Raw genomic sequence first — 52707 nt, forward strand, 5'->3', positions numbered from 1 at the left:
TGTTGTAAATGAAAAAGAAAAAACAAGTTACGTTTTGGGATTAGTGAAACATATAGGGAACAGTTCTTGTGTAAAAGTGGTGTAATCGCCATAGAAACAAATGGAATTTTTGTGCCGGTTGTTCTGTTAGCGCTTCACACTGGAATTAGTCTTTATTAATAACCTCCAATGTGCACTTTTCATTTAAATACAAATTAACCTTCCTAGCTCGTTCAAATAAATATTTCACGTGCAGATGACATGATATTTGTTTTTAAAGTTTTCTGTTTACACGCAGCGCGTTGCGGGGTGGTACTTCCGGTAAACTCGGTTACAGTTGGCACACCAATTTTTTGTTCTCAGTTATGTTTACGTCTTACCGTGTAACGACAGAATATGTCTCGCCTGGCTATGTATAAATTCAGGATGACAACCTGTATGGATCTGATGGTGGAAGATTATTGCAGCGCTACAATGTGTTATTTAATGACCTCCCCGTGTTGTACACGAGTAACAGAGTATGATTAAAGGTCATGCAGTTAGTCCAAAGCTTTTTTTCCCAGTCTAGCCCGGGGCTTCTAGGTAAAATAAGGACAAGGTGACACACCGTGTGTTCTGTGTCCGCTGGGTCTGGGGTGTCATGGCATTTTAAGCCATAATGCATTTTTTAAACGTCGTAAAGATTAATTATGTATATATTTATCTCAATGTTGCCAGCAAGGACTTTTGGGGTTAACCCTTTGGTTCCTAGAGGCCAAGTACTTAAGGGGTTAATTAAAAAAAAAATTATAAATAAGGAGGATGCACAGGTTTCACTTTATTTTCACTAATTGCTTTGAGTCACCCTTTCTATTGCAATTCTAGATGTACTGTGCAGCACAAGTGTAGGTTTTAGCTGCGTTGCCATGGCAGCAGCCAGGCAGAGCTTACAGCGTATGACACAGCTCCCAAAGGCCATTAGGTGCTGTGTTTTGCGGGCTGTACCAAGTCGGTCAGGCAGAGGGAGACAGGAAACGGTTGAAATGAAATACGTGCAGTTTTAGCTACTTCAAAACTGCTGCTGTTACCAAGTCGCTGTACAACATTTCCCAACGGACCTGTTTAACATAAAAAACCAAAACAATTAACTCCGTTACTCCCGGAATTTATGCTCGGTCCGCCTCCCCAGCCAGAAGCACAGATTTATCCCCGTTTAGTTGACATCTCACTCCCCGCTGTGGAATAGCTGCATCCCAGTTGCACGTCTCGGCAATGAAGTTGTGTACGCGGGGCGTGCTTAAATGTGGTTATGCCTAGTGATTCCAAGAGCCAGGCTTTAAAATGGCGGCATTCATTATACACCCATGCTAAAACCTCACCCAGCACCCTGTCTGTGGCGCTTAGTGCTTCTTCTGCTTCATCCATATGCCATTCTGCAGCTGAATACTGCGACCGCTGGGTTCCTGGATCAGCATACAGCACACGGTAAAGACTTCTCCCTAACTTCATATTATCTGCCTCAGAACCTGCCCCTCTAAGAGCGCGGCGTGTACTTATTTTATCACTCGCCCCCCGTCTTATTTGGGAACTGCTCTCACTTAATAGATGGGTGTGAGCGGCATGCTGCATGCACACAGAGGATCTCATTTACAGAACAACTTGCCGGGGTCCTGTGCTGTTAAGGTACAAATACTGCATTTATTAAACTCATTTTTACGTCGCACACAATATGGCAATACCCTGCTGGAATCCCGAAGCCTCCGGGTAATTTTAATTTTTATTTTCGGGTGTGTATTCGGCATTTTTTTTTCTCTCAACGAGACATAGAAAATGTGTGTTGCGTAGTTTTTCTTTTATAAATTATTATATCGCATGCAGTTGTAAAAACGTCTACTGCAGTGATTTTAACATGTATACAGTTAGGCAAAGGAAACAACTATTTAAAAGCTTTTAGTTTTTTTTTATTGTCGTGGCTCTTTAAAATACTGTAGTTTTCACAAAAACATTTACTCAGTTTATTATCTGGATTTACTATCTATCATCTATCTATCTATCTATCTATCTATCGATAGATAGATATATAGATATATATAGATATGCAGCTGCATAAAGGTTTATACCCTCTTCTATAAATATTAAATATTTCATTTTATCCGTGAGTAATAATTAGGTGTTGTCTATGACTAGCTTACGCTTCAGATGCCAGCGGATAAAATTTAATAAATTAAAACATCAAAATGCGTACATGTCCTAACTTTATGGGAAAGCCACTGAAACTACATAATCGCTTAATAGACAGTCTTTTTTTTTTGTGCATAGTTGGGAGTGCACATGCGCAGAACGACAAGTCTCACATCTGCACTGTATTCTGCCTGGAAACAAAGCATTGGATCCTGACTAAGGTGATGCTTGCATTGATTAACCCCTTACGCCTGTCAAGTGAGTGCCTTTGCAGTGGTGGGGCAGATGGTGCAGGCTTCTGCAGGGCTGCATATTCTTTTTTAATACTATAGAGAATCCCCAATGCAGCCGAGTGTCCTTTAAATGTGTATTCCGTATGAATCTATGGTGACGTGAGGCTAATTTAGATCAGTTCTTCTGACTTTGTGAACATGTGAAAAGCTCATTGTATAAACCTTTATGTTAAATAAACTGTACACCCTTCAGGCTTAACGCAATATTTTTTACTTTATTATAAGTTTTAGCATTATTAACGTTTATTAAGTGCCAACTGAATCTCAGATTTATGGATTTGACATTGGAGGGAAAAAAAAGTAATTCAGATCTCTGCTTGTGAGCTTACAATCCAATTATTAGTATGTGTTTACAGAAAGGCTTCCGAGAGCCCTGCTCAAGAGCTTACAGTCTAATAGCGATAAAGAAGGTTGAGCCAAAAGGTGCAAAGAGACAGTGTGGATCGTGATGACCTTTTAGGCTGATACAGGACATTGCAATGTGCCATTGCAATGTAACATTAAAAGTAAAGTAGATGGCAATTCACTTTCAAGCAGACCGGCTGTGTGTGTGTGTGTCAGCGTAAATAATAATAATAACAGTGTTAATAATAGTAATAATGCTGATGTCTGATATGTAAATAAGGCTGCAGGTCGTGTTATTTTGGACATCATTTAAATGACTTAAAACAAGGCACAATGGTGTTTATTATATGTGAGCGTTTGCAATAGACGTCTGTTGATAAATGCAGTACTGTAGCTTTAAGGAGAGACAGCCACCCCTTACAAAGCTGTCTTGGGTAGTGAACTGGTTAAGGTCTCCCGTCCTTTGCTGATTCATTCTAAAACTGCGGTTTGGTGTCACTTTTTTGTGCTTTGAGGTGCTACCGTAGTGTCATATCACGCGCCTTATTAAAAATAAGGGGCCGATAAGCCTGGGGAAAAAATATTCTGAATGTTGGTGAATAAATGTTAGTTAATTCAGCTTTGATAGCTAGAGGTCACCTCTGGCTTTTAACATGTTAACTAAGCTTCGTGGTTTTCTCAAGCATTCGATAAATATTTAGAAAGGGATCGGCTAATTCTTTTTATCCAATTATCTTATTCATTTTCTATTACATTTTTTGCAGGCACTGCCCCTTAGAGCTTGCTATTTAAAACTCCATTTATATCGGCACTGATAAACTAAACAGGACAGACTTCAAAGTAAATAAAAGAAGAAACGTTACCCTGGAAATTAAAAAAATATATATATTATTTTTTTTACGCATGTCGGCCATGCTGCTTTTCAATGGGTACCTTTATTACGGAAGTGCTATATAGATGGGGTCTAAGTATACAATAAGTCCTTTGTGTGCCGGAGAGGTCGCTGTAAATTGCACACCTTCTGGTCAGGAAAACGGAGTCTAAAGGCCAACCCGTCGAAACCATTAAGCTTATTAATATTTTTTTTGAAGGATGAGTTTTGGCACATGTGGTACGGTTTGTTCTGCTTTCCAATATAGGGTCTAGTACTAACTAGTACTAACAAGCCGAAAGTAGCCAGTCTAAAATAAATAAATAAATACAAAATTTCTATTAAGTCATTATATTGTTTGTCTTTAAATTACCCCAAGCAGTTTGCAGTTGTTTGTGTCCCCGTTAATTTTATTTATTTTGGATTAAAAAGTAGTTCTTATTTATCTTAAGTCACGTATGTTCAGGGAAGTACTGGGCGCATATTGATATCATTAATGGGCATGGCTTGACAAATCCCAGGAGCCAGGTAGCCGGGGCTCCTAGATTTTTAGGACAGGCTACTAAGATTTTGTGCAGTTGTGCATTGATCTCTGATTGTTACTCTTTATATCTTCTGAAAATATCAAGCAGGCTCCTAGATTTGTCAGGCTGGCTTCTACACAAATTTGTCAAGCCATGGATTATGATGCGGCCAACCGGAGCAAATTTGGTAAAACTAAAACATTTAACGGCTAAATTAAGTATAGAAGATTGCAAGCTTTAAGGACAATGTAGGTCTCTTCTTCAGGCATATTATACCATCAAAGGCAGCATCTGCTTGGTGTCCATGGAGATTGTCCCACTTTCAGAACGGTGCTCCACATTTCCTCGTTATAAATATGACCCATTACGTATGTGAATTGTTACGGGTCCCAGGGTAGCACCTGCCGGTTAGTAGTGGGACGGGCATATTATAATCTCTACCTAAAGATCCTATAGTGACACCTTTAGTGACACCTCTTTATTGCACGGTTATTTCCGAAGGCTGGCTGTTCTGTGATAAACACAGTCGTAAAAAAAATTCTCTGTCCTTAACTTTAACCTCTTATTTTTAACACCTCCTGTGCTGGGGTGTCCTACAGACATCGATAAGCGAAAAGGAAAATGGTACCTATAGTACAGGTGGAGATAAATCAAATAATATTTAATCACTATGCATAATAAAGTTTATTTTCGGGATCTCTGTGTAATAAGTTGAGGTTTTTGTAACATCGGGTCTCTGACCGCAGTGGAGTTGCTTTCTTCTGTTTTGAGAACGTAACCTACAAAAATATAGTTTCTCGGAAAAGCTACTTTTTTGTTATTGCTGTATTTTTTGTTATAAGAATGGTAATAAAGTACCAAAGTGAAAGGTTTACAAGGAGCTGCCTCCTATGATATTTGCAACAAAACCAAGATGTCTGCTCTCTGCTGGCGTCTGGAGCCATTTTTCTAAGTAGAATATTATAATTAATGGGAACGCTATTCATTTTTAATTTTTATAAGGAGATTACCACACGGTCTATCGTATAATATGGACATGTGTAATACGTATTAAATGTCAGATTTTACGTTGACTGTACATCCAAGCCGTGAATTCTTGTTTAATCGTACAATGCCGGTTCCTGCATGAACCTTTTTGCCTGTACTGCACTATGGGCCATTCTATATTACAGTCCCTACAATCTCAGATTTGGGAAACTGAAGACCATACCTTGGAACTTCTTCACTCCGGAGCCTTCCTTTATGGGATGCGGCCAGGACTGTGCAATGTCGGCGGGGGTCAAGACCCCGCTCCCGCGAACCCGGAGGATTCGGGTCTAGAAGCGGTGCTTCACCCGGAGTTCCCAAGTATGCCTAAGACTTGCTTGAGTTGAGCAGCTGTTGAAATCCATAGAGACTTTTATATAGGGTATCACATGACTTAAGAGACATTCTAAGCAAAAAGTATCAGTTGGGGCTTTCTTCGTTCTATACCTTTTTGGGTGACATCGCCACAGTGGAGTCCGTATCCTCGTGTAGCAATATGGCAACCAGCGATGTATTCTGGACTGGTAGTCCCTTTTTCTCAAAACCAGGGGGCAGAGCGCACTTATGGGTGATCAGGCCCTCTGATGGTTTGCTGCTCAATAAGCCGTTAAAAGGGAGATCTCCCTATCTGGCCCATTTACACCAAGTAGGCACAGCATCTGTACTATTTAGTAAAAGTCGCTGCGCGGTGTCATATGCCAACCTTAAGCAGTGAGGATGGCGGCTGAGGATGGGGTAGCCCTGCGTCAGGTGGAGGGCAATGTCCCAAGTAGGTCTATCACTGATGGCAGCATGTTAAGGTTTCAGGTGAACCATGGCGTACATGTAGGGGTTCTGTCCAGAACATATGTGACAGTAAAACAAGTTTCTTTTAGCTGTAAATAGAATTTGATTTAATAAGATTAGTATGCACTAGTACTTAACTGCTGCTTACTATGTTTGGTTCATGGTTATATGGTTGATGTCGTTTTTGTAGCTTAAGTAGAAAAAGTAGAAATTGAAGGTATTTCAACCGAAAATGTGGTTCGGCGTATCTCTCCAATCACTATTACATTGGGAAGCTGGACTCCTAATGGTTAAAGGTCAGTTTACATATCAAATAAGAGTCAATTACTGTACATGTTCAACATGGGATTTGATCCTGTAATTAGAGTCAACCAGCCATGCATTCCATGATGGCGCGATCAAATGTCTTGCACCTCTGCCAGCGATAGCTACCTGATGTACGGAAACATTTTCCAAGTCTGCTGATCTGAAAAGTTTACAGGATGCGTCTTTAATATTTATGACAATCATGCCAGTTGTTTTGTAGGAAAAAAAACCCTAGCAGTATTTTAGGCTATGCAAATCCTGTGAAATTAACATTGCAGGAATTTCACATGACCTTAATATATGTGAGTAAACGGAGTACTCCATGTCATGCTAACCGGCACCCGGGTACTATAACACAAAAAATATAAAACCAAAATCATTGTACAGACATATTTTGGGTTTCCATTATAAGAATGTTGCCGGTCTTAGAAAAGTGATAGAAAGACCACGGTTTGACTTTACAACCAACAACTCGCTATTCTGCGCAGATAACAATTCTAAGCAATCTAAAAGGATGATATACGAGTAGGAGGTGAGTATAATGCTAGCCAGATATCAAATTCTATCAATTTATCAAAAATTGGTGCATCTGTGAGATAAAACGGTTCCTTTGGACGCATCTACAAATTCCTTGGGGTGTTTTTTTTTATTTTTGCAGATGATTTGAATTTATATGGACTTTTATTTGCTTTATTTTTGTTGAGCTCTCCTTGAAATTTGATAAGTAGTTGCAAAAAAAAAAAAAAAAACCTGCTGGTAGAGTGTTTTTACTTTTCAAAGCACAAAATAAAGCTTGTTATTTTTTATATTAACTCTGGAGGTTTTTTTATGTTTTTCCTTTATTTTCTGGGTTCTGTTACACAGAGCCTTTAGCCCTTTTCACATACTTTTAAGTACCTTCAACTACAAGCGGCGTGTGATTGATCTCGTCACATGTCATCATTTGGTTATCCGGGTTGCAGAAATTCTGTTGAATTGATTAAAACCTGTGCAAGCTCATCAAAATCATTTGGAAAATTACTTTTAGATGCATAGGAACTGTTCAGAAATGACTGTCATGTGTTAATGTCCAGTTAATTCGTCCACAGCCCAGAAGAGCCTTTCAGTCCTCACCCAAATGATTAGTTCAGAATGTAAGCTGTTGGAATCAAATCAACAAAGGGTTAAATCACAAGCCATTGATCTTTTTTTTAATGTGTTCTTTATAAGCCTGCCTTATTTGTAATTATGTTTGGTGAAGGGAAGAAGCACGATTTCCTGGTCAATGTGAACATTTTCTAAAGGATTATTACCGTATTGGTTCGATCATAGGCTGCACCCTTAAAGTTTGGTGCTGTTTTAAAGAAAAATTTATTTTTAATGAAAAAATACACTAATACATAGATATTCCCCTCTGCTCCTCTAATATGCCACTCTGCCCCCCATGATATGCTTTATGCCCCATGATAATGCCACTCTGTCCCTCCCCAGACTTACCAATGCCCCGCAACCGCTGCTGCTGGCACTTCCACCGTAGCTTCTATAACGGAGCACCGGCGGAAGTGCCGGCAGCGGAGGTTGTCTATGCGCATCGCTCAGACATCCACTGGCTGCCAGAGAGGAGGATCCAGGTCTCCTGCAGCGCTGCGGGGGATCTGCATCCTAATCCTGCTGATTGCATGCAGCAGGACTAGATGAAAAAGAAGAAAAAAAAACACGCGCCAGGAACTGCATGTCCCGGGCGATACGAATTGCGCATCCCTGCGCTAAACCCCAATTATAGGCCGCACCCCTACTTTAAAGACTTAAAGTGGAAGAAAAAGTGTGGCCTATATTCGGGTGAATATGGTATTTTTTTTATCCTTTCAGTGCTCTGAGAGTTGATAACTGTATTTTCTGCATTATCTGCCTGCGCTGGTAGTGAGAATAAATTCACTTATGACTGTAAGATAACGCAATAACAGGGAGCTTAACATTCTATTAAACTAATCCTTTTATACCAACTGATGGTCTCTGTTACCTGTTAATAAAGCTGTGGAATAGTAAAAAGACCTTGCACAATGTTCTTCTTCCTTAACTTATATGAAGGGGAGGGGAGGACAGGCTTATATTAGTAAACCACAACCATCATGACCGATGCGTGAGGCTGGAGGAAGATTATAGGCTAGTAAATTATCCAAAATGGAAAAGAGGATGGGCACTCGAAAAATGCTCGATAAATAACGTCCAACAGTAAAAACACTGCAAAATCTAAAATAGATACTTCATACTTATTTCTGTGTATGTAGCAAGATCCGTTCTCCTTCACAAAGGATCAGAACCTCACAAGGGAAAAAACGGAATAAAGAGCATAATGCAGTATAGTCTGTATCAAAGCATATGCCGGTAGAACAAGTTTCAAGACGTGGGGGGGAGTTGTTAGTGGACACCGGTTCTTTTTTGGAGTTCTCTGCTTTGTTCCAATGAGAAACATTGAGGTGGTTCTAAGTTCTCTAGATGTTCTTGACAGCATCGACAGGGGGCATGGTGCACTCCCAGTGCATTTCCTTCAAGCAGCTACGTTGAGCATTGAAGCTGTCAGAACAATATGAACGTCAAAGCTGTAAGTCTGGATATATGTAGCCTGCCTCCCTAATCAAAACCTGAGCTGGGATGAGACAGAGATAAGCTATACAAACTCTTATACTGTCTCTTTGATTCTTCTAACCAAGTGGTATGGCGGACTATACCTTCTGCTGTATCTGCTAACCCACCTAATATAGCTGGACAATGTCTCTCTCGCTATATACATGCTATTTGTCGCTGATGATGTTTCACAAACAGTCTCACGGGATGAACTTGTGTCCTCTGGGCAATCCTGCTTAAAAGGTCACCAGAGAGAAGATTGTTTTGACCTTGAAAAGTTTTGCACATAGTTATCTCTCCACCGTCACCTCTCGGCTACCACGTAAAATCATAATGTTTATTAAATTCCCCCAAAACTTAATTTTGTGCAATTCCATAATCTCATTCTGGTGATGTGAGGCCTACAACTAAAATAAAGATAATCATGGGGAGTACACATTAAAGATGTGTATGTCCCATAATTGGAATAAAGGAATATACACATATATGTAATAATTGTTGCGGAACGTCTCATAAATAGTAACTTAAAGTATCATTTATTTCTATGATCCTCAGCTATTTGTGACGATAGTTCTTCTGAACTGGAAGCCTGTTGGACACAGCGTGCAACATAATTGTGTAAATAGTGATGCGGCAAACGGTCTCACATATCCTTATACATGTCGCATGTTGTAGGAAAAATAGCAAAACGTGTCTTTTATTTGCGCCAATATGTGGCTTGGCGTATGACGTATCCGAGACCTGCTCAGGCTGGTACCCCTTAAGTGTCCGAGGTCCAGCTAGGAAAGGCGACGTTCGGTGTAGCGATCTCTGGATTTATTGCCTGGAACACAGACGCCCCCGAGGACAGCCATGGAGAATTGAATGTTTTGCAACTTACTGAACAAAATGGCCATCATTCAGGGTGCAGCAATATCTAGGTTAAAGAGCTCTAGTAGACAGACCAAATGAAATGATCAGGGCTAAAGGAAGACTGTTGGGTGACTAGTTCTATGTTTGTATCTTATGGATCCAAGGTGACATTGAAAAGCCAAGTACAAAGCCGTGTTTTTTTTATGTTCATTCCGTGTTTCTTTTTGTGCTCTTTCTCCTCATCAGAAAACGGCATAGCAGCTTTAAAATCAAACTGTTTAATAGCACATGATTTTATTTATTGTCTGAAGCAAAACTAGTCTGTCTTCATATAATGATGCTGCTGGCAGCAGTGCTTTGTATTAATTAACAAACTTCGCATCCTCCTTGTGTGCTTCTTACAGAGAGTGCTTGTCATGCACGGTAACTTTTCCGCAAATGGCTGTTAGATGTAGTTGTCTAATAACTGCTTGTCATTAAATAAGTGGAGCATTGACATTGTAATCATTTAGAGAAATCTTCTGCCTTGATCCGCCCTGCCAAGAATGCGTATTACTTAAAGGGGTATTTTAATATGCATTCTTAGAAAAAAAAAGAAGAAAAAAAAAGGGAAAGAAGCTGCAGCTGGGCTTCTCAGTGATCCAACAATCCTGGATCATGAGGCTGTGCGGGCAGCCTCGCGACCAACATTAGCTGCAGCTTACTTGTGGGAAGTGTATCGCAAGCACGGAGACGTGTTCGTCAAACGCATCTCATGCTCAGAAAATGGGTAAGGGTTGGGGAAAGGATCTACAGAATCCCTCCATGCATTCGGAAGGGGGCACGGCTATCATATACGTTAAAGTGCATATGATAGCTGGAGTGGGACATTAACCCATTCCCAATAGGTCTCCAATCGCCTTACTTGAAGCAAAGATGTACAAGAAAAGGTTAACCAGCTCTCCGTGGCAGTATTTTCTATACTTGACAAGGTTTCCATGGCAATGCTTTTCATTTATCAAAGCAGATACTTCTGCGGACCCTCCATAACAAAGCACTTCTCTGTTTGTTGTCAAGTGTGTCATTTGTCCTGTGATGTAATGCGTGCAACAAAAGCACATCGTTTATTAATTTGTTTTTGGAAGGAAAATGACACTTTGAATATGTCAATATTGTCATTGAAGATTGTTACATAAATATCTATAAATTGCTGCACATATATATAATTATACACACAATATAATCTGTACTAGCCAGCCTTTGCTTGACTGTAGCCACCCCCTAAATCTTTGATCTAGGCTGATATGGGATGTAATGTAAGGGATTTCCTCCCATGATATATAGAGGGGGGGGGGTATTTACAAAAAAATCTAATAAATAGTAGATTTTTATTTTATTATTTTCTTTCTATGTTTCTCGCGAATACTCTCCTACCCACGATCCTCTGCTATTTCTGAAGCTAGTTCTCACAAATGGAAGTCTCTCGGACATAGGGACATGGCACCGATTACGTCAGACGAGGCGTGCCGCATAACCACTTAAATATTTATGCAGCAAATAGCGTCAGCGTCTACCGCGGTGGCAGAACTATGATGTTGGCGACCCTCGCTATGACATAAGCAGTTCACGTCTGCACCGTATGACAGTGCGGATGGGATGTGTCTTAATTAAATGTATATTGGTAGCTATGCTCTTTTTGACCTTCTATCTGAAAACCCCTTCTAGTGTAGAGTCCTGCTTTTACTTTGCTGTGAATGTCCACAAAACCAATGTTAAGTATTTAACCCCGAATGTTCCTATGCACACGCGAGATGCCAGGAATTTATAGATTGCTATAGTCACAGGATGACCTTGATACATCACATGCCGACTGGAGCTGACTTCTCATTATCTGTGCATTAACGGAAGTGCTATGGCCTTCACAGCTCTCCCGCTCCAATCTGCACAATAATGTAATCATTAAATCCCTTCTGGTCTAAGAAATTTCTTTCAGATGCAGCAAATATTGACTCAGGCAAAAGAGGACTTTTTTTTTTTTTTGAGACCTTCTCTCCATCTGTCTCTAAGGAAAACGAGTCAAGCAAAAGGGAATTTTTGCGAAATAGCTCCATTATTTTACAATAAATAGATATTTTAACCTGTTCTGTGCCAGATAATTCTTTTACCCCCCCCCCGTTAAAGGTGACACCCCCTGCTTTTTGCAGTATTGTCAGCCGTGTAGCTCTCAAAAGGTTAATGTGGTATTTGTGAAGTTTTCTGCAAGTTCATTTAATGCATTTTCAGTTTATTAACCCTACGTGTGCTCCAGACACTTTAGACTGAATTCTCTGCTTGCGTGTGTGTGTGTGTATATATTGTATATGGGCACATATATGTTAAAAATGCATTGCTGGACAGATTGCAATTTAAGGCTGTCCTTGTGAAGCTCGGAGGGAAAGCGTGTGTAATTTGATATGTTCTTGAAAGCCTGGCTGAGGATCGCACGCTGCAGACATAAGCTGTGTCAATAAGAAGTCTATTGGGTCTGTGCGTACAGCCTCGTGACCCGCGCTTGATTGGCAGCCTCTACTAGGGAGGGCCTTTCTTTAGAAAACAGCTCTGCTTTTTGGCGGCACTTCTGACTGACCAATTTCCTGACTGCCGCTCGTTTTCTGCTGCCTCTCGGATTACGATAGCTTTTTATACCCGGGCGTACCTATTTTCTCTAAACCAAAGTGCGACGAGCCTATGGGGGGTCTGTGTTTCGAAACCTGAAAACCCATAGAAAATGCAGCTTCGGCTAGCGAGACGCTCTCAGGCACCGCAGAGAATGAGGTACAGTAGCACTACGTGTGTGTGTGTGTGTGAGCGCGGGAGCCATCACTGGCGCCACATACTGTGTGCATCAGAGAAGTGTCTTGAGAAATGCTTATTAGTCAGGCCTGGAGGATTTAACCCATTATACAGACACATTTTATGACTTGAGCAACCGGTTCAATCACCACGGTCTCGGCGTAAATTTTTTTGAAAAATGTAAAAACGACAGAGAAAAGTTACTAGTCTAGCCAGCGTCTAGTATCGAAGGAATCGCAGACACAGCCCTTCATGCATAGAAATCTCTTTCTAAGAGACGCGTATAGACCGTGCTTACATATAGAAAGCCTCCACGTTACCAGGCAGTGATTTTGTTTAATGCTAGAGACTGGAACATCTCCTTTTTTCTGGATCTTCTGTTTTTTTTTTTTTTTTGCTGATGTTAACTGACGGTATACACTTTTGTACAGTTTTAGCCGTAGAAAGAAAGAGTACATTTGTATAGCAGATTGCAAGCTTTTAAGACCAGGTCTCTGCTTCATTTGTAAAATATGTGCCCTTTTGCTGAAGGAAGGAACGTGGGGGATGATAAGAAAGCATATGGAACCTTTTTTTTTTTCCCTTTTCAAAAAGCATATATTGAAACAGGGCACACATGCTGAGAGTTAGCAGGCCAGGGATAGGCAAATACAGGCACATACGATGCAAATCACTTTTTGTGGGGTGTTTAATTACACGTGCCTGCAGCTTTAAGTACAGTGCAGTGTATGAAGACAGACAGCTGTGTTACATTGTGGGTCTGTGTAACTGTGATGCCTTGTGCTTGTGATACATATAAACCTTTTTATCGGCTGTCTGATGTGTGATCTGGCAGGAGGGATTACGCTACCTGTTCTCACCCTCCCTGTCTGTGTATTTATGGATACTGGATTTTTAATGTACATTATACCCTCCATGACGGGAATCTCCAGACATGCATTTTAATTTCCCCTGTGTAAATGCATTGAAGGATTCATCGTAATCCCCCCCTATCCATATGCCCCCGGCCCCTCGGCTTGCATGCTCCTCCATCTCACCAGTGCGTATTTACAGTATACTCAACACCAGCCAGCCTAACGTTAACATAAGACCCCCTGCTTGCTTAAGCAGAAGAAACTCCCATATATTTAGATGAGAGCGCTTACCTGCAAGTGATTGTCAGCTTCAAGCAACAGAGACTGGTGCCAGTATCTAGTACACTGTAGTATTGTGGAGGGAGGGGTCTCTAAGGGTTAAATTACGCAGTATTGATTTTACGGCGCCATACAGCTTATCGGACTTTTTATATCCATCTATTACAAGCAGTGTGGGTATGTGTTCTTAATAGGTTGCGTTGTGGCACCTCTTGTTTCTTGGGTCTAGATCTGCAGATTTTAAGGCTCTTGCGCAGGAGACTTTCGTGGCTAACACACTGAGAGGTGGTGTTGTGAATTGGATGCATTGTGATTCAGGTAGTTCTGGCTTGGAAAGGGTTAAGGCTTGTATTTCCATCGCTGCTAAAACAAACATGTTCATTTTTTTTTTCTCTGTGTACAAAATTACTGAGCAGAAGGAAGTGAAGCCATGTGTTTTAGGCAGAGGGGAAGTGCCGTGTGTGTGTGTGCATGAGCGCGCGTGTGTGTGTGCATGAGCGCGCGTGTGTGTGTGCATGAGCGCGTGTGTGTGTGTGTGCGCACACAAATCTTTTGGAGGTGCGCAGTGAGGCCACAGCTGGGTGACTGTGTTCCACTTCCCGTTTTCTGATTCAGTGCTTAAAGAAAAACTTCCCCCCAGAAAACATGACTTTCTGATGCTGCAGTCCCACTCTGCTAGCTATTCTAATGCTTTTGTCTGTTGGTTTTATCCTGCATTAACACTTTAATCAGTTCAATTATCATTTATCACGTTTTTTGAAGCAAGCATTTTATGATATTTTCAGTAGTGTTTGTGATCAATACATTTTTAGGCTGGGGAAACTGTTCTCTGGCTGTTGGTATTTGTATATTTTTCTTTATTTCCAGATGTCTAGAACAGTGTTTATTATTTTGTAGATAGAATGATAAAATATAGATTTAGAAAAAATAAGAGAATACATGTCTTGTATTGAGTTGAAATGTTCTGTTATTGACGTGGGAAGTCAGTGGGTATGCAAGGATGTCAGTTAGACAGCTATTAGCCCTTTTTGATCACTCCATGATCTATTGACCTCTGTCTGTTATCCGGTTAGCCTGAGCTTATTAAGTGATCTTTCTGCAACTTGGTGTCCGGAAACTGAATGGAAAGGATGGGATCTCAGTACGTCTGAATAAATAAATAATAATAAAAAAAAGGAAACTGCCACAAATGCTTTTTTCCCATTTACAATTCTCACAATTTTGACCATAAATGTGCTACTTAGTTTTTCTTATGGCACATGATTGGAAACCTTGTAGCCATTCTCTTCCTGCTTTACATGGAATGGCGAGGATCATGTTGCAAGCAGTCTTTTTTTGTAATGTATTACACAAAGAAGGCCTAGGGGCATTTAAGGACTTGTGGCTTACTGTTGCAGTGCCATCCACTATAGATTTTTACTTTAAGAGGTTAGAATAGAACTGAAAGGTGTATGAAAATTTTATTATCTTGTGTAGTGCTTTGCTGTACGGCAGCCTCAGGGATGTGGTATACGTGAGCATCTTATAAATAAATAATATTATTGCAATAGAATGGTCTGGCTTTGAATTAGGGATACAGGCCCATTGTGGATGAGGTTGTACCATGCTGAAGAATGTAGTGAATGTTGGCCACTGACCTAGACCTGACCCAGGGCAGCACCTCCAGCAGTCCCTTGGAAGACTCTGTCTCTACTGCTGATATCATATCCCGGTGCTCTGTTTCTTAGGGTGCTTGGTCAGCTGCCATAGTCCTCATTAGTGTCAACGGGGTGGTTTTAGGTCTTCCATATAGCTGAGCCATTGAGCAGCAGTGCACAGTGGAGCCTGATCCCTTAAAAGCCAATCTGCAATTGATTTTGTCACCCAGGACCTTCCTCCCTCAGTCTATTTGGCCTAAGCTAGTATACACCACTGCTCATGCTCATCATTCCCACGATTACTGTGTGTCACCAGATATATTGGATTGCAAGGTTATACAGCAGTCCATGTCTGCTGTAATATTGCTGCTCCATCTAATGCCAAAGAGACAGCTTTTAAACATGAAGATCTGGCTTCCTGTACACGTATGTGCGGTATTCCCATACATTTTAACCTTAAAGTTCATGCTTGGTTGGACCTGCATTGTTTTCAGCTACATAAAAACTAGGCATGATAGGAGTGTGATAACATGTTCCCTATGCCATGCCACCCTCCCCACACACTCATACTCATTCATTTACAGATACTCATTCATTCCCTTCATCACACATACTCGCTCATTACAGCTTTACGTTGCACAAAGATAGGATTCACCCCACCTATTGGAGCCATTGCCTTTGCCCTTTACTGTCACTTTAAATGCCTTCCACAAGCCCCTGCAAGTTTACATTTTGATTAATATATTTCCAATAAAAATCTTATACAATGAATGTATTACTGTCTTAAGCACAAAGAATTTTAGAATTGGCAAGGTATGAAGTCAAAGCCATTGACAGCTTCCAGAACAGGCAATAATTCACATGAGGATAGGTGAAGGAAATAAGCAGAATCTTCCTGTCTGTATTCTCTCTGCTAACCGTAGGGATGAATTGGACGTTAATAATCCATATATGATGCTCCAATTATAATAACCTCCATGTATTCAGCATCACAGGTATAACAGTCATGCCACTTTAACAAAAATAAGTTAGCTTTTTCACTAATTTAACTTATCCCTTTAAGCTTACGTCCTTTGGGTCCTTCATCGAGATCTTGTTTCAGTAGATGACTAATTTCATATGTCAAGAGGGACTTTTTAATAGGCAGATGAGAAAATAGTACACCCTTTCAAATTAATAAAATAATTATCCCTACAATCATATGGTTTTATAGCACTTGAGTTTTGGGTCATCCAGCTCCCTTGAAGCTTAAATTTGCCATCTAACTTTACTAGTCTACTTGTTAATGTCACCGGTCCCTACAGAGAAGTCAGAAAGGCCTCTAACTTTTAAATTCTGTGTAATTAGAGCCTCTGACCGCCATTGTCCTCCGCTGAGCTGTCGCACTCTTCCTGCATCTTCTGCTCAAGGAAAACCATTTAAGTAGGTTTAAATCTACCCAAGGCTCTCTAAAATGGAATGCCCTAGTTAGAACAGGTTCTCCATGTAAAAAGTTATCTGAATGAGACCACAAGGGTCATCGGTAATGCTGGGCAGCCCACTGGCAAGATTTGGGTTTGTGTGGCCACCTGTGGAAGTATCAGGCATTTAATGCAAGGCAGTAAAAGACTGGCCACCACTGAACAGAAACTACACATGTAGACAAGATGCTAATGATCACGGAGCAAAGGACACTTTAGACTTGGCTCGTCATTTTTCGTGCCCTTTTATATTGATCTCCGTAAACAACTCTTTCCGGCTCTTAAACAATTATCAAGTTGATTCCCAGGCTTCTGGCTCCTAACCTACACTTAGCCCTGAAATAAGGATTTAGTTCAAGCTTATGAACATGAAATGGTAAGGTGCACCTGTCATTGAACAATTACAAGGTGTCGCTTTGTAGAGGGTACTTTATAATTATTTATCGTGCTAGCCAATCAGCTAGGGCATGTGTAGATGACATGATATCGCAAATATTAAAGTTTACACCCATTATGTCGTTGTCTGCACTGAGACTGCGCACACGGCATACCGGTAGCCATATTGGGAATCCCCTGGAACCAGCATTGACAATGTATATATAATGTTTTACATTTGCCTGCAGCGGATAGTGCCAGCCACACCTTTTTGAACAGGTCCACTTTTTGCTTCCCACAACTTCATGGCACAGCAAGTCTTACACTAATCCTGAACTAAGACATAAACCTGAGCCAAGGCAGGGAGAATGAAGAGTCACAGAGCTTACCTAAAAGAGGCAAAGAAAATAAACAGGAAGGTGGGGTGCAGACAGGTTAAACAAATTGCATTGCAGACATGATAGCTGAACACAGAGACCTAGAACAAGGTCTAAGCAAATAAACACAGAGTGAATGGATACAATTATGAAACCTGAGCTGGGAGACTGACTGTATCATATGTATGGGATCCCTCTGGCCTATATGCAGTAAGACTGCTTTTAAGTATAACCTACATTGTTTTACTTTTTGTATGATTATAGTGTAATTTGTGGCTTGTGACCTGCTTGGGGTTTCTGATTGGACCATTTCATTGGCTGCACTAGTGAAAAGGCAACACGTGGGGCTTTGCACCAGAATCCACTATTATATCTCTTTGTGGGTACTTGTCAGTTTGTGGGCACTTGTGCGTGTTTTTCTCGAAACCTTGGTTACTTTTAAAACGACTAGTGGGCTTGCAGGGACATTTAAATAATGGAATGGAAATTAGTCATTTATTCCTAACCATTGTTAGAGTAAATTAGATAAAACCCTGATCAGATTTTTTTTGATTTTGCAGCTGCAGGGCTGATGCCACAATGTTCTCTCTGTAATCGCGTCTCATCTAATGTTTCCGTTCTCAGGTTGCACCTTTTTTCGCCTAGACATCCTCTGCCAGTACGATTCTTTCAGCCAGTTTCCAAAGGGCGATGTGGACTATTACATTTCTATCCTAGTTAGTATTAAAGACTAATTACTTTATCTTTAAAGAGACACGCTAGCCATTATATACCCTACATGAGAGGTCCCTTTAAATTTACATAATGCCCCCCTTGCAAAAGCTCCTGTCCTCTTGCAGTGCTTACTGTTGGCTTAAGCACTGGTCTGAAAGGACCCCTGTGTGGAAGAAGCTCCCATTGATTTCAGTGGAAATGCTTTCCTACCACTAAGCGGTGGTGGAGAACATCTGGACATGGAGCTTCTCTCTAACACAAGCTCCTTACGTACATATGAAAGTACTTACAAAGTACTTTCATATTAATTGATTGTCTATGGGGCTCTGTTGGACACTGCAGAGTCCCTTGAAACATAAAATAGTTAATGAGAGAAAGTAGTCTGACAGCGTGACGTGTCTGTCATGTTTCAGCTCTTGAACATCATAGAATATTTCAGTGCCAGAAACTATATATAATGGTTTCCTTATGAAAAAGCGTATGAAGCACATTACTCCTAGACCCTCATTCTCTAATCTTAAGAGGCAGTCATTGGCCACGTAGTCAAGCAGTATTTTTCTGGGGAAAAAATTTTTTCTAACCTTTTAAACATCTATTTAACCTGCATCAAAGCAGATATGATTGATTTTAAATGTTGGCTAATGACCATACTTGACAGACCATTAGACCAACAGGGAACCTTCTCAACACCACGTAACACCTTCAAAGTGACCCCTTCTTTAATACTTAAGCTTTTTACTTGGATATTTTCTTGTTTAAATTATTAAGCAAGAGGAGGCCCCACCTGTTTCGCCTGCATTAACTTGTTAGAGGAGCTTCATTCATTTTCACGAGTGTGGATGGATTTAGCTTGTTGCTTTTCAGTTCTGTAGTTTGGGAGATTATCTAATGCATTTCAGATACTCGCCAGATGATTTAGGATTATATGAGAACAATACCCCCCATACCTGTATAGAAGGTGTGTAATAAGGCTGCTTGCACACTAGTTTGTATTTGTCATTGTGTTTATTTCAAACCTTTTTAAAATAACTTTTTACACTTCTTTGACTCTGAAAAATTGAAGACCATGCACCCTTTCCGTGGCCTGCTAGGTATTTGCTTGGCTTCGACCCTTTCAGTGATATGGCACATTATCCTGTTCACCTGGCTCTGATGCCAGTACAGCAGGCATGTCTTAGTGGGGTTTTCTACTGAAAGTAGATGCTAACAAAGGGGGTACACTCGAAGAGCGTGAATAATAAGAGCCCTCTACTGCTTCTGTGCCAGTAGGTTGTATGTGTTCATGTTGCTGACAAGGACAATACTGCAATATAGTAACTGAGAAACAGATACAGACTATCTATCACACAAAGCACTACAGTCAGACCTTCCATTTAAACAACACACAAAAAACACCCCGCAGGGCACAATTCTGTTACTGTGCTGACCGTTATTGCCACTCGTACAGTACAATCCGAATGGTTTCTCTGTTTAGCCAGTAACTATTGGCTAAATTTTAATTCTGTTGCACGTTTACTTTCGCATTATTACCAGTTTGTATTTAGAATGGTGTCAGTTAACCAACACCCTTTTTATAGATGGTGTTTTGTTGGGTGTTGTACCTGCGTTTTATATTCACCATGACATCATGGAGTCAGTAGTCTCCAGGTTTTTTCCCAAGCATCTCACTAACCCCATTAAATGTGCGTTCATGTAACACCATTCGTCTAAATGGACCTCCTTGTTTTTTGTGCTTTAAGGGATAGCAATCGCACCTCAGACTGAGTCTTCGCTCCCTTGTCAAGCAGTGGACTTATACTGGCTTTACTGCCAATCCTAGCGTACTACACCAAACAAAATGAAGCCCCTTTTAGATTAAACATGCGCGCTAAATTCTTTCCCCGATCTAGGAAAAAGAAGAGGAGCTTCTCCGCACGTGCAAGAGGTCAATCTTGGTTAAACACAGATTGTCCACCATGCCTCGGTGAAGAAATATGATCAAGCGACGACAAGCAGCATTCTGAATCTCCCCATATGTACTCATTCTGGATTAGAAAAATGTGCCTCCTCGTTGTAAAAGTGGAGCATTCAGCAGGGATGTTCCATTTGGTTTCCTTGGGGATTGCTCCACATTTTGAACCTTGCCTAAGATTTGTTGCATCCAACGGCAGATGAGCGAGGCAGATTGTCTTCGGCTGGGCGCAGTGTCATCGTGCCGAAAAGGCATGTTTACAGCAGATTTTGAAACTTTAGCAGTGTTTGCTGAAAGCAAGCAGGAGTTTGTAAATCGTGCCCGAAATACATGATGATGTATCCTTCTTTCGCCCATCTGTCTCAGATCCATCATCATTGAGTTTCCGTCACATTCCCCCTGCCAGTTTAACATTAATCAGAAATCTATACTGATCTTCCAGTATTATTCCAGAACGAAGGCTTGCGGAGAGGGGTTATCCGTGTAGGCGAGACCCTTTCCTTCGGCACTGACCTCTCAATGCGCGTTCTGTTTCATGGTTCTCCATAAATGATGTCATAGTGCACGTAATAAGCAATTAAGCTAAAAAGCTATGGTTTATTGTTTAATTGACTCTTTATTGTAAATCAATAGTTATTTTCATAATGATGGTATGCAATGGTCATAACCAAAAATAAAAAAAACTAAATAATAAGACAGACCAGAAAAAAAAGGAAATACGGTATGATATCTCGCCTTTTTTGGTTTCTTTTTTAATTGGCAGCAATGGTATATAAATTATGTAATTTCCGTCTGCTCAGATGTAAATATGTACTTAATAAATTAATAAATAATAATAATTACACGTATTACACTTCCACATGCAGAGTTTGGAGTCAGACGTTAAATATTCTTCTAAGGACAGGATTAGGGCCATCATTCTGATGTTCTTGCAGTTATGTCTCCACTCTCAGGCCCTGACATTACTCTCAATAATTGTTTAGGTTTGTTGCGTATGGTGCGGGCAGCTGGGTATATTTTGGTGGAAATATTGGCAGCTGTGTATTTTTCAAAGCGTTGCTTTCTTTTGTAACATTTGTTACATGCAGTCTCTGTGACATGGAGAACACGGCCTATACCTTTGGCCTTTGTTTTTACAGCTACTAAGGTGTTAAGCGTATTTTTCATAGATTCTGATGATGTTTGCCAAGAACCCATGATCCCTCCGTACTGTATTGTGTAATCTTGCATAAAAACAGGATTCTCAAACAACACGTGAAGTATGTGCGTTCGCCGACGGTGCCAGAAAGCCTTCAAAGCACTGCCAACTTGTCTGATTCTGAGGAGCCTGGAGGCAAACTGAGCAACATGGGAGTTGTTATGAACGGACATAGGAGGATTACCCACAGATAACCAGGGGTCCCGCTTGGGGTCCTAGCACAGTAATGGGCCTGGCATAATGACCGTGCACTCCTTATCGAGGGTCAGGTCTTGATTAAGCCCCCTCCTAGGGTCTGCGGAGTCTGAATCCGGCCTTAGTGCCAGAGGTCGCTTTTTTGGGTGGAGGAGTTGCGGGGCCGTGGCAGTTAATATGTAACTGCCCCGTTGGTGACTTCTGCCGTTATTTGGAATCAATCACAGAAGCCCAGAAAGGCTATTCTGACAAATGGAATGTGTGAGCAGACGGGACATAACATGCTAGAGGTGCAGTGCCCAATACTTTGCCGTACAATACTCGCAACCAGAAAATAACCTTGCTACTGTCCCAGCGCTGTATTCCTGTTCATATAAATGTAGCTTTTCAAGGAATACAAATATATATTTTTTTTAATGTTTTTTTGTTTTTAACTTTATGCCATTTTGCTGTTTAGGAAATTTCATTTGGATCTTCAAGTACTAAACTGTTGTGTTTTTAATGTGTCGATGGAAATCTGACTTTACCCATGCCCCCTCTCTCCCTGCAACCCCAGCTTTTCTCGCATGGTGCCGTGCTGCTGGCCTGGACGGGGCCTCACCAGGTCCAATTCTGGACCCGTTTGGCAAGGAGCTGGGATCATGTGTGAGCCGGAGCTTGTGTTGGGTATTTGCTAACGGAACCTCTTAGGACATTGCCAAGGGAATGACTCCTTCCTCTTTTAAGGCCTAGGGATGTTCAAGCTGTAGCAGACTACATTGTTGTCTTTGGAATCATGATGTTACTTCCTCTTTTTCCATATTATTATTATAATCTTTTATTTATATAGCGCCAACACTTTACGCAGCGCTTCTTACAATACATATATTCAAAGGGTCAGACAAAACTAGAACTGACAGGCTAAGACAAACCGACACATTAGGGCTTGGCTAGCAAGCTTACAATCCGGGGGGGGGCAGGCTTCATTTCACAGACAAGAGCAAGAATTCAGCACATAACTGGGGAATACGTTTAAAAAAAAAAACAGCTATCTAAGGCAAGAATGTTGGGTACTCCATTGCTCTGTACGGCCATATATTGCCATATAGTGTGACAGAATCCCCAATATTTATGCCTTAAATAGGTGTTTTTGGAATTGGATTCACTGGGTATGTGCTGATTTCCTGCTCTGTTTAGTGTTCGTATTGGTCATTATTATTTTAGCAGTAACCTAGGAATCTGAATATGTTATGCTCTTTATGCTGTGCTCTCCCCTTTCTGTATTTATTTTTTATTTCAGAAAATTGCCCTTATGCTCAGTTGAATAAGGGTTACAGTAGTGACTACTGTTGGTTGTCCTCACCTTTCCCAGATTTTTTATTTTTTGCCCAAATCATATATTTTTCTAGGGAGTGCTGAATTGTCATGTGACACCAAAACAGGCATTGATAGGATGTTGCTATAAAAATAATTAAGACTTTGCACAAGTTTCTAAGTTGTTTTATGTGAATGTTCAGAATACGAAGGCAGATCCGCTGAGGTTTATTAGCTTAACATGCTACATAGCGAGATTAATGTCTTGTCTAAGTGAAAGAAAAAACTTTCCTTTGTTATAATGTTGATTTTGTGCCAATGCCTGGTTTATATCTGTGTGATAAGGTCGCTTAATAAGACACAAGGAGATGAGGGCCCTGATCTTACAAGCTTACAATCTACATTTCGTTCCCTTTCAAGTCATTAAAGTAGATTTATTTGAAGAAGCTGTAAAGATTGGTCTTGTAACCCATCCTGGTAGTGGTTACTGTGAAGCACGTCTCTATATGTAAAGCTGCTCTGGAAGACTCGGGGTTAATATCTCGCCAGCATTAGCTGTATGCTTCCCGGTGGCACCCAGCCACCAGCTGAAACACTCGCGGCATTACCGAGATTCCCGTTCTGTGCGAGCCGCACCGTGCCTTCCTCGTACAACCCGTGTGAAAACCCTAACAAAATAACGGCTCTAATAAACACGCGTTTTATATGCCAGACCCGAGGCGGCTCCGTGCAGCGGGCACCAGAAAAAGAAAAAAAAAGATTGCCTGCCAAAATAGACCAATATGAACCAATCTTTGCTATTGGGCAGAAGCCCAGTTCTTTATAGCTACAGTAAATGTAATTGGCCGCTTAGTTTCACCATGCGCAGCGTCATGGTGGAAATGCCCCTTTTTTAATCTACAATGGCTGACTGCACTGTGCTGCACTGTTAGTATCTAGAGGTTTTCGTTTTACAAAAGAGCGTTATTGATTTTTTTTTTAAATGTTTTAACTGCGTGTTCTAAAAAGTTAAAAGGCATTTGTTTCTTTGCGTGAATATATTTCATGTGCTCTTTTTTTTCCCCTTCTTCTTTCAGATCGCTGACACGTGCCTTTCCCGAAGCTAACGCTGCTTGGATTTCTCTGTAGTGCTGCCTCTCCCTATGGTCGGTTTTCTCCTCCCTCGCTTTTTTTCCTTTAGCTTTTTTTAAGTTTGCCCGTAGCTTGCAAGCCGCAAATCGCTTAAATTTTTACGTTGGCTCTAAATCATTGCAGCTATTTTTCCTTTTAACTCATAGCCCAAAAAGACTTTTTTTAATTATAAAATAGTGATCATACCAGTAAAATATTGCATCATTTTATACATTAAATTAAAATATATATTAACAACAATAGCAGATTGGGTGTTTTTTTTTTTGTTTTTTTTTTAAATTAAAAGGAGCCATTAAGTTGTGAGCTCAGAATTGTGTCACACCCCTGTGATTTTAAAAGTGGCACAAAAAAGCGACTACATTTGAATTTTGACATTTGCACTTTTTAAAGAGCTGGCCTCTATAATTAAATTTTATTTTTATTTCCAATTTATTAGATAAAACTTCTATTTTGTGATAGGGGTTTTTTTATGTTTCCTGTTTCGACAAATAATAATTTGACATTCAAAAAAAAGGAAAAAAAAATAAGTGCTGATTTTTGTTTTTAACCAAAGCTTTGGGAGTTATTTTTATTCATTTAAACTTGAATTCACCTTTGTCCCGTATCCCTTGTTTTAAAAAAAAGAAAGATTGTAACAGAAAACAAAAAAAAAAAGGGTTGTTCCGTTCCAACTGGGAAGACTGTGTACATCATGGCTATTAATGTTTCCCTGGTGCGGGACACTAAATGGCTGACGCTGGAAGTGTGTCGGGAATTCCAGAGAGGCACTTGTTCGAGATCTGACGCAGAATGCAAGTTTGCTCACCCGTCACGGAGTTGCCACGTGGAAAATGGACGCGTCATTGCCTGCTTTGACTCCTTGAAGGTAAGGGCAAACGGTGCGCTGGTTGGATCTGTTCTGCCGAAAAAATTCCACCAACCTTATTAATGATGATGAGAGTCCATGCTGATTTCTTTTTGTTTAAAAGTTTTTTAGTTACATAGGCTGAAAAAAGACATGCGTCCATCAAGTTCAGCCTTTCCTATATCTGTTAATTTGTTGCTGTTGATCCAAAAGAAGGCAAAAAACCCTGGTTTCGCTCTTTCCAATTTTGCACTAACCAGGGAAAAAAATTCCTTCTTGACCCCAAAATGGCAGTCAGATTTCTCCTTGGATCAATAAGCTGTTTCCCCATAATTAAAGATTATATCCCCGAATATTATGTTTTTCCAGGTATCCCTCCAGTTGCAGTTTAAACGTCTGTACAGACTCTGATAAAACTACCTCTGCAGGCAGAGAATTCCACATCCTTATTGTCCTTACTGTAAAAAACCCTTTCCTCTGCTTTAGTCTAAATCTCCTTTCTTCCAGTCTAAGCGCATGACCACGTGTCCTATGCATAGTCCTGTTTATGAACAGATTTCCACACAATGGTTTGTTTTGGCCCCGAATATATTTATATAACGTTATCATATCCCCTCTGAGGCGACGTTTTTCTAAACTAAACAGATTTAAATTAGTTAACCTTTCTTCATAACTATAGTGCTCCATTCCTTTTATTAATTTTGTAGCCCGCCTCTGCACCCTTTCTAGTGCTATGATATGCTTCTTTAGAAAAGGTGCCCAAAATTGCACAGCATATTCAAGGTGCGGCCTTACTAGTTGTTCTAGTCTTTGTGTGTGCCTCTGTGACACTTTACATTAAATCGTAATTGTCCCTGAAAAGCATTCGCATTCATGTGATTATAACAAAAAAAGTTACTGACCAATATCGCAAGCGCATTGGATACACGTAAAATGCAATAACATAGTATCTAATGTGCAAAATGTTGTTTTATTAAACAGATCAGCTGACATGAAAGTATTGCATAGGGGAAATTAATATGTTCAAACTGATGGGGTGTGTGTCAGTCCTGTGTGTGTGTGTGTGTGGGGGGGGGTATTGACTTGGTTATTCAGTAGAATAACAGATCGTATTCTCTAACCCGTGACTGGCCAATAAGTAGACCTCCGGAAGTTTTGAAATCTAATTGCACATGATCCACAGCAATGCCTCCGTATATCGGGGAGGGGTGCGTGTTTCAAAAACAGCTGCTGATCTCCTTCCCGGACAGCGCGGACACGGCGAGGATCCCTTTGTGTTTAACGCCGCCTTTCGAGCCTTAAAGAGTGAAAAAAGTTTTAGTATTACCCATACATGGAACCCAATTAGCCGTATTGGCAACAATGTTATGTATAGTATAGTAGGTTGAAAAAAGACTTCAGTCCATCAAGTTCAACCTCTCACATATACCCACTTCTAACGTTGAGCCAAAAGTAGGCAAAAACCCTACTGGGGGCAATTACCGATTATGCCACAACAGGGAAATAAACATGATGCTAACTTAAAGTAAAATAATTCTTGGAACCTCATATTTAAAACAATGGATAGTTTATGTGAATATCTGCTGTATTTATTTAGCATAAAACCTAGATTAGCTGTCTCTTTTGGGGCAGAGAGTTGCGATCCAAGTGAATCCTAGCAGCTTTGCTGTTTCTAATACGCATCCAGAAATAACTTGGCCTCGATGTTCTTCAGTATGGATGATATATCTGTATTAAAATCTGTGGATTAGTAAAATGTATGGGCGCGGGGATTTTGTATAAAAAAAAAAAAGACCACCTGAGATCTGACCATTGTGGCAACCGTTGTAATGCCCCTAAAAAGAGTGCACCGGCTTTGTGCTGGAATCACTTAGTAGATAGCTTCTGATAGGAGATTGAATAATAACCCTTTGAGTGCCAGCATTTTATGTTGCATTACTTATTGCTCCAATACTTTCTGGGCTCCTCCCACTGGTTGATGCTCGCTGAAAAGTGTGAAACTCTTTTGTAAAGTAGATTAATGGCTAGGGTGGCACGCATTGAAAAAAATCACGTTGCCAAAGTGGTTGCCAGCCTGCCCCTATTTACAAAGAGTCTGATACCTCGGCTTGTTTGCAGGTCTGGCAGTAAATATTTTGCTGGTCGGAAGCCTCAGAAGAGTTTGTAAAGACAAATGTTTTATGACCCATGTAGTCTGCCAACAGGATGTGCGGAGATAAATGCACTCGCTTTATTAACCCCTTTGCAAGCTCCTGCAGCTTTGTCTGAACAGAGATCCAGTATGTGGAGTCTAAATGCCAATTTGATTCCGGTATTGTATGAGCAAACATCGCACCCTGCCAAAGTTTGGGTTGCAAAACATGTTGGAAGAAAAAGCCAATGCCAATACCCTTGAAACATTTGATTTAGGTCCAGAGTTGGCTTGAATATTTCAATTGAAATAAGATTAATGGGTTTACTTTGAGCTGTACTTATGACCCGTAGGCATAGCAGGTATGATAAAAAATAAAGTATTTTCTTCAAGAGTTCTTAAATGTGCTATGACTAAGAGAAAACACACAAAAAACATCCAGAGATGTATTACTATGTATCCTAACGAATTGTCCAGGTCCTCTGGCAGAAAACCAGACCCAAAACATTAGAGCCACCGCCATATTTAACTGTGGGCATGAGATATTTTTCCATGTGGCTACCTCTCTGTGTGTGCACCAAACCCACCTCTGGGGTTTATTGCCATAAAGCTCTATTTTTGTTTCATCTGACCATAGAACCCGATCCCATTTGAAGTTCCAGTGGTGTCTCGCAAACTGAAGACGGTTGAGTTTGGAGTATAGCAAAGAGGCCTTTTTTTCATGAAACCCTTCCAAACACCTTGTGGTGATATAGGCGATGTCGGATTGTAGTTTTGGATACTATCTGACCCCAACATGCAACTAGCTTCTAGGTTTGGATATATATATATATAATTATGTGTGTACAGGCTATGTGTAGAGAGAATAAACAATTACAGTTGTATCCCATCAGCAGAATGTTTGGCAAAAGTATATATCCAGAAAAAGAATGGCATGTGATGGAACACCCTTGTATTAAAGAGCCGACATGTAGTTTCTTTGACTTTTTTACTTTTTTTCTCCACAAACCACTTCTCAAGAGTCAGTGACCTCAGAATTCACGTTGGCTGTGGGTCACCATAATGCCATTGAAACCCATAGGAAGCCGCTAGCTGCGGGATTTCCCTGTTTATTAGGAGGGGAGAAAAGTTAATGAGGATCTGGGGGACAAGATCTGGAGGGCGCTGTTACAGTTCAGTAAAACTATGTGAACCGATTACAAAATCTGTTTTACTGTTTCTGCAGGAATATGTGAAGAATGTTTTGCAAATAAATATTTGTGAACAGTGCCTGCGTTCCTATCCTGGCTCTTCCTCCCCTTATTTGTTATTTCATACGAAAGATAAAAAATGTGTATTGTTGATCTTCACTATTCCCTGAATTGCTGCTGTTTTTCTTTAATCAGGAAGCTGGGAGGATCACCCAGGAATGTTTAACCTCGGCCCAGATCTCGTCACGATTGCCTGTACAATAAAGTACATAAAGTCCATTTATATTGTGGGGCGAACACCATTGTGGTGTTCAAAGCTGCTATAGCTACTGCTGCGCCTAGACCCACATAGGGTAACATTGTTTTACAGAACACTCATTGTCATTGTTCAGCCGGACCCCCCCCCTCCCTTTCTCATTTGATTGGATCAGATGAAGGGCCACGCACGGTTAACTCTTTCAATTCCAGTGGAACTGTGCAATGATTATACTAAAGTATATGAATAATAATCAGAGGAAATTGCTATTTTTTTTAATGATTTCTAACCATGGAATGTTGCTGAAAAAATAAGCGTCAGCATCTTGGGAACAGTATTCTGTCCGTAATTTCGTTTAATCATTTTAATAATTTAATGTGTACTTTAATAGTTGTGAAAGCACACCCTATGGCTCACCTGATTGCTGTAAGCTCAACAAATTTGACTTGGTATTGTGGTCTGGCACTGCAAAGCAGAATTTTAAATGGAACAGGAGAACATACGTTCAGAAAGTTTCAGGTTTCATCCATTTCTGTAATTGTGTTGATCATATTAAATAAAGCAGTAATAATCTGAATACAGCTCCTGCGATACCCACGATGTACCCCTCTAAAGATAGCCTCATATTGTTGACCGCAGTTATTGGTTGGAAATCTTGATTCTTGGTACGTTCCTGCGTATGTTCCAGATTTCCGCATAGCCGTTGGCCAACGTGTTCTAAATGTAATGCAGAAACGGCATGTTTTTTTGCTACAACGTTTAACCTTTTGATGGGAGTGATTTTAGGCGCTTTATGTCATAAGAGCTTCCATTTAAAAATCAATACAGCAGACTGTTGCTTTGCTTTTCTGGTATCGCCAAGTCGCTGTGCTCCGACCATCTGAAAGAGCTCTAAATCAAGCAGGACATAGAGGGTTTGTGAGAGAGATTTGTGCTCTAAGCGGCTTCTTGCGGGTTGTTACAGTCAGGGACATGTTTTTCATTAGGCAGAGCAGGTATGTGTCTGAGCTCCAGCTATCATGGGTTCTGTGGAAGACCCCTGTTCATACCATGCAGGCCTCACCTATGTTTTACCGAGCCCTATGAACTTTTAAATATTTACAGCCCCTTTGATCCATACCCAACCCATCTCTTCTCTTGCACGTGTCCTGTTTACAAAGCCTTTTTAAGTGTTGTTTTTTTGTTTTGTTTTTTTAAATTAAAACACTAGGTGTAATATTCCCCTATGTCGGACATACTGAAACCCTGGGAAAGCTGTCATTTCACAGTTAATTTCTGTCAACATCTAGATAGATCAGGCCAATGCATATGCAAATCATAAAGTTGTAGTATCAAGCAGTCTCTTCTGATACAATAATGAGATGCTCCTTTTGAACCTTTAGCCATTGTCAAACTTTAGTGTTGGAGAGGCAAGCTTGGGCTATACCTTTTATCAACTTCAGAATGGCCAGAAGTCAAAAGAAGCATAGGATGGGATAAGGGTGGTTATATCTGTTATGTGTGTTATTTAGTTATATAAATCAACCTTAGGATAGGAAGACACAAATAGTTTAGATTACAAGGCTTTCTGTAACTCAGAGCTGGATTTATCGATGCAGAATTACAAAAAACAATGCAGGGGAGATGCCTTCTAATATATACATTTTGGTAAATAACCCTTTAAATCTCTATTAGTCAAGATGCTTTCTACTCGGTAAAGTAGAATCAGAAAGTATACTCAGACCTCACTTCCTGTGCGACAGAACGCCCCACCACTAGTTTCCCCCAGTAAGGAGTGGGCATCTCAATGTCACGTTGGTTCCAGGCAGCCTAGATCTGAATGCTAATGAGCGTGTGAAAAAACCTTGGAAACATTTAGGCATATCAAAACAAAATATAGGATCCCGTTTGGGTCACCATATAAAAATCTAATATTGCTTCATATATCTATTACACGCAAAAAGTTGTGGGCTGTCACTTAGGATCACATAAGCTTAGGTTCCCTGATGTCCCATGAGTAATGAGGTGTATCATTAGCTAAGGTGATTACAGTGGTTGAAGTTTGAAGCAAGACTTCTGCTTATCCATGGGGCTTCCGTTTATAGACTTGTATTAACATGAGAAGTGATTGAGTGATGCTGTTATTTTATAGTGAGTCACGGGTTAGAAAACACACCCTACTGGTCATGTATAAGCTGTAAGTCTTACATTTATATTTCCTAGAGGCATTGGAGTTCAGTGAGAGAAACCTGTCATTTTAAAGGGATATTTCTTAATAAGTCTTCCATTTTTTTTTAAGTGTGACCAGCTTTGTTAGTACTAGAGAATTTGCTGATGCCCTACAATGTGTGTGTCATATGTTTAAAAACACAGCAACATATATGTACAATTGAACATACATATTAATTATTGAATTCCCATTAAATGAGGACACTGCAAGTGCTGGTCACAGTCCGTTACATTTAGCGGTAAGTTGAGGAATTTTAGTTGCGATTATGATTAGGATTTACAGGAGTGTTACCTGTGGGCAGGTATGAATGCACGCTATAGACTATTAATCTTACAGATAAATCAATTTTCTGGTTTATGTTCTGATTTATGTTCTAGTTGATGAATTTGAAGTGCTGGGGGTTTGTCAACAGTGCTGCGGCCTAGATTAATTTTACTGGATCCGTGTTTTTTAAATTTCATTGGGTTGATAGGCTGTTCTTCAGAGGACGTAACATAAGGACTCCCTGGGTTTTACCCTTTTTCCCCTACAGATGAGGACTTGTTCCTTTATTATGTCTGCCACCAGGAGAATCCAATATACGCATGACTTCTTTGTGCACTGAAACCCTTGAGGCTGTCACCTTGTGCTTCCATCTTTGACAAGGTGGATCCTATGTTTATGATCTAAAGATAACTTGTTTTAGTTTTACAATTCCAGCTTTCCAAGCTGGCATTTTATAGAATTTTGGCGCCATGGCTAGTGGAAGTTGGCTTCATCATAACATTCTCGTGAAGTGATGTGCCTGCGATAACTGCTTTGGGAGTTTGTATAGTTCTACCTATTGGTAGCAGATGTTCTACAAAAAGTCTAGTTGTAGACATGTAAACATATTAGGAACAAATCTTAACAAACATAAAACATGAGAGACGGCTCAGGCCAAAAGTTTACGTTCACAACTCCACACATTTCATGTCACCATACATTACTTTTAGCAAGTCGGTTAAGGCATCTACTCTCCTATGTGAGAGGTCATTTTAAGACGATTGAATACAGACAGACTTCCTTCTGCTTTAAATTCACTATATCAGAATTCCAATGGGTCAAAAATTTGCATACTAAAGTTGACTGTCTTTAAGACGTGTGGAAGATTCCAGGAATGTGTGCAGTGTCGTATATATGAAATCTTTCATTAAAGGGTGTGATCTTTGTCATTGACGTTTATCAACTAGAATTATTCTTTTCCCTTATCCCTCCCAGACAGCCAGTGTATATATTAAACTCGGAATGACCTTATTAGCACTAATAGTCTGTCTAATAATAACTTGCAATGTAAGCAGGCCATCTGCTCAAACATTAGGGACAAACCTTGGAAAATGCAGCTGTTCCATTAATTTCACACCATATCACACGCTGAAGGCCAGAACTCCCAGATTACAGTGAATGGGGAGAAATAAGAGTAAAACAAATGTTGAAGGCAGGGCGTGAAAAAACCCCTTTAAACGCTCTTCCCACAAACATATATATGTAAGGCCATTTCAACAGGGCATTGTTCATTTTTTGTCCCAATTGTTATGGGATAACGCTACTTGATATTTTTTAAAACCGTTGTACAGGACTGTAGAATATGAATGCGCTGTATAGACCAATACATATTAATACACATGAAGCTGATCACACACTGTTTTAGCAATGGGTTGGCTGATTTAAGCAGCCCGGAAGTGCCACAGGCGTATCTGACCTTAAGCTTGGTACATTTTGGAGGAACTCGGTCAAATGTTCTAGAAGAAATAGTGATGAAACCCATTGGCATCAACATATGTACAGAATGTGGGGACACAATACTGTTTAAAATTTGATTTTTATGCAGACTGGAAAGGATACATTGAAACTGTGATCTGGCTTCAGTAGACTACACTTGGTCTTGCCACCAGGTCCATCCGGTCTAGCACCCATAGTAAAAATAGTTCACCTGGAGATAACATAAGATCCAACTGCATTAAGTTATATAAAACATCAAATCTGAAGGTGAGATCCATTTGGCCCAATGGTCCTTTTCTAGATAATGTGTAGTCCTAGACCTTTTGATTTTTTTATATTCTTCTGCCAGATGATCTCCTTAACAAGTTCAGTGCCATCCTGTTGTGTCTTTGCTCACCGTTCAGGAAAACGTTTGCAGCGTACTTTCCCTCGGTCTGCTTCAGTATCCTGGGGGCACAACAGTATGGAACTAAAATCTTAAGGTCGTCATCTTTCCTTATAAATTAATATAAAAAGGTTTAAATCAAATAGAGTCTAGGACTATACATTATCTAGAAAATGACCATAGTAGATGGGCCAAATGGATCTCATCTTCAGCGATCAGATCTAGGCTCATCGTGCCTAATTCAATATCACTTTATTGATCTGTCTATTTCTACACATAGAATACAAAGTCGAGTGAATTGCATGATAAAAATTGGAAGGCAACATTATCAGTAACAGCGTACAAGCTACATAAAGCTAGACAAATGCACGTTTATATGCAAGAAGTTCTTTGAATGGGTGTTCTTCCAAATGTGATGTCTTTCATGACCTTTTACGATGAAAGCACTTTTACTGCATGTCCAAGGGTGGGGTGACAGGAATACAAACAGATTCCTACTAGATTATGCATTTTTTCGTTTCTTTCATAATTATGTGAAAGGTCCACTTATGTCAGCCTGGTATGTAAAAACTCCTGAAGGTAATCTACCACCTGCAGTAAGACTAGTGGTATTTTACAGTTTGTCGGCAGAGTTATAAAAATAAAGTATTATGCAACCTCCGAATCCGTTAAGCATTGTTACAGGGGCTCCCTTGTAACTTTGTAGGTTTACTTTGTCCAGAGAAACTGGATAAGCCACACAATATAAGACAAAGGCTTCATAAAGGGGTCTATTCACTAAAGCGGGAGTTGAACACATCCACCTTTTATCACTATACCTCATCAAGGGTAAACCGGCAAGCGTATCCTGCATGGTTGTGGTCCTGCATAATCCAAAATTCGTTATACGGGGCCAGCTTAGCCCTTCTTGCAAGGGAAGCTCACTGGGATGTGCCCTTGATAGTGCATAGTGATAACAGAGAGTGGGAGTTTTAGCTTCAGTTAGCCCCATAGGCACTGTAGTGGGATGACCGTGGCTCACTACGAGCCACGGTCATCACTACAGTGTGAGACGAGATTTTTTTGTTGTATCTACTGTCAAGAGGCCTGTAGCCATAGAGTGATGGTCCTAACCATCTCCCCACTTTAGGCCACTTGGAGCTCTCCCTCTTCTAGGGGGGTGTTTTTTGTGAGGTTGGGGGTGTGACTTCAGGTGAGCAGGGGTGTGGCTACATCCAGGAGGGGCGTGGTTAGAGGTGGGACCACTGCAAGGCCACATAAAAGCTGCATTAGAGGTCTTGCAGTAGCCAGACCTCCCTTTATTTTACAGCTTCCTGGGTTGGTCAGAAGAGATCCTTAACAGTTACCCAACTTTTTAACCTAAGCAACTGAATGTATACACATTAACTAGACCATGATTTCCTAGCACATATTATGTGTAATTGCCTTGCAGTATGTGGGATGTATAGCTGAGTGACTCCTTTTTGTGAGTTTATATATTACATGTAATGTAGGGCTGCATATTAAATGTGAAATATATGGCTTGGTAAAAAAAAAAAAAAAGAAGCTTAAAAGATATCAGGTTCAGAAGACAGACACAAGCATTTGACACTTCAAAAATGAATGATTGGAGTTATGTTTCATCAAGTATACCCCATAGCATTATGTGCTTCCTTTCTCTTAAATTGAAGATGGATGGGATGAGTTCCATGTGGCTATGAGGTATGCATACCACAGGCTGGAGAAGCCTGCTCTTTCAGTGTTGAGTGTGTTGAAACTCAGGGTTTAAAAGAAAAATGCTTAGTATGGTATGCAGATCCACACCTGTGTGGTACATGAAACTTTGTGAAACTCTTCTTTAAAGGAGCTGTGATGTTTTTTGTCTTTTTTTTTTTTTTACTTGGCTAGCTCTATATGAAGCCGCCTTGCTCAACCCAGAACCAGCTGCTAATGCAGAATGGTCTTGATTTCCTGTGCACATGCTGGACAGGCCCAAACCGGTGAAATTCCTCCCCTGTACCTTTGTTTCTGCTCATGTAACGAATGTGTTGGCGCAGGGCCGCTGGCTACAAAATCATAGCCACAAAGGTGTAAGAGCATAGTTTGTGGCTGCGGGTATTCAGCAAGCATTGTGATGCCTGGGTCCGAGGATGAAACGCTACCAATGCTGAGCTTACGGCACTGCTGGACATCTTCCGATTGCGAAGGGAAATAAAACATAAGTCTTTAACCTGCTGCAATGAGTTTCCTTGGCAAACCACTGTGTCTGTGCTCCTCAATGTTGCCCGTTTCTTGGGGCTTCTTCAAAAGATATTGGAAAGAAGACCTGGAAACCCCTTTTTTTGCCTTTAAATTTCTTCCTGGGAGAGACTTGCTGAAGCAGTATAACCACCTTGTGTCTAGTTGCTGTGCTCAGTCTATTCATGGTATATGACTTGAGGTCCTCGGCAACCTCACTTTGTTAGTGAGTTTAGCTTTTCCTCAACCAGTTTTATCCATACTACAGCTGGTTCATTTCATGATTGTCAACTAATTTCTTAAATTGTTTAATCATACACATAACTGAATGCCTGCAAAATCCTTGACTTTTGGACAAGTGAAGAATTGTTGCTGTTTTGAAGGCAAAGGGTGGTCTAACCAAATATTGATTTAGATTTTTTTTTCTGTTCACTCACTTTGCAGTTTGTTAAATGATAAATTTTTTTACAGGCGCCTAAAACACAGTACTGTATTGCCATCCATTGTGTTCCGATAAACATAGAAACATCTTGTGATGTTGATGAAACCGTCTGATGTGCTTTAGCTCTTAAAAGGTTAAACTGTTGTTCCTCTAGCTGCTTTTCCAGGACACCGATATATAAAACAGAAGTGCCATTGTATATCCAAGTGCTGGATTCTTTATTCAGGCCAACCTCGGATGCCAACCAATTATGGCATTGAACTCAACAGTTCGAGCTTTAACAAGAAGCCCAGCCAAGACCTGTTACTGGGGAGGACCATCCAAGCTAAAAGCTGTTTTTTGCTGTATTCATTCAGAAACCCTTTATTTCTAAATTGTAAGCTCAGCTCAGTCTATAATCAAGTACTGCAGTGTATTCACTGCTAAAGGACGGTAATTTACAGTGTCTTGGTGTAAAACAACCATGATAACCAGTTTAATAGATATCATTAAATTGGTTGCAGTTCTGATCCAGTTATTTGGTGGCACACCTACAAGATAAGAAAAAGACCACAATTCTGGTATCCTACAAGTAGCCATTTATTGCAGAATTTATATTCCCACCAAGGCCAGTGTTATTGACTTGGAAAGATTTTTCAATTAACTATAAGAAACCTAATGCTTCAGTTTGCAGACTAAAATCTTTTTCTTTTGTTTCTATAGGGTCGGTGTACAAGAGAGAACTGTAAATATCTCCATCCTCCCCCACACTTAAAAACCCAGCTAGAAATCAACGGACGGAACAATCTTATACAGCAGAAGACAGCGGCCGCCATGCTTGCGCAGCAGATGCAGTTCATGCTTCCCGGCACACAGCTACAACCAATCGTAAGTAACCTGGAGGACTCTTCCGTTTGTGAGTATTATAGGGCACGATACAGATTAATCTGGCTGCATCTCTGGTCAGAAGCGTTGGTCTGATGCTAGGAAGCACAGATAATGAAACAAGGCTGCTCAGAAGAAATATAGCGCAGCCAAGGTAGCAGTTACTTGCTTCAAAGATTTATTGTGTATAGAACACGCTCACGTGAACATCAGTTGGAAAGAAAAAGTCAAGGTGACGGAAGCTTAACGCGTTTCGCGCCTCTGATGGCACATGGCGGGGAATCTGACTTCAGAAACCAAAACATCTGCGATGTAATGGCTGAGAGTAAAGAAACAGTTACCCCAGAAGTCCAGTTGCAGACGTCTGTTATCTTCTGCTCTTACATAGCACATGATTAGTTAAGTTTCCTACATATGGCAAGATCACTGGCTACAGGGCAAGCTTTAGACTCAATGACTGCTAAAAAATAAATAAATAACATTACAGGTATCGTAGGAAGAGTGATTGGGCGTACCGCGCTGCAGAGTAAGATAGTGCTAAATAAAACGATAAATAATCATATGAAAAAGATGGGGCTACTTCAAACTTGCGCTACCATCCCCTAAAATCTAGGGGTTAACTAATCTTCCAAATGCACGATCCCTTAGTCTCTGTGTTCTGGCAAAGTGCTAAGTGGCAAGACTTTAAAAGTGCTGTTCCACCTACTCTGCCATGTTTAACACTTTTTTACCATATTGTTCCATGGAATGGAAAATGCGCTACTGTTTCCTTTAAGCATATTTTATGTACACTTTTTAACTCGCTAGTTATTTGCAGTGTATGCAATATATAGTTACATATGTGGAAATGACATTGGGATGATGTTTTGTGCTGCATACAATTAATATATGACCCTTGATACTGGCCCCGTCGAGCCTGAAATGTCTACACACCTCCAATGTGTTTTGGGTTTTGCTATCTCTTATTACGTGGCCTGCATGTTGTACGTTGAATCGTGGCAGGTTACGTCTGATGAATTAATAAGAGTGAGGAAAATAATTCTTTGCCACGGCTGTACTTAACACGAATCACCGGGCGCATACATCGCATTTAACCTCAAACCTTTCTGCGCGCTCTCCATTAGTTTTAAATACTGGCACTCGGAACTCATCAGACCCCCGAACAAGGGCTCCGGGAAAACCGCTATTTAAGATAATGTCACTAAGTGCTAAGTTACTTGTACGGCAGGCTTGTAATTAACAGCGGCTGAATAAATTTATCAGAAACACCACACTCTGCATTTCTGAGACTGGCATTCAAATAAATCCTATTCTCCTTATAATAAAAGCCAACTGCACCAGGACATCAAACAGCCCATCATTAAACTATTTGCAAGCGGCTCTGGGAATACGCCACATACCTCTAGGATGGCCAAGCTTGGTCTCCAGACTCCCCACAAGAGCAAATAAATCAATATAAAAAATAGAATTTATTTCCTGTTTAATAAAAAATGTTTTTAGAATAGTCACATAGTTGACCTGTAACAATACAGAGGTTCAGGAATAGAACTGGAGAGTCTCTATTATCTACTGTTAAAGGGGAAGTCTCAAGGAAAAATATTTTTCTCCTTGAAGATGAAATGCAGAGCTGTATTCAGTAAAGTAGGGTCGTGTTGACAAATCTTGGTTTTATTTAATTTTGCTCCAGTAAACTTCCTTTAACTTCAGACCTCGAGGCCGCCGTTGTTATCAGTCATGTGATATTTTGAGTGAGTTTCCCAACTGAAGCACCACATCAGGCTTATTCCTTATGGGAATGCTGTCCACCATAATTTATTTATTAATCAGAGCGTCAACCATGATTCATTAAGACTGACCCATTCTATAGTTTAGCGCAAGCCATATGATAAGGAATGGGGGTGTTTGTTTAGTAGATTGGGCTAAGATTACAGAGCGAGAACAAACTTACAAATAGCTAATATGCAGCTGGCGGAAACATTACAAAATGCAAAAGCTAGTTTAAAAAAATAAAACCACACAGTCTTTTTAAAATGTATTTTTAATATGATACTGATAATAATAACGATGGGGGTTCCCACTTAATAGAAGGTGGAGTCCTGAAATATATAGTAAGGTCAGTGATGATGGTTGCTCTGATAATTACATTGATTACTAATCATGTTATGTTGATTTAATCGTTGGTGTATTACAATGTGTATTCAGGAAGTATGCATTTTTGGCCAGACTTACTAAACCAATACAGTGTACAGATGTCTGTCCCCCCCGTTGACATTGACATTGTTCATCTGACATTGCCCTCTCGTTCTGCTGTCCCCAGGGAACATGACTTTAATTATGTTAGGGGTTTGGAGACATGCTGTCTGGTAGCTAATTACATGAAGGACTGCAAAAAAAAAGCACGGTGATGGGGAAAAAAAGTGCAGTTCGGGAATGGCACCTTCGTGTCAGATAGCACAGTGACATCCTTCAATAGTATTAACTCATACCATCAGGTACGGACGCGCCAGTCAGATGCCGTCTATAGATACCTTCCTACTGTTACCTCTCGGAGCCTGTTTGCGTAACCATGCTCTGGTTTTCAGGATATGATGATAAGATGTTAGAGTAAACATTTAGGGTGAAATATTAAGTACTTTCCTTATGGGGAAGCTGCAGCTCCTTGTCCAACAATTGTCGCTTGAAGCAGACAATTGGTTGCAGGAAAGGTCTTGTGACAATCGCGGTGGAAGCGCTGGAACTGACTGGGGGTAAGTATATCGTGTGTTGGATATGTGTTTGGCCAAACACGTTTCCTGCGCGACATATGGCTGGGAGTTGTAAAAGGGGCAAAAGTATACGAAGGGATTCTGCTGAATTTCCCCATGTATTTACAGGGGAAACCAAGAAAATCTAAAGGAAACATTCATTTATCATACGCCTGAAAGTGCATCTGATGGCCGTAGTGTCCCTTTAATAAATACAGTATGTACCTGGTCATATGCAATTAATTTATGGAACCTCCATTCCAAGCACAACAGGTGGCTATTCACACCCTTATCTAAACTAAAACACAGATCAATGCATTATTGGCTTATGTTTTTCAGGTACTTAGTACAATAAGGAAAGGGTTTTCTTCAGAATCCACTCCTAAAAGAGGATTTAATTGTCAAGTTTAAAGTTTCTTCCAAGATCAGTTAATGTCAGTTTATACCATGCTGTTGCTTATATCACCTTGGCTGGCTTTTAATCGGTCACATGATAGATGGGTTATATAGATTGTGGTCATGCTTCATTGATCTGCAGAATCTGTTGGATGTCCTAATAAATAAATTCTGAGACACAAGCGTTCTAGGCGCGCATGCTGCTCACCCAACAGCAATATTTTTTATATCTCAATGCCATTATCTAGACGGCATAGAAAATATCAGTTCAGGATAATAGCTAATCCATACATTTGCTAGAACGGTGCATAGTTAACATTTTATTCAATGCATTTTATGACTAGTGCACTTTAAATAGCAACCTATTTTTGGTTTCACGTGAATTATCTTAGTAACGTTTTGTGTGTTTTGAACGAGCAGGACATTTTCCTTTACCTATGGCGAGCACGGCTAAATCAGGAACACACGTATCTATATAACAACTCCTAATCTATTTACATAAACATTTGTAATCTGAAAAATTGGCAGTCAGCAGCATATGTTAGGAATCAGAGACGTAACGGCGTACTGCTTATTAAGATGGGTTCTAGAATTAGTCAGCGACTAGAATGAATCATCACAGACGGCGAAACTTTAAATAGATGGAGAGGAAATGGATTGTATGTGTAATATAAAAAGCAAAAGTTTTTTTGGTGGAGATCTGCAGAAATAAGAAATAATGTATTCAATATGTGCAAGAGGGCCAATGAGCTATTTCCTCGCTTTCTTAGGGTGGAAGAATGCAGTATTATTCCTTAATTGTACACTGTGCATTGTTATTGAATTGTCTTTAAAGGACCATTCCAGCCCTGTATTTTCACAAAATGCATATAGATTGTCTTCCGATATACACTTCAGCGGAAGCAGAACAGACCGTATTCAGGAAATGAACTTAAGTATGCTTCCTGTTAACTCTTCCTGGATTCAGGAGGAGCAGATAAAGGCAACGTGAAGTGAGACAGTCTCGTTGTTTAACACCATTAACTAAAGGATGCATGCGGTAAAATGCATTAGAATTCATGCTAAATTGACTCCTATATGCTTTAACCTAGACTAGACTGTGCCTTCTAACCAACCCTTGAAATATGTGATAAGAAAATTACATTTTTGTTGAATTCTTTAAAAAATAAACATTTAGCCGTAAAGGTTTGTACTCTTTGAATTTGTGTTGTAAGAAGCCCTTTGAAAAGTGTTGGCGCTATAGAAATAAAAGATTAATAGTAGTAATAATAATAATGGAACATGTTATGTGCTGTACCATTTGCTTTGGTTGCTGGATGATGCAGCTTTGTTACTAACGGTGCTTATAACACATTTGCAGCAGTCCATTTTCCATCTCTTATTAATAATGTAATGGTTTTCTAGATATAGATTCCCATTTATTAATGGGTTTAATGGAAAAACTGAAATAATGCGGTATTTTGTTTCTTGTCAACAGACTACATTTTCTGTGACCCCATCTCTTGCAACAAGTCCTTCAATGGCTTTTAGCCCGTACCTGAGCCATGTTTCTCCAGGGATGGGTTTGGTTCCTGCAGAGCTTCTACCAAATACCCCTGTCCTGGTTTCTGGTAATCCAGCTGTTACAGTACCCGGAGGCTCTGTGGCCCAGAAGCTTGTGCGCACTGACAAATTGGAGGTAATTGGGAGCACGTCCCAGGTGTCGGGACTTATATTTATCCCTACGACCATCTATCCCGGGTGTCGGGACTTATATTTATCCCTACGACCATCTATCCCGGGTGTCGGGACTTATATTTATCCCTACGACCGTCTATCCCAGATGTCGGGACTTATATTTATCCCTACGACCATCTATCCCGGGTGTCGGGACTTATATTTATCCCTTCAACCATCTATCCCGGGTGTCGGGACTTATATTTATCCCTATGACCATCTATCCCGGGTGTCGGGACTTATATTTATCCCTACGACCATCTATCCCTGGTATTGGTCGGGGCAGCTATGGGAGGAGCTTACATTATACAGAAATCTAATTTTCTAACCCAGAATGCCCTCAGAGATTTGCATGCAATGAAGTGCCTCATAGCACATGCAAAATGATGTACTTGAATATACATTTAAGATGACAATGGGATTGGAGGGCTTATTTAAAAATAGAAAAGGAGGAAATAAACACAAAAAGAGTCTATGTACAGAACACAATTGGGTTTATTTGTTTCTTATTCTGTATTAAAAAGCTTCAGACAACGTTTACCTCTGTTTAAGGTTTGCAGAGAGTTCCAGCGTGGCAACTGTACCCGTGGAGAGAATGATTGTCGCTACGCACACCCCATAGATATTGCCATGATCGACACGAACGAGAACACTGTAACAGTTTGTATGGATTACATCAAAGGCCGGTGCTCTAGGGAGAAATGCAAGTACTTTCACCCCCCGGCACACCTGCAAGCCAAAATAAAGGCAGCCCAGCACCAGGTGAACCAAACAGCTGCAGCTGCCATGGTAAGGGCATACCCTGTTTGCATCTGTGCAAGTGTCTGGAGGGTAATTAAAATGCTTTTTGCCCTTCTGGGATGGTAGGACGGTGGTTTGAACCAACACCTAATTCTAGATACAGCACATAACAAAGAAACAATTTCTGGACACGTTAAAAGTGATTCAAGATACGTGTTGCTCCCGGGAAATGCAAATTCTCATAGTGCAGCTGCCACCAATTATAATTCCCATCATGCTCAGTCACCGAAAAGGGATTTTCTTCTACATACTTTTATTTTACCTTTTGTAGATACCAGGAAGAAAATTAAATGATTAAACTTGATGGTGTCCAACTGGGCTTTTATTTTTACCCCAGAGCTTTGTACACATTTCTGTTTCTCATGGTGAGTGCCTTGGAGGTATTGCCTTTTACAATCAGCCCCATACATTTATTTGTGGGCACTCTCACAACTGGGCATTTATGCCTTTGACAGGTTGTTTAACAAGGCTGGGGTTAGGACTCTATATAAAAGTGTCCAGCTCCTCTCAAGTTAAAGAAGATTAGTGAGAACAGAAACAAGACAGGTTTTTCTAGAAAGGTGGACAGTAAAGATTGTTAATATTTTTTATAAATTCCTTTATATGTATACTTAACATACTATAACATTGTTGTTGTTTGTGTTCTTTATGCGTGTGTTATTGGCTTAACTAAAACAAAGGCATTTTGTTAATATTTTGCTTCGGTCTTTAGCAGTGCACCAGTTGTACCATTTTACACGATTCGCACCTGAAAAGTTGAGTGTTAGAGGTTTATGGTTTCATCTCCTTCACTATTCATTATGAAAGGCCAACACTGGTACCTCGTTCCAGCAGGTACATTTTGAGCTGGCTTTGCAAAATGTGCACGTAATGTGTGAGGAGACTATAACTATCACCGATTGATCTATACATTCTACAAGGCCAGTCAAGAGCTTCCTGCTTGAGAAGCTCGGTGAGGTTGGACCTTCCTAATGTATAGTGAAGTCAAGGAGTAACACACTTCTTTCAACCCCAAAGTGACGTGATTACCTATTTCGAAATTAAGGGGATCAGGCTTTTCTTCTAATATGTTTCCTCCATGCTCGTTGGTAATCTAGTGTTCGTGCCATACAGTAACAAAAATAGCACATGTCCCATACCGCATCTCCATCATCCTTCATCCGGCGGCAGCACACATATTCCGCAGCACAGGCTGTTCATTAACCTGATTTACTTTTATGAGGCCTTAAAGCAGCAATCGTGATTTCATCTGCGTTCATTGTTTTTAGATTTTATTTATTTATTTTTTGTAATGCTGGTGGCTTGTAATGTACAGTTTATCGGAAAATATAAATATACAGAAGCCGTATTCCAGAATTAAAAAGAAAAAATAATTAAAAAAAAATCAAAAAAAAAATCATGGCAATCCAGCAGTTGTGATCCATTTCTCTAAGCCTTACCGCCCCAGCCGGGACAAACCTGCTTCCTGAAGTGCTGGACTTTATATAATGTTAAAAAGAGACTGAATTTCATTAGGATGGGTTGCTGCTTTGGGTTGTATGAATTAAGCCTCATTATTTGTGTCACACTCAAATAACTATAGTTTCCATTACACACGCATGCTTTGTCTTTCTTAATATATAATGTGTTTTTTTTCCCTTCTCTTCACCTGTCCACATATTGTCGCTCTCCTTACGACGCACCTCTGCTTGCTGTTTTTGTTGTTGCGCTTGATCCCTTTTGACCCACTGCCATCATGTCCTCCCTGCCTGCTAATTAAGACTCAGCCAGCTGTCAGATCACTGAAGCGACCCCACAAGGCATCCCTTCACCTGGTACTTGGACCTTCAACCTTGCTTTTGCATGTGATCCTCTGATACTCATTCACTTACATTTTATGTCAACTCTTGGTTTGCAGCCCCCATCTGTGTCAAGTCAATCTGCCTGCCCTCTCAATTTAGCAGATCTACTTAAGTGATAACGGTATATATTATTATTATTTCCTAATATGTTAGATACAGTAATTAACAGCTTTTTTGGGGCCATTTCAAAACATTTGCCAAACTTCTAATTGAGTTCACCAAATATTCATGATCAGGAATTTCATCTCTCTGCCCGGTGTAAAGGAATTGGAGACCAGACTGTCAAGGAATAATCCATTTAAATAATTCATGCATAAAACATGCAGTAATACAAAGCAGTGTTGGCAAGTAGGATGTGTCGGTTTGCCAAGACTTTTTCACTTACGGTTTTTCAGGCAGCTGTCCTGTGGATTTGCTTATATTTTCTGCCCTCTTAAATGGTGTTGACAATGTACTTCATTTTTTTTATACCTTAAGTACTATAGTTTATTACAGCTACTGCCGTTGGAAGCAGAATTCAAAATGCCTCTTCGTAAAATTAAAAAAATTGTCACGCGTTTTTATATAATTTCGTACCACTGGCACGCACCGGAAAATCCTTCAAAAACCAATAGATGCTATGAAACGAGACCATTTTGGGGCTGCAAACCGGAGTTTTTTTTTTGTTTTTTTTTTTAAGCTGTAGCATTAGTTTCCATTGCTTCAATTACTGCTGTGTGGCGGAGACCTTTTCTTCTTCGCAAGCATTGCGCTTTTTCTCAGACTTTAATTCAGTTTTGTCAATGTGAGTGTTGCAAACAAGTAAGGTTGTGGGCCACAGGATTTAATTTATTACATTATTCATTAAATATAGGTTAAATTTTTTTTTATTTTTTTTTTTTACATTCCCATTGCCATTTTTCATTCTGTCAGACTTGCCTGAGTTGGGTTGTATTTTTATGATCTACAATCCACTTACAACCATTAAACGCCAAATCTTCAGCGTTCTGCATGAAACGACTGCTGCCTTGCCCAAGCTATCTTAGTGTATGCTCGGCTATGTCCATTTCAGCTTATGAGATATCTTGAGCCAATGTATCTATATCCATATTTTATTGCGATAATAAAACAACGTTTGCTAGCTAGGTGAATGAATTCTGGCATTCTTTTGTTATCTAACATGAATTATTTACATCAAAACTTCTTCATATTGCTGTCAAAATCACGTTGCCCACAATATCTTGTTGTATCTTAAACATGGAATATGCCTTGTGTGCGTGCTCAATCTTCTTGATGTCTCCTTCGTAGTAACCCTTTTTTCCCCCTTGCAGTTGTGATTGTTTTTACCTTAAATTTATCTTATTCGGCTGATCTTTTGTTTCCTGTCTTGGGACAATGACTCGATCGCAGGTGGTTGCGTATATCGGATTTTGAGATGCGTGCATATTCTTTGTGTTTGGTTAGATCTCCATGCTTTCTTTCTCAATCCATTGCAGGCGCTGCAACCCGGAGCACTTCAACCTTTACCAAAGAGGCCAGCACTTGAAAAAAGCAACGGAGCTACCACAATGTTCAACCCATCTGTTTTCCACTACCAACAGGCTCTAGCGAATATGCAGTTACAACAACCTACATTTATCCCCACAGGTAAGAGACGCTATAATGGAGAAACTTGGTTTCATTCAGCAGTAATACAAAAAAAATTTCAGAAGAAAGCAACCGTAGGGCAGTCCTATATTAACGGTATTCTTTTATCTACCTTGACACGGTTGCTGTATTGTGCTTGTTCCTGCTTTGCTATATCAAGTCACCAGAGCCTACTGGAGCCTTGTTATGTCATGGTATGGCAGGTCACCTAATACTGTGTAAGAGGCTACAAACGGAAGTATCAAACCCCCCATTATGGGGTGGCATAGAGAAGAAAAGTCAGTATTTGGGACCTCTGAATGTTGAATCGAGTAAAGCCCCCATCTTTTCGCAAGCGCATCTCATTCTCGTTTTTTATATGGGAGACTCTTGAACAGAGATGTTAACCGGTTACAATGTTTGTACACCGCATCCCACTGTACAACATTGTCAGAGGAATTCCATCAATATCTGACCTCTGATACTGTGTTCAAACATTTTTCCCCATAAGCCCTGATTTAATGCATTTTATTACCTATCCTAAATGACAACCTGACACTGAGAGAACATTTTTATTTATTTAATTTTTTTTATGTATTTTTGAATTGTCTGTGTATACATGGGTGAAGATTTGTAAATCTGTACAAGTAACATAAGCAAGAACTACACTGTTCAGCATTTCATCTCGGTGACGAGGACTGCGTGTCAGACGTACAGTTCGCAGTGCCAATCATTACAAGGAAGAGGAAGCTAAATGTAACCCTTTCATAGCTAAATGCAGCATTAGAATCATCATCACAAGTACTGTTGTAATCTGATTTCCATCTAAGTCACAGGTATAGACACACAATGTGCTTAACCTAGTAACACACGAATAATGATCTTTCATTTCTTTATGAAACCCACCCATTAAACGTTCACAGTGCTGAGGGGAAAAGTAAGTGAACCCTTGTACTTAATAACTGGTCAAACCTACTTTGGCAGCAATTACCCTAAACAAGCGCTTCCGGTAGCTGCAGATCGCACCTGCGCAACATTCAGGAGGAACTGTAGACCATTCTTCTTTACAGAACTGCTTATACGATGTCTGGTGTGAACAGCTCTCTCGAGGTCATTCCAGAGGATCTCTAATAAGTTAGGGTCTGGGCTCTGAGGATTTTCATTTTTTTTTTAAGCCATCCTATAGAAATTTACTTTGATGTTTAGGGTCATTGTCCTGCTGCATTACACAACTTCTACCGAGCTTCAGCTGGCAGACAGCCTTACATTATCCTGTATGACACCTTGATAATTTATTTTCCCCCTTGATGATGGCGACATAAAATTTCATCGGTCCACAAAACATTTTCCCGGTAGCATTGTTGAGTGTCAAGGTGATCTTTGGCAAACTTCAGGCATGCAGCATTGTGTTTTTGGAGAGCAGCGGCTTCCTCTGTGGTGTCCTGCCAGGAACTCCTTGCCTGTTTTTTTGCGTGTGGTTGACTCATGACCAGAGATGTTAACTTGTTCCAATGATTCCTTGAAGCCTTTATCTTATTGAGGGTTCTGCGTTGTGCCCACTTCTTGGAAGAGTTTAAGTACAGTACTAAATTGTCTCCATTTATGAACAGTCTGTATAACTGTGGACTGATAACTGTAAACTATTTGAGATTACTTTGTAACCTTGTCCAGCTTTATGCAAATCAACAATTATTGAGATTTTTTTCGGAGGCATGGTTGACACAAGCAGATGCTCCTTGAGAAAAGCAAACCCAAAATGTTTGAGTGTTTTTACGTCAAAGTAGCTCTAAAACACACCTCCAATCCCGTTTCATTGGTTAGACTCCTGGTTTGCTAACTCCTGACTCCAGTTAGCTTTTGTTGAAGTGATTGGTCTGTGGGTTCACGTACATTTTCCTACCCCCCCATTGTGAACGTTTGATGTATTCAATATCGGCAAGAAGAAAACAATAATCTGTTAATTAATCCAGATTGTGTTTGTTCATTATTGTAACTTTGATGAAGATTATATCTAATGACAAATTTTTTACATAAATGCTGGTAATGACAAAAGGTTCACTTACTTTTTCTTGCCATTGCACAGTTTATAGCACATAAAAAAAGACCAAAAAGTATTGCAACTGCAGACGTACGAAGATATTTTTTTAATGTAAAGTTTAATGTAAAGTTTTAGATGGATAGCAATTTCCTAATGTATTTCTTCAGAGAAACAGTAATGCTACTATTTGAATTGTATTGTCTGCGTAAAACTGTACATCCTGAATATAAAAAAAAGAGCAATTCTGGTGCAAATGGTAACAGTGGAGCAATGAGCAGACACATTCCTTTACTTTATACGGCAGTTGAACCAATTTTACCATTTGCTCTAGAAATGTAATCCCTGGGAACTTCCCAGAGCACAACCACTTTATGAGGGAGTGGCTTTGTGATGGGCGGGGCTAGCCCCATACAGTCACAACTAGTCTGGGAGTAGAAGAGGATGTGGGCGGGGAGTGGGTGTGGCCAAACGCCACTGCCCTGCCCAGAGAAAGAGAAAGCCAGCCCAAGGAAGCAGTGCTTCACCTGGAGTCTTTCTGGTCCAACCTGGAGAGTTTCAGCAGATACTTTTATTGTGGGCTAATGTACCAGGACAGAGCCAAAAACAAACAAAACATTAACTTTTGCTCCTTGTGTAAATATGAAAATGGAGTGGATTTCGTATATTAAAAGAATTTGTGTTTTCCCCCATTGCTACACTTCAGTTACATTAATGAATATTTTTATGCTGCGGAACCTACTGTTGACAATGAAGCTTATCTGTTCCTGTTGTCTGTCTTTTTATCATCTCACTCTGTTTGGGGGGGGGGAATTCTCTATTTTTCTGAAACGCTAAGCTACATCATTGTGCGTGGTCAACATAAGGACTCAATAGTTTGTCATAGCAACATCCTTCACATTCCCACGCAATAAAATGACACTGCCACATTGTTAACCTTTTCGTGAAAATATTATTGATTGTATGTACAGTAAGAAGCTCTGGGTAAATTATTGGCACTATATAAATGTATTTTATATAATTCATATTATTCATATAAAAAATAGATAAAAGAAAATAATTGCAAAAGTTGTATTGTAGTTTCACCAGGCTGGATTAACCACATAATCTTCAAAAGAAATTAGACATGCTTGTGTATTGTATTTATTTGTATTATTTATGTTGTGAAGCTGTGTGTCAATATGTGTTACTGTACAAAGTAAGATGTATACTTAGTGGGAACTTCTTTCCATGAGGCATGTGTTAGTAGAGTTAAAACATGGTCAAGGTGCTGGGGGTCTCAGATGATTTGGGTTCAAGTTAAATTTAGTGAAGTCCACAATGTGATTATTGCTGGTACATGTCCATATATATCGTCACAGTATAAGATTGTAAATGGAGCTCACTGTGGAATATTTGATAACCAAATAAATCATACTGAATTGTTTGCAGGCAGATTAATTAAAAAGCACGCATGCTAATAATTGTTTATCAGTATTCTATAACACAGTGTTAAATAAAATGTGACTTTTTGTGGTTTTTCCATTTTTTTCCATCTGTAGAATCTGTATTAAAATAGCATTGCCATATTTAAAGAAATAGTGCAATAAATAGTAAAAGGTGATTCTCTTTAGTATCGTGAAGAATGCAGTGAGGAATTACCCCTTTAATTTGCTCCCCAGAGGAATAAAGAGTGACAGTTATGTTTATTTTCCCGATCGTAGGGTGACACACATCATTTCTGTGCTTATAAATGTACTGTGTTTTGAAATGTTTTAGTTTCCGTAATTATAATTAGCTTTTCCCTTTTTTCTCTTTTTTTTTTCTTTTTCTTTTGATAACGCTGTCTTGCTTTGCACTGTGATTGCATGCTGCTCCCGGTGTAACCTTCATGGTGATGTCACATGGCTTGCTGCTGTGATACCTACCACGCTCCTCCAATCCACCGTATGTTGCTATGGTTACCATTAACCCTCCACCCTCCTGTATGTCGCTTCCATGGTTCCCTCCTGAAAGTTCCCATGATGCACGGTGCTACGCCCACCACTGTGTCTGCAGCAACAACACCTGCCACCAGCGTGCCCTTCGCTGCAACAGCTACAGCCAATCAGGTTTGGCCCTTTAAATAGCTTTATTTCATATGTAGAATCCTGGCATATTGTACAAATAGAACATCATATGCACCCTTTGGATGGGGAAAGTAGTAGTATTATTTGCCACCTAATATAAAATTATACTTTTTAATGTAAGTTAAGACGTGTTTATATTATATATACATTATATATAATTATTTTGGAGGTATCCAGTATTGTCATTCTCACTTGAAATGATCAAATAATCATTCCGCCATACCTGTCCTTGGATGCATATGGTACGTGCTTGTGGCAATTTCTTCCTTCTGCTAAACAGAAATGAAATCATCCTGTAATGATACAGGAACAGTGCCTTTTGTGTGTAAGATACAATTACAATTTGTATGTGTCGTCAGACATTCAGGGCCGTCATGTTCTAAATAGAAACAGAACAGCAGATTTTGGGAGAAAAGAATGTTTTTATTTTCTGTATAATTTTTATAAATCAACCTACATATTGCTGTATGTTACTCCATTCCCACTTAACAGAGAAAAGCAACCTTGAGAAAACTTACTATTAATTTAACCAACAGAACATGAGAGTAATATTTTGGGAAAATTGTTCGGTGATATTTATAGTTATGAATTGTTACCTGCTATAGAGCTCACTATTTCCCTATATGTCACTTTCCAGCAATTTTAAGGACACAATATATATGGGGACATTTTAATTATTATTTTCTGCGGACCTATGTGTAATATTTCACAAATGTAAACATATTTAGTAATGTACTTTTTGAGAGATATACTGTACCTGAAAAGTCCAAAAAAGTGAGATATGTCAGATAAGATCAAGTTATATTGATCAAGTTAATCGATAAAAGTATACTTTTCTGTAGCCGTATTAGAAATTGTAAGGAAGCAGAGAAGGCCAGCAGTCATTTACCTTAACTTATATTACTTATAAGAAAGGTAGCGTACAGCCGACTTCTCCAATATAAGCCATCCATGCGTGGCATAACTACCGTAGTAGAACTACCTGCAGGGAAGTGTTTTAATTCTAAGTCTCTCCCACTGTAGATATCCCAATTTTCAATAGATGAACTGAATAGCACCATACACGTATCACAGCTGTTACCAGTAGAACAGTAAGTTTTTCTTTCTAGTATTCATCTCAATTTACAAACACACTTTTTGAGGATGTACATCAAATTATAAAATCTTAATACCCGTTGTAGAGTTCTACTGAGTGCTGTTCCACCTTGCTTTCCGTGGAGATAGTGGTCACAGAACAAAGTTCTTCATTGAACAGAAAGACGACGGAGCTGCCCGAAAAGGCTGCTTGGCGTTAGGAGTCTCATTTAAAAAATGATGACCTGCGCTGCAACCTTTTTCCTAAATCTTTAGCTTTAAACTGAGTAACTCTACAACGCGCGTATTAGGATGCCTCCTCTCAACGCACCTAACGCAGCTTCAGTCTAATCTGTAGAATCACAGATACTTTCGCTTTCAAATTAAAGAAAAAATAGGTGTATGTACAAATTTACTGTTACTAGATGTTTTCTTTCAGGGAGAATACCTTTACTCAACCCAAATGCATCCACATTAAATCAGTCTACGGAATTTAACGAACCTCTGCAATGTTTCTGTTAATATTTTGCTAACTGAATTAAAATAATACAAAATAGGCTATTTGTCAGTTCTGCAAAATGTTGCTTTCATACTGTGTTGCTCCATGTTGCATTCCATGCGTGAACCTCGTAGCACGTTTTAGACTTCAGATATTTTTACAATGTTTCTTAAACGTACTTTCCTCGCAAGTGTCGTTTTATCTGAAAGTTCAGAAGAAATGTAGGCGTGTAAGTTTGATTTGGCAGTTTCTCCACGTATTGTCTGTGGTCTAAGGTCTGTATTGTATTGTGGCCACGATGATCATCCAGCCATGGTTGACTGAGTGACATTGGAATTGTAATATAACAACATCAGAAATCCCCATTCTCTTAGACATCAGTTATTAACGAAAGAAATGTACAGATTCTCCGACAACAAAAAGAGGCGGAAAGAATGTTAAAAAGTCAATTTAAAAAATAACATTTGGGGTTTTTTTTTTGTACTGTATACTAGAATAGCCATATCACTCAGTGTTATGCTCTATAGGTAATAAATCTAAATAATGAGGTTTAAACATTGATGTTTTATGTCTTGAAATACGTTAAACAAATAACTGTTTTGTGTTTTAAAACAATTATGGACCGTATTGTTTTATTTAAGTTTAGCATCAGATGTATATTCCTTTATTTTTCCTCCCTGAATCATGAAGCTTCTCGTTTGTTTTTTAACGTTCCTCACTCTGTTCTTCTTTTCCCCTTTCTAGTAGACCATGTTGAAATTTTGAACAGCAGAATTGTGGAATTTCAGAATTTATCCATGGGAAGTTATACATGGCCTTTCTGTAAATACCCTCTCCTGGCTTCCTCTTCCACCTCGACAGTAAGCCTGCTGCAACCTACATGTTAACCAAAAAAAACTAAATAATGGGAATGTCTGAAAACAGCACTATGAAAAAATAAAAAAAAAAGTTTAAAAACTACAGAAAAAAAAAATACAAACATAGCTCTTAAAAACAGTTATACACGTAGGATATTATAATAGACTTTTGTAACACATTTACTTTTAACACATGTAATCATTCTGTGTGTACCATTTAAACAGCGTTCACACAGTGAATGCTTGGATTACTGCATATTATTGATGGATTCATGGTTTAAAGTGTTATCTTACTGTTTCTGTTTACATCATAGTTAATTCATTTTAAGTGTGTATCATTATCAATTATTTGACACGATCTTTTTTCATTGTGATTATTACATGCGTTGTTTGTTTAACATTCTTTGTATTCTGAAAAACAGAGACAAAGTGGTTTGGAAACAGGCCTGGAATATGCTTTCAGGGACTTGCCATATCTTTGGCAAGTCCCTATCGCTCTCTTTAAAGTAACTATTAACATTTGTGACTATTGGTACCCATCTATAAAAATGAGCGAAACACATCATTTTAGTTTTCGGATTAGAAACAGAATTTGACGGCAGATAAGAACCATTTGGCCCTTCTAGTTCAGACCTTATTCAGTCCTGGTCTGGGATTGTGTCTTGATAAAGTGATAATTGCAAATCCATAATTCTAAAGTTTATTATTATCTTCAATATAATTTTATACTGA

At 39.7% G+C, this 52707-nt stretch overlaps 1 protein-coding gene across 2 annotated transcripts; it reads left to right on the forward strand.

The window, feature by feature from the left end:
- Positions 1–24696: 24696 nt before the first annotated feature.
- MBNL3 (muscleblind like splicing regulator 3) lies at positions 24697–52435 on the forward strand. 2 transcript variants are annotated; one of them, XM_053472504.1, is made up of 8 exons: positions 24697–24886; positions 36138–36302; positions 40917–41117; positions 41708–41944; positions 45273–45423; positions 49433–49527; positions 50569–50636; positions 51863–52432. In XM_053472504.1, exons 1-8 carry the CDS (start codon positions 24713–24715, stop codon positions 51873–51875), a joined length of 1104 nt encoding a protein of 367 aa, XP_053328479.1. In that variant the 5' UTR covers positions 24697–24712; the 3' UTR covers positions 51876–52432. The 2 variants fall into 2 exon arrangements, with proteins under 2 accessions (XP_053328479.1, XP_053328481.1); XM_053472506.1 differs by lacking the exon at positions 50569–50636 and having other exon boundaries at positions 51863–52435.
- The last annotated feature ends 272 nt before the right edge of the window (positions 52436–52707 follow it).

Source organism: Spea bombifrons, chromosome 8 (assembly GCF_027358695.1).
Source record: "Spea bombifrons isolate aSpeBom1 chromosome 8, aSpeBom1.2.pri, whole genome shotgun sequence".
In the NCBI taxonomy this organism is placed as follows: Eukaryota; Metazoa; Chordata; class Amphibia; order Anura; family Pelobatidae; genus Spea; species Spea bombifrons.

Excerpts from the sequence above, each read along its gene's own strand:
- MBNL3 (XM_053472504.1), top strand. The coding sequence starts at position 24,713 with ATGGCTATTAATGTTTCCCTGGTGCGGGACACTAAATGGCTGACGCTG. Across the intron at positions 41,118-41,707 it reads TGCGCACTGACAAATTGGAG|GTTTGCAGAGAGTTCCAGCG; the intron begins GTAATTGGGAGC and ends CCTCTGTTTAAG. Across the intron at positions 49,528-50,568 it reads CAACAGCTACAGCCAATCAG|ATATCCCAATTTTCAATAGA; the intron begins GTTTGGCCCTTT and ends CTCCCACTGTAG.